This window comes from Dipteris shenzhenensis, chromosome 19 (assembly GCF_047967505.1).
Source record: "Dipteris shenzhenensis isolate YYH24624 ecotype China chromosome 19, Dip_SZ_1.0, whole genome shotgun sequence".
Lineage (NCBI taxonomy): Eukaryota > Viridiplantae > Streptophyta > Polypodiopsida > Gleicheniales > Dipteridaceae > Dipteris > Dipteris shenzhenensis.
This window is the reverse complement of record NC_141614.1, coordinates 21,593,777-21,665,865: the sequence shown is the minus strand read 5'-3', so window position 1 is coordinate 21,665,865 and position 72,089 is coordinate 21,593,777. Positions and strand designations below refer to the sequence as shown.

The 72,089-nt window shown below is 42.2% G+C and overlaps 1 protein-coding gene across 1 annotated transcript; it reads right to left on the bottom strand.

The window, feature by feature from the left end:
- Window positions 1–21,940: 21,940 nt before the first annotated feature.
- LOC147890229 (adenine nucleotide transporter BT1, chloroplastic/mitochondrial-like) lies at window positions 21,941–40,971 on the bottom strand. The gene is made up of 3 exons (XM_087390503.1): window positions 40,274–40,971; window positions 23,489–23,647; window positions 21,941–23,368 (listed from the first exon to the last, which is right to left on the bottom strand). The coding sequence occupies exons 1-3, from the start codon at window positions 40,880–40,882 to the stop codon at window positions 22,901–22,903; spliced, it is 1,236 nt and encodes a 411-aa protein (XP_087246629.1). The 5' UTR covers window positions 40,883–40,971; the 3' UTR covers window positions 21,941–22,900.
- Window positions 40,972–72,089: the final 31,118 nt, after the last annotated feature.

Below are 72,089 nucleotides of genomic sequence, written 5' to 3'. Positions count from 1 at the left end.
CTTTTCTTGCACCTAGAATTGTAGAGTCATCTTGTACTGATTATATATGTCTACTGAATTTGAACTGCACTCAAATGGGTATTGCACAATCCAGTGGCTGAATTTCAGGCTTGCTTAGATCCATATGTGTTGAAGATATCCATGGCATTTTCCTAAACTTTCATTTTGTTGACTCCATTGCTGCAAGCATTTTGCTCATTTCTTTTGACATAAACGATATTCTAAATTGCATCTTTCCGTGTGCATCCTCTATTTCTACTAAAGAGATATAGGGCATGATTAAAACCAACTCCTTTGCAGAAGCAAACACAACGTACCATGTATTGGTTAGATGTTCAATTGGAACCCCATTTATACTTTATATTCCAATTTTGTTGCCTCACACAATCATATATCATTCCAATAACATTCAAGTCCTCAAAGAACCAAGAAGGACAAGTGAGAGTGCTGACAAAATATGAAGAGGGGAGAGGAGAAGAGTGGAGATGAGGAGAGAGGGCACATCTAGAGAGCACACCAAAATGACTAACTATACACTCAATTTAGTTGAAAATGTAGAATATATACAAGCCCTAGGGTTAGGGCATCTAACCCTTTCCTTTATAACACTCTATATGTGTTAATGCTATGCACATGTAATCACATGATGTTGAGCGTGGTGGTCTCTCAACACCTTCCCTCAAGATCAACATCATGAAGTAGGCCTTCCCTCAAGATGATGATTCTAGGGACTTGAAGAAGGACTAAGCATTACATTCCATCACACCCCTTTAATGGGAATGTCCTTCCTCTGAGTCAAACCAAGAGCTTGTCGGTGTTTCTCGAAACACTTCCATGATTCTCACACTAAGAAACCAAATTAACCAGAGTTTCCACAACAGTAGCAAAACCGGTCATGCTGATGTACTCAGGATCAAAGATTACAACAATCCACTCGCAGCAGCAGCAGGAGAGACCATGAATCCAACAGAAATGGTTCAAGTCATCGTGAATGGACTAGGAGAGGGATACGAGAATCTAGTCCAGAGTATTACCATCCATTGGCAAATTCTGACACTGGAAGGACTTCCGTCAATTTTACTTGGTGAAGAACTCAGAACTCAGGCCATTCATGCACGCAAGGTCATTCCAATGATCAAGCATTCACAGGTTCAGATAGAAGTAGAGGCAGAGGTAGAGGTAAACCATTCCAACGAAGTGGTCATCATCAGCATCATCCATAGCAACATTAGAATCAGCAAAGAGGAAATCATTCCAATCGAGGAAGATTCCAGAATGTATCCACCTGAGAGTGCTCTCAACGGAAGCAAGAACGGAAGAAGGAGAGAGAGAGACAGAGAGCCACACAAGTTTGGTGGGTGCAGAACCACCCTAATCTTCTTTTTCATTCATTTATATATGTGTTTGAGTATTGTACATAATTGGGGTTAAGGCACAGTGACCTTTAACCCCACAACCTCCCACTTAAAGGACAATGTGCCTTTAAGGGAGAACAACTAGTGAGCATACTATCCAATGCCCATCAATACACGACAATACTCAAACCGCTGACTAGGTAGACTCTTCGTCAGCATATCTGCAGGGTTATCATCTGTATGAACCTTGACAAGCTCTATGCGCTTGTCCTCAAGTACCTCCCTGATGAAATGGTACCTGACCTCAATGTGTTTGGTCTTTGCATGAAAGACCGGATTCCGTGCTAGCTGAATAGCACTCATGGAATCACTATGCAATGTCGGTACACCTGTATGAATCCCCAAATCTCCCACTAGCCGATCAAGCCATATAGCCTCCTTGCAACCCTCTGTGGCTGCAACATACTCAGCCTCTGTGGTAGACAAAGCAACGCACTTCTGTGCGCGAGACATCCACGACACTGCACCACCTGCAAAGGTGAACACATAACCAGAAGTGGATCTCCTACTATCCACATGGCCTGCATAGTCTGAATCTGTGTACCCAAGTACACGCATGTCTCCTTTACCAAAGCAAATGCACATCTCCTTGGTACCCTTCATGTACCTCATGATGCACTTAACTGCCTCCCAATGCCTCTTTCCTGGATTAGCCATATACCGGCTAACAACTCCCACTGCAAATGCAATGTCTGGTCTAGTAGCTATCATAGCATACATAAGACTCCCAACTGCTGATGCATAAGGAACCTTGGCCATCATGGCCCTCTCCTCATCTGATTTGGGACTATTTGTATGACTCAGTTTCACATATGGAGGCAATGGAGTACTCACTGCCTTCCCCCCCTCCATATTGAAACGCTGTAATACTTTTATAACATACTCTTTTTGTGAAAGCCAAAGGAGTTTCCTACTCCGATCACGCGTGATGCGCATACCAAGAATATGACCTACAAATCCCAAATCCTTCATATCAAAGGCCTCATGCAACTTGGCCTTTAATGCATCTAGCTCATAAGTATTCTTGCTAGCCAATAGCATATCATCCACATATAGTGCCAGGATTATCAGGCTACTATCCTTAGCCCTTTTAGTATAGAGGCAGTGATCAATTTCACTCCTTCTAAAACCCTGGGACCGAATGAAAGCATCAAACTTCTGATACCATTCTCTAGGCGCTTGCTTAAGACCATAGAGACTCTTCTTCAGCTTGCAAACTAAATGCTCTTTGCCCTTTTCTTCAAAGCCTTCCGGCTGCACCATGTAAATTTCCTCATGCAAATCCCCATGCAAGAAAGCTGTCTTGACATCCATTTGCATAAGCTCCATATCCTCTACTGCCACTAGTCCAAGCATGCATCTAAGTGTGGTCATCTTCACAACCGGAGAGAATATCTCATCAAAGTCCACACCCTTCTCTTGCTTGAACCCTTTAGCAACCAAACGGGCCTTATATCTAGGCACATCATCACCTGTGACCTTCATTTTGTAGACCCATTTACATGGCAATGCTTTCTTTCCATGTGGCAAAGAAACCAAGTCCCAAGTCTTATTCTTCATAAGTGAACTCATCTCTGATTGCATAGCATACTCCCACTTGCGTTGATCCTCACGCATCATAGCCTCTCTATAGCAAGAAGGCTCCCCGCAATCAGTAAGCATCACATAGTCTACCCCTGGAACAAACCTATCAGGCAGTCTAGACACTCTAGATGATCTTCTCAAGGGCATTTCAGCTTGCTGTCCCACTTGCATATCAGCCACATTTGGCTCATCATTTCCACCAATAGATGATCCATCATCTACCCTTGATTGTATACCTGTGGGAGTACTTGGTGGCACCATTTCTTGCACATTTGGTGCATGGACAGCTTGCTGTCTATCAACATATGCAGGTGGATTCACATCTTGGAAAGTGATTCTCCTCATTTCCACATCCCTCATGGGTGCCTTATGCATCTTCTTCTCATTGAAGACCACATCATGGCTGCGTATGATCTTCTTTGCTTCTGGATCCCAGAGACGATAGCCCATCTCTCCACTTTCACCATAACCTAGAAAGATGCATTTCCTAGACTTAGGATCTAGCTTCTTTCGAAGCTCTTTTGGCACATGTGCATATGCCTCACACCCAAATATACGCAAATGAGAGTAAGAGGGCTTCTTTCCACTCCACTTCAGGAATACCACCATCCAAACTCTTACTAGGTGATCTATTGATCACATGCACTGCAGTCTTCATTGCCTCAGCCCAAAAACCACCAGAAAGACTTGCATTGGAAAGCATGCATTGCAACCTTTCTTGAATGGTACGATTCATCTTTTCTGCAACTGGATTTTGCTCTGGAGTACGAGGGGATGTGAGCTCCCTCTTAATCCCACGTGTATCACAGAAATGCTGAAAGTCATGAGAGAGATACTCTCCGCCATTGTCAGTCCGTAGGCATTTAAGCGTTCTACCTGACTGATTCTCAACCAAGGCCAGCCATTTCTGAAATACTTGGAACACATCAATCTTCCGAGCTATAGCATAAGCCCACACTTTCCTAGTTGCATCATCAATGAATGTCACATAGTATTCAGCCCTGCCTAATGACCGTGTAGGCATGGGACCACATACATCTGAATGCACCAAATCAAGCATTTCAAAGTCTTTCTTTCCCCTTCTTTTATGGGCTGATTTAGTCTGCTTCCCATAGAGACAATGCTCACAAAATTCAAAATCAGAGAAACTCAAATGCGGTACATAACCCAAACGGCATAAGAGTTTCATTCCATTCTGGCTCATGTGCCCCAACCTGCAATGCCACAAAGAAGTGCTTGGCTGCTCGGTTATTGCAACAACATGATCAAATACCCCTGATACATGTAAGGGATACAAAGTCCCACACTTGGCACCCCTAGCCAAAAGCATAGAGCCCTTTTGAATTTTCCAACTTTGAAAGCCAAAAGTGGTGTGAAAACCAGCATCATCTAGCTGACCCACTGAAATAAGACTCTTGGTCAGCTTAGGCACATGTCTCACATGTTTCAAAACAAATGCAGACCCATTTGCAAAAGAAAACTTTATGTCACCTGCTCCCACTATGTCACATGCATAGTCATTTCCAAGATGCACACAACCTGTCTTTCCACTGTCATAAGTGGAGAACCATTCCCTATGGGGAGTAACATGGAATGAAGCACCAGAATCCAAAATCCAATTCTGGGAATATGCATCATCTGAAGTGGTAAGCAACTCTACAGATAAACTAGACATGAAGAGAACATCATTGTCACTATCACGTGTGACTGCATTGATCTCCTCGATCTTCACTTTTCCTTTGTCCTCCCTTGGACTCTCTTCGTTTTGATTTGCACCCCAATTTGCATTCTTTTTCTTATCCTTTTGCTCTCTTTTCAGCTTGTAGCAATCCTTTTTCATATGGCCCTTCTTGCCACAATGGTAACACTCAATGTTCCGTGCCCTGGATTTGCTACGAGACTTCCCTCTTTCTTGGGACTTCCCCCTGAACTGTGATCTGCCCCTTTGCACATTTAAGGCTGCATCCTGCTTGTTGCCATCCATAGACTTCCGTCTAATCTCCTCGGCCAACAAGCTACCCACAACATCATCAAATTTCAGTACTCCACCAGGTGCAGAGTTACTGACAGCTGTACGGAAGGTATCCCATGAGGATGGCAATGAACATAAGAGAAATATTGCCTTAGTCTCCGCATCAAAATTCATTTTCTGAGCCTGAAGCTGGCTGAAAATAATATTGAATTCATTCAAGTGAGAAGCAATGGAGACCCCTTCCTTCATCTGTAGCTCAAACAACCTCTTCATGAGGTAAACTTTATTAGAGGCAGTTTCCTTCTCATAAGTGGCACACAGTTTCTTCCACAAATCTTCCGTAGTCTGCTCATTTACTACTGTGAAATAAACTAACTCTGCAAGATGAAGTCTAATAGTAGACTTTGCTAATGCATCCAACTCATTCCAATCATCCTCAGACATATTTGCAGGCTTAGCTTCAATCCCTGCCAAGGGTTTAATCTGCTTCTTTTGAATAAGCACATCCCTTATTTGTTCTTTCCACAAAGAAAAGTTTGTCCCATCAAACTTTTTAATGCTGAAAAACTCCTTTTCAGGCATGGAAGAGGATGCCATGATGCAAATGAAACAAAATCCCAAATGCTAGTGCCTGCAAGAGAGAATCACACCAAATACTAGGTGCACCCAAATGTGTATGCCACAATAGAGTGAAATATCACCAAAATTCAAAGCTCAAAGCATCAAAAGATGCATCTGACTCATGTGCATATACTATGCATCCATATGAGAAAAATCTGGCCCAAAAGAAAATGCCAATAAGTGCCAAATGACTCAAGCATAAACACTGTCCACTGGCATATGCATCAATAATGTCTCATCCAAGAGAGCATAGCACTATCAGTGCGTCACCTGCAATGTGTCAAAGCTGTCCCTCAGCATAAAATAGCATCCATGTGCAAAGCGTCCATAAAAATAGCATCCCACAAGGCAATTTGGGCCTATCAGCGCATCCAACAAGGACCGCAATGCATCCAAATGGCCTATAAATCATCCACTGCAACCGAATGCATACCACGAATGAGCGCACACTGCTCAAACTCTGCTCAAACTGCAACCAGAGTGATCTGCATAAGGTATGCTCAAGAAATCATAGTCCCACGGTAATGAGCGCTACTGAAAATAGAACTTGAGATGCTTTAAAACATGGGCGCCATTGCATAATCGGACTTAGCAAGAAAATCTGCAAATATCTCTCTTCTGCCAGAACTCCAAAATCCCAACCGATGAGTGAGAAATGGGAGTCAACACTTATCCACTGCCATGTGGCATAAATCTAAGGTTTCAAAACCTTAGTATGAAAAATGCATAACAGAGAGACGAAATCGAATACACAGAGATTTATAACTCTGAAAATCCTCCACAGAATCACGCAAGAACTGATAGGTAGGGGTTTTTGGGCATCCGGAACGCAATGGGACAGACGGTTTTGGAAACCGTGGCCTCAATCACTGGGTCCAACACACGGACTGAAAAACGTTTTTGGAAACGGAGCTATCTGTAAACTCCACCGGAGTGCGAATGATGAGCAACATAGAAGTTTTAGGACCTCCTGAGTCCACCGGAACTGACAGATCTGCAAATGGTTGCTCCAAACTTGAGTTCCAACACCCGGGCAAAAAACGCAGGAATTGACACAGTGAGTCAGAAATCCACTGAAATGATCTCAGATTCAAGAATGAAGGTGTTTCCAAGCTCCTGAAGTAATGTGGACACCAAAAGCAAGCAATAGTTGCCTCTACAAGTCAATATGGAGTCTCTGTCATCGAACGGAACAGGGAAAAGCTCAAAAAACGACTTTTTCTTTGAAAGCTCTTAACAGGCTCTCAAAACCACTTCGCAAAGCCAAAGTGACTTTTCCAAAGGTTCCTCCAAGGTCTCTGCACACTTGGATGCAAGTAAAGTCACCCACAAAGCTTCCCACAAAGCTTCTCCTTCCTCCCACAGAGCTACTGAGCTTCAAGCATTCACGCACGCTCAGCTAGATCACCCGGGCTCTGATACCAGTTGAGAGTGCTCTCAACGGAAGCAAGAACGGAAGAAGGAGAGAGAGAGACAGAGAGCCACACAAGTTTGGTGGGTGCAGAACCACCCTAATCTTCTTTTTCATTCATTTATATATGTGTTTGAGTATTGTACATAACTGGGGTTAAGGCACAGTGACCTTTAACCCCACACCACCAACGTGTCAAACATCCAATGCAACTACTGTCATAAGTTTGGACACTATGAAACAGATTGTCGCAAGAAGCAGTACGACCAAGGCGATCAATCCAGCAGCAATTAAGGGAATTTCCATGGAAGATGAAATCATCGTGGTGGACATTCTAGTAAATAGTCATTATGCAAATGAACATGGAAATATGTTCCTTGCAAGCGAGGAAATGCAAAAGATTGATACAATGTATCTAGACACTAATTGCAATTCAAAAGAAGATTTCAGCTATCAAGTCGACCAAGCAGATCAGGATCCTTGGCACATCAAGAGTGGTGCATCATCTCATATGACAAAGCATCAGGAATGGTTCACAGAGATGAAACCATTAGAAGGTTAGGAAAATGTCATCTACACGGCATATAATACACCGAATCCAGTTCAAGGGACAGACATTATCCCTATGAACAATTTCAGTGGTACGAAAGGATTGGTGAAATATGTAGTCTATACTCTGAAGCTCAACAAGAACCTCTTGTCAGTAGGTCAAATGATGGAACACAACTACCGAGTCATCTTTGATGGAGATGAATGCACTATCAGAGACAAATCCAAAGTATTTCACCTAGTAGGAAAAGGAGTCGAGGAAGGATGCTTGCTCATAATGCTATAATACCAGATTTGCATGCCATGTCAGCTCAACCACAACAGATGCCACTATCCACAAAATGGCACAAGAGATATGGACATGTCAATTTCAAGAGCTTGATAGACCTCAGGAATCAGAATATGGAAATTGGGATTCCTAAGCTATAGTTTCTTGGAAAAGTTTGCAAAGCATACTGCTTCAGCAAACAAAAGTGTACCAACTTTTTGCAAAAGCACCTCTTGAGAAAGAGGTATTTTTTATTTGATTCATACAGATGTATGGGGTTATGCCCAGACCGACAGCATCAATGGTTTACTTTACTACTTGACTCTCATTGGCAACTATTGCAGATATTGTTGGGTCTACTGTCTGAAAGAGAAATCTGAAGTCTTTTCGAGATTTCAAGAATTCAAAGCCATGGCAGAAAACAAGACAGGCAGAAAGATCATAGTCATGAGATCAGATAGAGGAGGTGAATACATGTCTTCAGCATTCATGAACTTTTGCAAAAGTCACGAAATTTGAAGACAATTCACTTGTGCAGATACTCCTCAACAGAATGCAAGAGCTAAAAGGAAGAATGGTACTTTAGCAAACAATGCTACAGTAATGCTTAGTGAGAAGCATCTTTCGAATGAGTATTGGGCAAAAGCAATAGCCATTGCAAACTACTTGCTTAATCGGCTTTCGACTAAACCAATTCAAGGTATGACACCTTATGAAGCATTCACTGGACACAAGCCACGCACTGGGCATCTCTGCATATTTGGTTGCATAGCATATGCCTACATACATGATGATCATCGCAAGAAACTGGATGCGAAGTCACATAAATGCATCATGGTTGGCTATAGTGAAGAAACCAAAGCATACAAGCTATATGATCCCATCAACTGCAAGGTCATTATCTCCAAAGATATAATCTTTGATGAGAAATCAGAATGGAAAACCTCAAATAAACAGGAGATAGACGCACCGATTACACAGTCATCTATAGAAAAGGTTGATGAAGAAGAGTAAGAATTGCCAGAAACACCCCGAGATGAACCACAGCAACTCCGGCGGTCTACTAGTAGGGAAAGAATACCTCCAGCTAGATTTACATATGCTAAAAAAGGCAAAGCAATTCAGGTTGAAACCACCAACTATGCTCTTATGACTACCATCATGGCTACAGAAAAGCCAGTGTACTTTGAAGATGCAGTACACAAGCCAGAATGGCAAACCGCTATGAATGAAGAAATGGATGCTTTGTACATGAATAATACTTGAGAATTATGCGATCTTCCACTAGGAAAGAAGGCCATAGCAAACAAATGGGTATACAAAGTGAAGTACAATCCAGATGGCAATATTCAAAGATACAAATCCAGACTAGTTGCAAAAGGATTTGCACAACAATATGGTCAAGACTATGATGAGACTTATGCTCTAGTAGCAAAGATGGATTCCATATAGTTCTTGACATCACTAGCGACACTCAGCAGATGGAATATGTATCAGCTCGATGTCAAGAATGCATTTCTCAATGGTTTTCTAGACGAGGAAGTCTACAAGTCTACATGCAACAACCAATAGGTTATGTTTAACCAGGAAAAGAGAATCAGGTTTGCCATCTCAAGAAAAGTCTCTACACCTTAAAGCAAGCACCCAGAAGTTGGTACAGTAGAATCAACAAGTATTTTGCTGATTTGGGATACATGAAGTCCAATGTAGATCATACTTTCTACTACAAAGTTCAAGGGGAAGACATTACTATTGCACTTTTGTACGTAGATGATCTGATTGTGACCGGAAGCAAGGATTGCTTCATCAAGAAATTGAAACAAGACTTATCTGTAGAGTTCGACATGAAAGATCTTGGACTTATGCACTATTGTCTTGGAATTGAGTTCTAAAGAGATTGAGATAGCACCTTTATGAGTTAACTCAAATATGTTGACAATCTCCTGAAGAAGTTTCACATGGCAAATTGCAAGATTGCAGCCACTCCCATGGAACAGAGTTTGAAACTTACAAAAGATTCAGAAAAGCCTACAGTCAATGGCAAGTACTACAGGAAGCTCATCGGATCTCTTATATATCTGACTATCACACGACCAGATATCTGTTATGCAATAAGCTCACTAGCACAATTTATGGCATATCCAAAGCAATCTCACTGGAATGCAGCCAAAAGAGTCTTGAGATACATCAGAGGTACAAGACAATTTGGAATAGAATATAGAGGAAGTCATCCAAGGTTGCATGGATACTGTGACAGTAGTGAGACTATGCCAGAGATCATGAGACCAGGAGATCCACAAAGGGATATGCATTTTTCCTTGGTCAAGGTGCTATATCATGGTTGTCAAACAAACAACCACTAAAGAAGAATATAGAGCACTCACTACAGGTGCACATGAGGCTATATGGCTCAAAAGACTATTATCAAAAATAGATTAATTTGATGAATCAAAGCCAACAACAATATACTGTGATAATCAATTGGCTCAAGCATTGGCCAATAATCTAGTATATCACTCCAAGACAAAGCACATTGATGTCAAAGAGCACTTCATCAAAGAAAGAGAGTTACTTGGTCACATCACAATGTAGCATTGTGACATCAAAGAGAATGTTGTAGACATGTTTACCAAACCACTTGGTAAAGAGCTTTGTCTCCACTATGGTGATCTAGTCTACTCTAATCTACATCTATACCAATCGTCGATTGATGAAAGAACATCAAATAATTTCTTTTTCTTTGGTTCTTTTTATGTGCTGGGTTAGATGCATCGATGTAGAGGCTGATGTGCATGTAGGAAGTAGATTTGTTGGCGAGGCTCAAAAGTGAGTGATACTTGTGCCAAAATGTGCATATGATGTGACAAGAGCATAGAGCACAAAAAATCAAGCGATTTTTCTTTTTGGAGCACCCTCAAGTTCTTCTTGGATCGAGAGATATGGCTTGATCTAGGTGAAGGGGCAAAAAGGGTGCAAAGTGATGATGTGGCCACTGTGTTCACATGCCAGATGCCAAGTGTGCCTACAGAGGGGTCAGAGTGCCTGGCAAGGGATAGTGCCATGTGGCAATGATGATGTGGCACTATTGGCTGGACAGGGTGATGTGGCACGATGAGGTCAATCGAATGACATGGTAGTTGATGATGTGGCATGCGAGGGTGCCAACTGACATGGCAAAATAAGAGTGCTAAGGGGCTAACACATGTCAAGAAAGATGATGTGGAAGTGGGGTCGCCTTTCTGACGTGGCATGGTGTGAGGTGGCTTATCTCTCCAAGTGGTTCCACGTGTCAATCTATAGTGGTGCCATGTGTCACATGCATGACCAACCGTGTGTTAACCTGACTAGGGTAAACTAACCTTAGGTTTTGCCAACCAACCCTATCTTCATGGGGTGGTTTGTATGATGCCATGTGTCAAAGGTCTGACCACTGGCAACCCAGGGTTCAATTTGACCCAATCGTGTGGTTATAGCCAATCTACCACGTGGTAGAATTAGAAGCTTGTGGCAGAGAGGCAACATGAAGGAGGAGATTATCTATGGCGATGCGGTTCGTGGCACCACTAATACGGTACTGAGTACGCAGCTGAGTGCACCACTGGTGCTTGTTTGCTTGTTGTGACTCCCTATTGCCTCTTTAATCCTCTTATCTGCAAATTCTATCGTTCTCTCCCTCAGCTCCTTCACCGTTGCTTTGGAGATGGAGAGCTAAGGAGTCTTGATCATTGTTCTCCTGTGCTATGCGTTGCTGCTTGTAGTGGCTTCGATGAAGCGCTACCCGCCTTTCTTCCCCATGAGAGAAAGCTCGATCTGCCCACCTTCCATCCTCCATTTCTCGATTGTGGATCAGTAGCACTTGAGGTCTCTCAGGCCAAATGACCAGCGTTGGCACCTCATTTACGATATCACCATCTCTCAGTCAGGAACCCTTCTGTGGAATTCGAGCATCGTTAGGGCCACTGATGGACCCTTGAGGGCACGAAACAATGCAAGTGGTTGATTGTAGGCGCTTGAGTCAGCCGACTATTATAGAAGTCGATGTAGGCCTTGCTTCGAATGTAGGTCGTTGTTGTTGTTGCTTCGTCAACAGAGCTTTGCTAGCAAAGTTGAGGTGGTCAGCTACCTATGTTGAGTGTCTTTCAATGGCTAGTAGAGTAGGCAGGTGTGCAGCTTCTTTCCTCTTAACATGGAATGCCTCAACGAATAGCATAAAACCAAAAGCTCAGGCTGAGTAGAAAATCTGATAATCTTCTCTCATAAAAACCTTGCAATCTCCTAATCAGATGAACCTCACAAGAGAACTCAAGAATGAACAGCAAGACTGGAATCAACATATCTAAAGCTCCTAAAGTCAGAATTGGAAGCTTTTTGTCTCAAATCGAAGTGAGAATGAGCTCTACAAGAAGAGCTACAAAAATGAAGAAGTTTCCTCAAAAGGAGGGCTTTACACTCAATGAATGGAAATTTTCTTCAAATAGATAGAAATTCTATCATTCAGGACACAATATTCATGGGTGTTTCAAGATTGCAGTGCCTAAAGATATTGCAAATCAACCTTGGGTAGATTTGCAATATCTCTATAGACTCACATTTTTTGAGGTATTGTGCTCAAAGGAATCACATCTTATGAGGGATCAATTTGTAGAATAATGTAATGTGTTGTTGATCATAATCTAGGACATACATATACACAAACATGCACACATTGAAAATAGCAATGCCTAGAGATTGCAAATCAACTTGGGGTCGATTTAAGAACTACTAGCATGTGGTATTGATTCACAAATTCCAAACATTGCAAATAGCAATGCCTAGAGATTGAAAATCAACCTTAGGGCAATTTGAGAAGTGCTAGCTTGTAGTATCCACCACGATTTTTTGGCTTTGCAACTCAACCTTGGGTCAATTTATAAGCTATGATGATGTGATACACACAAACATCAATACATTGAAAGAGAACACAAATCAACCTTGGGTCATTGAAAGATGTAGTGAAGACCAAACATTCTTACATTATGCATATACAATTTAGAGATATTGCAAATAGTAATTTCTAGAGATTGCAAATCGACGTTGGGTTGATTTGAGAAGTGTTATCATCTAGTATGAACCACGAATATGAGGCCTTGCAAATAGCAACACCTAGAGGTTGCAAATTAATATTAGGTCTATTTGAGAAGTGCTAACTTGTGGTATTGACTACGATTTCTAGGCTTTGAAAATCAACCTTGGGTCACTTTATGATCCATGAAGATGTGAGAACACATTAACATAACACATTAAAAGGAAACACAAATTGACCTTGGGTCAATTTGAAAGCTATAGTGAAGACCAATTATTCTTACATTATGAACATGTAATGCTAAGCATTCACAATCTAGAGATATTGCAAATTGCAAGGCAAAGAGATTACAAATCGAGACCTTGGGTTGATTTAAGAAGTGCTAGCATGTGGTGTTGACCACAAAATTTAGGGCCTAGGCTTTGCAAATCAACTTTGGGTCGATTTGCAAAGCTTGTCCATTGTGTTCAATGTTCCATGCTATCACTTTTCAAATTGAACCAAGGTCGATTTGTAGTGTGTGTGGGTGTGTTTTAGAATGTGTGTGTGTGTGTGTGTGTGAGAGAGAGAGAGAGAGAGAGAGAGAGAGAGAGAGAGAGAGAGAGAGAGAGAGAGAGAGCACCTATGTAGGTCCAAAATGACCTAAGGTTGTTTTAAAAAGCCTAGCCATTGTGTTCAAGACCCTATGCTATTGCTTCTCAAATCGACCTAGCTATCACTTCTCAAATTAACCCAAGGTTGATTTTCAATGTGTAGGGGTGTGTATGTGTGTGTGTGTGTGTGTGTGTGTGTGATCATCAAATCGGCCCTTGCAAAGCTTGGTCATTGTGTTCAAAACCGTATGCTATCAAAGAAGTGCTAAAAGACCCATCACCAACAAGCTTTTCATCTTTGATCTTCTGCTTGAGGTCAGAGTGTGTTTCTGTTTGTGTGTGCATGTTTGTATCAAGTGCAAATATCACATCTTATATGTTTTTAAATCAACCCAATGTGTATTGGTGTATTGATGTATTTATGTTGATGGTATGGACATTGATAGACATGATAGCCTCATGCTAAAGGTGACACATTGGGTTGACAGGACTATTAGATAGAAATGTACCATGGATAGTGTGCATAGTGGGAGTAAATTTTGAATGTCATGTGGATGTTTTGAATAAGATAACCTATGAAAAATTTTTGGGTCCTGTGGTCCTTGATAATATATTTAAAGATGAATCAAGTCCTCCATGGCGCCATCAAGTTTTCTCTTATTTATTCAGAGTCTTGGATTCCATTAGTAGGCACTCGTTGTGTTTGTGTGTGTGTGTGTGTGTGTGTCAATCCAAATCAAAGTTGAGTTGATTTAAGAAGTGACAGCATAAGGTGTTGTAACACAATGGGGTGTGTGTGTGTGTGTGTGTGTGTGTGTGTGTGTGTGTGTGTGTGTGTGTGTGTGTGTGTGTGTGTGTGTGTGTGTGTGTAAGACATTACACACACCCATCCATAATTCAGATCAAAGTTGGGTTGATTTAAGAAGTAACAGCATAAGGTGTTGTAACACAATGGCCAAGCTTTGCAATTCAACTAATCACACACACAAACATACATTCTACAAGCTACAAATTGACCTTAGGTCAATTTGAGAATTGATAGCATAGGGTGTAGCACTTAATGGCCAAGCTTGGCGAAGCCATCTTAGATCGATTTAAATAATGATCACTCACATGTACAAAAACACATTCACATCACACTTTGAGTTTTCAAATCAACCTTAGGTAAATTTGCACGTCATGGATGTTGGTAATCACTCTCACACACAACCACATTCTAAGACATTACACACACACACACTAACACATTCTAGGAACCCACACAATACGAATCAACCTTGGGTCAATTTCAGAAGTGATAGCATAGGGTGTTGAACACAATGTCCAAGCTTTTCAGATTGACCTTATGTCAATTTGATGATTACTCACACACAACTACATATATGATCAATCACATGCACACACAATTAAGAGACACCCACACATTGCAAAATGACTTTGTGTCTATTTGAGGGATGATAACAAAGGGTATTCAATGGACACAATGGCCAAGGTTTGCAAATCAACCTTAGGTTGATGTCTCTCTCTCACACACACACACACATTTAGAGCATGATTTGAGTTTTCAAATAGACCTTAGATCGATTTTGCACTTCATGGATGTTGGTGATTGATTTCAGAAGTGATAGCATTTGGCACTGAACACGATGGCAAAGCTTTTCCAAATGACCTTTGATCAATTTTATAATCACACATACCTACATAAGCGATCACTCACCACACACACACACACATACACAGACAAATACATTCTAAGACAAATCCACGCAAACAACAAATCAACCTTGGGTCGATTTGGGACGTGATAACAAAGGGTGTCAATCCTAATGGCCAAGCTTTGCAAATGGTCCTTAGGTAGATTTCATGATCACTCACACAAACACAAGCACAAACAAAAACACAAACACATCCAAAGAAATCTTTGAGTTTTCAATTTGACCTTAGGTCGATTTGCACTTTAGTGATCAATCACACACACAAACACGTTCTAAGACATTACTACAAATAGACCTTGGGTCAATTTGAAAAGTAGTGGCATAGGATGTTAAAGCATAGTCGGTCCAAAAATTGTAACCTTGTCTTATGGTATCTATAGGTGAAAACTCTCCAGTTTGAGAAGTAAGGAGAATCATGAGGGAGATCATGCATGTGTCAAGTAGATGCAATCTCTATGAAAGGGGAATCACAAGAAGCATGATGCATTGGTCTAGATATAGATGCAATGTTTCTAATGTCATTAGGGGAATGGGGAGAAGTAACAGAAATCACTTTTGGCTTTCCCACTTGATTTGGATTACATAATAAGGAGAAATGTTCTTAGTATTTGGACTAGTGCTCCAAATTGTAGGATTCTTTTGACTAGCCTTTTTACTCTTGTGATGAGATGGCTTTCCTTCTACATTAAAACCTCTAAGAAAGAAGGTATGTAAAGTTCTCATTCAAAAGAATTCATTGCCTTGAAAAATCATTTTTAGTCAGCAAATTCTTCTTCTATGTGCTCATTAGAAAGGATTCAAAACCACATTTTGTCATTCCTCCATATAAGAGCTTCAAATCTACAACAATCAAATAATCCTTTTTATAGACTTAGCGAGTAAATGGAAACAGCAGGTTAAGCCATTAGGTCTAGGCGCAACCAGGTTGAATCTTTGGCATTGTTCCTACTTCCCTAACCTACTCTTGAAAAAAGACGATAGCAGTATGTTAAGTCTAACATACATAAAGCATACTCTACTAGTATGACTCTTTGGATAACATAGATTACTTCGGTGGCATGTATAGGAGTGAGAGGCTACCCCTAAGACATCTTAATATATTGAGGATCCTTACATTGTTATTTGTATAATGTGTACAAACCAATATGGTCTTAAAATCCGACCATTTAGGGAAGTCGTTGTGTGCTCTGTCGCCATGCCCTGGCATAACTCCATCTTCAAATAAGAATGACGCTAGGCTCCCTTATCAACACTACCATCCCTACCCCTCCTCTCGGGTCCCAACCCCCCCCCCCCCCGGGTTTGTCATCTGGGGGGGGTGTAGTGGGTCAATTGGCTACTACAACGTTTACATCTCCTCTCTGACTTGCTCTCAAGTGTTGGATGCTACTTCTCTCTTCTTCTTGCTAATGGCCTTGGGCTGCGACGATGGAGGGCATATGAGCTAGATTATTTTTTTAGGAGCACTTCAATTTTGGTGCCACGCTCGCTTTCAACAATGCACACAAAGGACTTCACCTTCCCTCTTTCTTCATAGCACAATTTGCTCCCTCGATGATTCAAGCTACAATTTGCTTCCTCGACCTTTCGAGCTTGCTCTTCATGCTCGTGGGAAGTGGGGGGAATACGCTTGGCTGGCACATCTCGCTAGAGGATATCAAGTTCCCCGTATGCAGGCCTTTGCAAGGGTTTTTCTTTTCCGTCAACTATAATGATGTCATGAGCAAGGTTTCAAGAGGTTTTGGATTGAGTTTTCTCTCTGCCTTTGTTTTTTGTGAAGGCTTGGGATGGAGAGTACTCTTCTACCTCTACTATAATTATTGTGTCATTTTAAATGAAATATATTAATTTTTCATTGTAGAACACTAATGCTAACACAAGGAAAAAAAGATAAACCAATGCACATATGAGAAACATACAAGTAAACAAATGAAATGCCAATGCAAGCACAAGGAAACAATGATTATCATTATGTTTTAATTAGTTAACTAGTAACTTATTTGATATCTAAAATAATAAATAATAACAAAAAGAAGAGGGTAATAAAAAACCAAAACTAGTGAGGTACCTAAGAACAGATAACCTCAAAAGATAAAACCACCCTAAGAACTAAATGCCCCTATAAAAAACCTCATGTGCAACTTTTGCAACCAAGTCTCACAGGATCTGCCTTGAGTGATGGCTTCCTCTAGCGATGGCAGTGGCGGTGGCATTGGAGATAGGGTTTTGTCATCTTCAGCTAAAGGTCAGCCACCACAACTCTCGAGCCCTTAGATTCTATCATGCAGGGTATAGTATGAAGCAAGAATGATAAGAAGGATGTCGCACTCCCCGTACCTGGCTTCACTCTCCACTTGGAGGAAGGGGACATGCAAAGTCCTAAAGGCTCTGAGGTGCTAAGAAGACTGCTCAAAGAGTTTAGGACCTCCCTTGATAGCTTTCCTTCGCTCCACAAAGAAACAAGCAGAATAGAAAATGCCAAGGCCGTTTCATTTGTGGCGCCCAAACTAACTCGTCAGCCCAATGGACCAGCTCAGCAAAACACTATGTTGCAGACGCCGACGGGGAGACCCATGCAGGACCTGCCGCGAAGCACGTATGTTGGTGCTCTCCAAGGAGGTGGAAGAATCATGTTTAAGGCTCCCCAAGCCCCGAAACAGTCGGTGTGGGAGCAACTCACTCCGAAAGCCAGATGCATCTTCAATGAACCCACCAAGACCACATAGCTGAAGCAGGCAGACTGACTGAGAAAGACACTAGAGAAGATGGAAGCGCTCTCAAAGGTAAGCTCCCTGCTGTGAAAGTGCACAATGGTATCCTCAATGACACAACCAAGTGGCTCGGTTCATGTGTAGTAGTTGGTTACATCCATGGCCCCCGCCCCCTTCTATGTTCCTAGAAGGATGGGTAAGAAACTTTTGGACACGTAAAGGTCTAAACATCACAAGTATCCGATTCGTGAAGAATGGGTACATTGTTTTTTATTTGAAAAGCCAAAAATGGCGACTGAGGTGGTACAGAAAGGCACTTGGACAATACAAAATCAACTGCTCTCAATCCAACTGTGGGAGCCTTCCTTTAGCCTAGACTCTCTCCCGCCCTCAAAAGGGGAAGATAACTAGATCCTAGTTTAAAGCTAATCCATTCTTTTTCCAGCTTCCTTATGTTAAGGAGAAGGTAGTAAGGATTTGCCACAATACTTTTGGGGGCACAGCTAAAATAACAGACAAATAGATCAAAGCTACAAACACAACAAGGATCTTTTTGGAGGCAATAAAGTGCAACGCAGAAAAAGTGAGAGCACTGAGACGTCACAAATTGGAGAGGAGATCATTACTTTGGAGGGAGACCACTCAGATCAACGTCAAATCCTTTTGAGAAACGCCAGAGATAAACTAAAAGCAGAAGCGAAGATTTCAGCAAAGCAGGCCAAAATCTACACACGCAAGTGGTGGGCAAGGAGAGCTGACAGAGCCAACGATGATATGTTCAAAAGTCTCTGGAAGAAACACGCCAAGGAGTCCTTAGATGCATTACGATAGAAGATAGAATGGTACAAGATCAGGATGAGATCATAGAGGTAGTTGTCACCCATTTCCAAAAGCTACTGGGAGAGACGCCTTACAACAAATAAGGTTAGAGACCGAGAACAATGCCGACAGGTCAGACAGAAAAAGTCTCCAATTTTGATAGCATTACAAGGCGGCCCCCTAGCACTGCTCCTCTTTGCTATAGCGGCAGACGCGTTGGGTTGGTTGGTAAATGATGGGTTGGTTAAGGGGAACATCAAGGGGATTCAAGTAGATAAATCATTTGCCAACAATTTGCAAACGACATCAATCTAACACCTCGCAATGATGAGCACTCTATTAGAAGTACATTGGAATGCCTCAATGTTTTCTGTCTAGCTTCAGGCTCTAGAATCAACCATGAAAATTTTGATATTTTTTGCACCAAGAGCCCTCCACCTCATCTTTTGGTCAGCAAAGGCTGCAAAGCAATCAAAAAAGGGAAAGTCTTCAAACTCTTAGGCATCCCCATGGGTTTTGGTCGCTCAATAAAGGACAGATGGGATTGGGTGATTGACCATCTCAGAGACAAGGTAAACACGTGGCAAGGTCTCCAACCTACACTAGCCAGAAGGAAATTCATATTAAATCACCACATTTATCCTTCTATTATCTACTTTATCTCTTGTTGGGCTCCAACAGGAAAGACCCTGGTTCAAATCAATAGGCTTTTCAGATCTGTCTTGTGGGGAGGGAATGCAGACCATCACAAGGTTCCCAAGGTAAAGTGGCAATTCTGCACGATGCCAAAAGTAGTAGGAGGTCTTCTGCTAGATTTATGGGGGAGTGGATCTTAAAAGCTTTGAAAAAGCTAGACTCGATCTCGACCACGATGATTCTCAGGAATATCAACAGAGTCAAGCTTCGTAGGTGCAAACATTGGAAACACATCCCGTTGGGTACTGTTCTTTTTGGCAGAGAGAAGAATGTGTGGCTAAAGGGTCGGATCTGTGAAAGGGTATGTGGGCAACTTGGGAATCGATGAGACATTACATGAGATGGAAGGGGTTTTCAAGGAAGACGGGCACCTTGTGTGCGAAGGACTCAATTTGGTTTTCTCTGATCTAGCGAAACTCATCATTATGAGATGAGACAATCAAAGGTGCTCTACGACTTAACAAAAAAGGAATTCGTGTTTGGGAGGATATGTGGGTCAAAGAGCAAGGGGAATGGCTGGATAACATTACACTGACGATCAGATTTAGGCTCAACAAATTTGATTTGCTGCTACTACTGGAGACAAACTGTGGACTAGGGAATCTCTTCCGTGAATGGGCGGACGAATGGGCAGGTCAAAACCAATTATACTTAGTCCCTATCTGTTTTGAAGGTCAAGAGAAATTAATCAATCAGCTTAACTTTAAGTGGCGCAAGAGGGATTCAGAAGCGGTATGGGCCAGGAGATTCGAAAAGGTCTGGGACAAGGATATCCCAGAAAAACAGGCTTGCCTACTTTGGCTCATTCTCCACAAAGGAGTATGGACAGCCAAGCGAGCGTTAAGAATCGAACAAGGAAACGAAATCTGCTGTCAACGATGCTACAAAGGGCATGAAGACATTCCTCACCTCTTCCTCAACTGTAGTTTTTCTAAATCTCTGTGGGACACTATTTATAAACATCTCGCCTTTTTTCCTTTCAATTATGTTTATCTATTGTTGGGAGACACCCCGAGTAGAGCCCCTACAAATTGGAATCTCATTCATAGCTCTACAATATGGACCATTTGGTTTCAAAGGTGTACTAAAGTCTTTAACAATGTTCATTTTGACGCTAATGAGATTTTGGATGAACACAAGAACGAGGAGATAACCTACAAAAGATCAAACAACTCCACTTGCAAGTTCAAGAGTGATGTAAGAAGGAAATTTTGGCTAAAGATAAAGCTGCTCTACTGAAGCGATGCAATCCTTGGTGGACAAGGAGACACCAGAGGATACTGTGCTACCTCATGCTCTCCAACAAAACTTTCAAGCAATCAGTTTTTCAATCGCCCACAGCTAATCTGCCCTCCCCACTCCCCAGCTCCTCTCAGTTGCATCCCTTGGCTACGTCCCCCTCACCTGCTTCAATTCCACTCCCTCCCAATGAATTTGTATACAGTTGCCCTCTACAAGGCCCCCCCCCCTCGGACGCCAACTCGCAATCATGTATCCCCAACACCTGCTCAACCAACCTTCAAAAGACCTGTGTCCAGTTCCAACCCATCAAGCACCACCAACACCTGTTCAGCCAACCTTCAAAAGACCTATGTCCAATTCCGACCCATCAAGCACCACTTTCTTGCTACTTCTCTACTGCTACAGATGTACCGCTTCATATGTTACTGAAACAATGTTCGCGCTATAAATGTCTTGCTTCAGATGCTACTACTACAATATCCTTGCTACAGTTTTCCTGCTACAGTGTTCCTACTACTTTACCTCTGATACAATCGTCCTACTATAGTATCCCTACTTCAGTGTTCCTGCTACAGTGTTTCAATATTCAAACAACGCTACAGTACAGTTCCATCGGTCCACTTGCTACAAATATATATACCTTTGTAAGACTAGAATAAGTCCAATCATACAAATTTAGATTTTTTGTTGTTCTAAAGATCAAAAATCTACAAAGAATATAGAAGAGAAAATGAAACAAAAGAAAAAAGAAGTAAACAAAAACTTTTATGAAAAACAAAAGGAACACATACTTAGCAAGCAAAGCAACACTTATGTCATCATCAGTGCCCAAGCATAAGCAACTATACAGGGTTTCTAAAGACCCGCGGAGTCTCTTGGGCAAACCCAGTGCTTACTAAAATACGTCAAATAAACAAAAGAGAATGAAAACAAGAAATAAAGAAGAAACGAAGCAAGTGACTAAGCAAAAATAAACAAGCAAGTCAAGAAACAAAATCTTCCAAAAAACTCTCTCTCTCTCTTTCTCTCTCTCTCTCTTAATTTGTTACAGATAGTTTGTTAATTTTACCCCCTTTTGTAGTTTCCATGGGTATGTTCAGAGAAGATATATAACTAGAAAAATTTTATTAATATAAACCCGCATTTTCGGAGAAAAAAAAAACTAAATGCCCCTATATTGTCCCACTATAAACCTAAGAACAATATAGGGACATTTAGAATACCCCTATGTTATCCCTTGTGCAAATACCCACATGGATGGAGAGGTTATAGAAGCCTGCATGCAGCATAAGTTCTTGGAGTAAAGGGGAAGAGGCATTCACAAAAGTACTGATGTACATGCAGCATATACATCCATCACACAAGGCCAACTTTTTGACCGAAAGAGGGCTTTGAATGCAATCAGTTTGGTACCAAAGAGACTTAGAGAACAGTGGCATCCATCTGAATAAGATCAACAGCATTGGACATGTGCTAAGGAATGGTGGCATGTGGATGAGCAGGGATTGGATACCATGGGCATAGTGGCTTTGTATATTATGCAATCAAGGAGCACAGTAAAAGACATGCTTTTGGAGTGTGCAGCATATCCCATGGTGCAAAGGCGCATTTCACCACATTCTAGAGGGATAGGACACCATGTCCACATCCTCTCACACAAGATTGCATGAATGCTATGGGAATATACACTGCATAAATCATAGGAGCTAGACAGCTCAAAGAATCTCATGTCACTTAAGACACCGCCAGTAGGGCTGCTAGCACATTGATATTGCATCTTGCTATGCTCTCTCTCTCTCTCTCTCTCTCTCTCTCTCTCTGGATGTGTGTGCATGCGTGCACACGCACGCACTCACTGTGAATGAAATGACAGGAATTCCAAGACAGCAAACTTTATTCAAGTAAAGAGAAGAAACCCTGCCAAGGTCAATGGACATTTATCCAGCCACATCACCTGACGGGAGTGCAGTAAGTTTAGCACCCATGCTATGCCAGCTTTATGAGACGACCCTCCAGTGGAAAAGCCCTGCCGAAATCTCTGCCGCCTTCTTGTACATTGATCACCAACCTTAGTCTGCTAATTTCTCGTGGAGACCGTAGAACATCTTGCCCTGGCCTCTCTTAAATTTGCAGATATCTCATGAGTCCACAGGCACCCCGTGTTCTTAGCTGAACTGTATGAAGACACCTGCCCCATATTAGAGAATATTGAACATCTTTAGCCAGCTTTCTGTATAAATCTTCAAGCTTCATCCTCTATCAGTATTGTCTTGCATGCTTCATAGCACATGAAGGATATCCCAGCAGCCGGAATCAACTTAATGCAGCTTGCCCCAATCCCTCTATACAAACCAGCAGGGCCCTGTTGCTCCAATACAGTAGAGAGCGCATGGAGGACATTCCGATAAGCTGGCCGCCCTGTAAGGGCCCCCACTTGCATATGCTTTCTTGCTACTTCTAAAGGAAAGGTAGCAGCACTTGCAATAGCTCCTGCAGCTGAACCAATAAAAAGGGTGGGAATGTTTCCAACATGTTCATGCTTTGTTAACTTTTTGTATAGTTTCTTTAGAGAGTCGTATGTGTAATAATTTGTTGCAGCATAGGGTATCACACCAATCAAACTGGGTGTAAGGCCCCTGTACAATTCTCTTGGACCTTCCTCTTGACAAATCTTGACAAACGCATCCAAAAGGTTTTCATACACACCACGCTGCATTAACACCACAAAAGGAACAAAGTTAACAATCCACAAACTAATCACACTGTTGCTTAAGACTGCAATTTTAAAGAGTCGTCCCGTATACTAGCATCTTGTATTTTCTGAGCTTACCTGGATAGTCAAACGAGTTTTCAATAGTTCAAGAGGATAGGTGCAAAGCGTTGAGCAGACCCCTGCTGATGCACCGGCAATCGAAGAGATCGGTACAGGTATGCGTGAAGGCTCCCCAGATATAGCAAGAGCCTTCTTTATGGTGTCATAGGCAAAGAGCTGCAGTAAAAAATATAGGAACATATGGAAGCTGTTAGCTTGAGTCTGAAAGAGTGGCTAAAAATTAATGCTAGCATAAAAGCTCAAATAGAGCACACAAATCATTTTCATCCGAGGTTTGTGAATACGCTATATCTGATAACTTAAAAATCCAAGTGGCAAATGAAGAACAGGAAAAGAGCGCCGGGGGTGGGGGGTGAGAGAGAGAGAGAGAGAGAGAGAATTCCCTAAGCTGAACACTCGTCTGAGGAAGGTGAAGCATCAGGGATTGACTGTGAGTGGTGAGTTGCTGGATTCATGCAAGACCAAACATAAGTGTCCACTTTGTGATGTGGTGAAATAAGAGGTGATGCATTTAAAGTGGAGTCGTGCAAATGCTCGGCAAATTTGGTTGAAGGATACCAATTACAACAATCCAAACAAGAGGTCAAAACTCCAATGGCTGATTCGTGTGAAAAGATCAAGATTGCCTACTGAATTTTCATTAAGGGTAAGTGGGAGACTGCTGTTTTTAGGCATAACAAAAGTTTCCATGTAATCTCTCACTGGTTTGGCTGTTTGTGTGAGGAAATCTTGTCAATTAGGAACAAGAAAGAATGACAGTGGACCAGCTGTATGCTGTTGAGAAGATCAGTCGGGTGGCCAGGAGCACCTTGGAAAATGCAACCACCGTGATTGAGGGCAAATTTGCAGGGGTCTCAAGAGAATTGCTAGCGAGGTTGGCTAATGAGGCTATAGTTTGTTAGAATAGTAGGTGTTGGTGTCAGCTTTCTGAAATAGCTGCTGTGCCAAAGAATAAGGCAGCAGATCTCACTACCCTTGCAGGCGAATGTTTATGGGTTCCAACTGATCCTCACCACTCACAGATAACAAATAAACCACTGTGCAAACTGCTGAACAAACCATGTATGCAAAACAATTACTAAGTACACCGATGAAAGAAAAAAAGGACTTCATCAACTCTAGTGGGGCCATGGCTAGCTATGTAGCCTCCATGTGAACTAGTCCCGATGTTGTCTGCCATCTATGCAAACCAAGTGCCTATCCAAAATTCCCGCCATCGGCACAAGTCCATCACAATTGGTCGAAGTCATCCACTCATCAAACTCTCGTAGCTCCAAATTGTCACTCCATCTTATGCCATGCACCTCATCATCATCTCTACCCAGACAGATGATGACTTCTATATTCCCAGTCCCATTGACTTAGGAACTCCTGCTAACCTCCACCATCGCTCTGGAGTCTCAATCAGTGGGGTTCTACAACGACTCCGCTATGTTAGACAAGTGCATTAATACATTACTATCTGCAAACTGTCACAAGTAAGGCGTGTTCCTTACATAGGATATGTGCTTCATCTGACATTGGCCTTGTTTGGGCCTTCTCTTCTTTTTCCTTTTCTGCTACGCCTTCTCCTTGAAGTTTCTTGCAAAATACACAAGATTGTAATAATAGAAGCATTTCCTTTTCTTCTTGTTTCTTCTTGCTCTCACCATCTAAGACTCCTCCCATCTAAAGAATCTATGTCAGCTTTCCATTTGACCTTGCCCTTGCTATGCTCAACCTTCCCTTTGACCTTGCCCTTGCTAGGTGCAACAAAGGCCCTGTCATCATCTCCATCAAACAAAATGTTTTAACTTTTCTTGAAATGTGAGTGGCTTTGACCTCTCCAACAGGTCATGAAAACCTGTGAAGCTCCATGGAAGCATATTCAGGAAGACCATGGCCAATGCTTGAGTATCCACCTTTTGGTCCCCCACCACCAACAAATCCCTCACAAGCCTTGGTAATATGCTCATGCATATGTTCTCATAATGAATAACTGATTCTGTAGCGCAAAGAAATGGGAAGCTAGGTTTGAAAAAATATGGGAAAAAAAGATTCCTGAAAAACAATCTTACTTGTTGTGGCTCATAATTCATAAAGGTGTGTGGACAGCCAAAAGGTCCCTGAGGAGGAAAGGCCAGGGGGACGGCAAATGTCCAAGATGCAAAAGGGGGATTGAGGACATTCCTCATATGTTCATGAACTGCAGCCGGCTAGTCAGTCAATGTGGAATGTGGTTCATGGTCAAACTCTTGTGTGTACCGTAAGCACCCTCATCGAGTTGCTCGTCCCATATGCTTCCCTCAAGATGGTCAATCGCAAGCCATTTCCACTAGCTGGATATCAGCAAATCATTATATCTGCCATCATTCCAATGACCATCAAGAGCGCCTCAACATCCTTGTCTTCGCCTGCTTTCACATCAGCAGGGCCCACTTGAGCTGCTCAACCAATTTATTAATCATCAATGTACATCATGGTCTGCCTAATCCACAGCTCAGCTTGATTGTGCCACCACCTATGATGACCACTGACGGCTCACCATTTCGTTGTGCTGCCAACACCAATGCCAACCTGTCTATTTCTGATACCAGCAATCACTAGTTGTAACTGAATTGTAGACAACCACTGGGATATGAAACCTGCAAACCACAAATTAAAGCGAACCCATCACCAATTGCCCACAGCACAAGGCTACTAATTGACACTATCTGGTAGCATGTACTTGATCCCCTTTGTTCTCTATCGACTTGCCTATAGCAAACAAGTTTAAGGCCTAAAAGCAACCACTCAAAATACATGAAGTCAATGTCTGCCTTCACCAACGATTGCTCTTCACAACAAAACTTTAAAAACCTCAATGACCCTTAAATTCCTAGTCTAACCATGACAATACAACCGCCACATACTACTCAGTGCCAACAGCTTGTTTACTCAAGTGCTCCCAAACAAGTTATAGACAGAAGGAATCCACAAACCTCTCGAATCATTTCAAGGCTCTAATGCCAGGAGTAACATTTCAGTTTCCTCAAATTCAGGATTAACATTACCAACAGCCAATTACAAAACATAAAACTATAGCAAGATTAGTCTTCTCTGAATCCATGTGGCCTCCTTCCCACTTGAGAGAAACTTCTATCATGCAAAACGCAGAGTTGGCTTTTGGTCAAAGAGTCAACACGTTGACTTTTGATCGACCTGGTCAATAGTCAGTTTTGACCAGCCGACCAAATCTGCCCTAAAAGGCTCTATATACGGCAGCCCCCTTGGCCTCATTCTTCATCCACCTCTTCCGTGCTCTAGCCTTCAGCTAGCAATAGTTCTAGGGATCTGGATCAGGGCAAAAGGGTCTGCATGTCACATGCACCAGGGTCAAGCCCAGGTGGCAGTGACAACTCGCTTCCTAGTCAGCAAATCGCAGCATATCTGGCAAGATTTGAGGGTTCCCAAGGGCGGCACACAGTGTAGACGAGGGCAAGAGGGGCACTCTGCATAGGCAGCCCTAAGGCCTTCCTGAAATGGCCCAAAAGGGCCTGGTTTTCTAGGCAAGGGCCAGCAGCCTGGTCGGCCAAAACCAACCAGCCAGTCAGTTCTGCTGGCCCAAGGTTGGCTGGTTCCCAGCCCTATATAAAGGGCCTTCAGCCCCCCTTTTCACTCAATCAGCCTTCCTCAGTTCAGGACTCAGCTCCCAGCCTCCAGCGGTGCTTCCAGCCTTCATCAGATCGAGGTTTGGGTGTCCTATTTCCACAGCATAGTTCCATCTCCCGCATGTCATAGTTAGGGGAGTGGTCTAATTTGGCAACCATGTATAAATAAAGCAGTGTACTATAGTTAGGTAGATCTCGTGTCTCTCATGCTTGATTTCTGCTGTTCATCTATGTTTCCGCTCAGCTAGTCCCCACATGTTACATTGGTATCAAAGCAGTATGGTTCCTTCTGATCTAAGTTAAGATGGAGGAAGTCCTGGCAGCAAAGCTTAGTGGGGACTTGGTTAGTAGAGGAGGGAGCATGTCTAGGATATTATCTTATTCTGTATTTTGACGCTACCCTGGACTAGTGGTAGTACCACACTCCATTAGCCTCTCCCTCCCAACCTTCATCGCACATCGGGCCGGCTCCCGTCTTCACCCATATGAGTTTACACCTTGCGGGGCAAGGTTAGGGGGGAAATTTTTTTCCTCTGGCAGTCATTATTGCAGCAGTGGATGGGTCTACCAGCCTTCCATCATGGACCCGTCCAGTAGAACAGTTCTCAGGCAAGGGTTTAGGGAGCAAGATCATCTCCTTGAACAAAATATGCTCTTTTCTGAGCAGCCTGAGCAGGACAAGAAGACAAAGGAGGATGCGACGACATTGGACCGTTTCCGGCTTCTGTTGGAACAGGAAATCCTTGAGGCGGCAATGCAACGATCCAGACGTCGTGCCGACTTGGCAGCATATGAGGTCCAATGCAGGCGAGACCGAGAGAAGATGCTTGTACAGCACCAGCAATTTCTCATGGCCTGCTCACAGTTCCTCTCCTCATCCACAGTACCCACAGACCATGCATCAGCAGTAGTCCTTTATCTGCACTGGAGTCTTCCATCTCCGAGCACAATTCAGTGCACTATTTTGCAGCAGCTCAGACAGTGGTTTCCCTTGGGTCTACCAATCCAAGGGATCATTCAGTTTCCACAATCGCTACATGCAGTGCCTCAGGATTTTCCACCCATGGGGGTAGTGCAGCCATTTCCACAGCATGCTCTCCGGGGTCTTCCATCCCTGAGGCGAGCTTAGCTCATTCCACACACCCAAATGATGAGACTCTTGGGTCTACCACCCACAGGGATCATCCAACTTCAGTAGCCTATTCTCTTGGACCTTCCACCCGAGAGGATGAGCCAATTCATGCAGTTACATCATGTCACCATGCTCCCTAGTGTAGGGGTGCATGTGACATTCCCTCTTGCTTAAATTCTAAATGATGATAGCTATTGAGGGACCGAGTGAATCTACGAAGCGAATATGATCGTGATGACCACCAACTGCTGCTTGAAACTTGCGTGTCCTCCCAAAGAACTGGGGGATAACAGTCTGGCATTGGGACTGATCTGGTACCACTCCAAAAGACTAAGGAACGAATACTCTGTTGTGATAACACGACCGCTCAATAAAAACTCATGAGAACCGGTACTCCGTGAAGACTGGGGAAGCCAATTTGCTGAGTCCATTCATTCCACCACGCTACTACTGCGAACTCCTGATCCTCGGGTGGTATGGCACTCCAATAGGCTCCTGGACATAAGAACTTCCTGCTATCCTCGTGACTTGCTTGGGCTGCTGATGTGCAGGCACTGCACTCCGGAAGTCCAATGGCATGAAATTGGCTACCAACTGTTGGCATGCATTCTCCCCACTACGGAAGATCCACTGAATAGAAATGCTAGTGCTTCTCCTGGAACTACTGGGGTAATGAGAAAGCAATTGAAGCTAGGCAACCAAAACTAAAAACCTAGGAACTCCAAATACTCACATGCACTCATGGAAACTGTGGTACTACTGTCTACATGACTGCAGTGAGAGAAAGCTGGAATAAACCTGCCTCCTCTGCTGGCGTGATAACTGTTGAGGATAAAAACTCTGCCACCCTCCTGGAATTTGGAACTGTGGATGGAAATGTCTCCCAAAGAACTCGCGAGATGCCGAGAGCTGTGGAAACCATAGCTGTCTCTCTAAGAAACTCCGAGAGAGATGGAACTGTGGCTGTCTCTCCAAAGAGCTGAGCAGCGATTGGCACTACAAAGCACCCCTCCAAGGAGGAGACTATACTAGATACTCTTCAAAGGAACAGAGGAGCTGTTGGGCACCTCTCTAATGACTCAACTGAATGGGATGCAACCTGAAAGAACTGTGAGATGTCCAGAAGTGCTGAGAACACCTCGTCTGCCATGAATGACTAGTATGCCTCTCGAAAGAATTGAGAGATGGCTGGCATAACTTCGTCCTGACGGGATACTGGAACTAAGCATGTCCCCCTGAGGTATTGAGGAAGTACTAAGGCTGTTGAGCACCCCTCTCTTGAATCGTTGTTATCACCAAGGGAACTAGTGTAGACACTGGTCACTGCCACTGCTGGTGGCTCACAATCTGATGGAGAGGACACTATATGACTAACTTACGAAGTATAGGACACAATAATGGGAAAGCCTCGTCAACCTCTCTACTGCCTAGTACTACAACTGCTGCTTCCCTAAAGTGTTCAGAGGAGCTACGGAGGGAACTGCATGACTATCCTCACAAATTATCGAGGAATCGTCAACCTCCGTAGTGGTGATAGCTATACATGCGACTCCGATTATGTGAGTACTCCCACCTACTAGACCTGACACTGGTCTAGCAAACTCCTGAGCATATTCTGACCCATTTGTCGTACGCCGTGACCTCGTTGTGAGCCCTAGTCCAGGGACGAGTCAAGCACGAGCTACGGGGGTCCGTTCCAAGTTCGCAAAGTCACAAGCCACGATCGAGCAGTAGGATCGCCAGGGCAAAGTGTTGCAAGGTATCCACCTAGCAACAAGTTCATAAGAGGGGAATGACACATGCACCAGGGTCAAGCCCAGGTGGCAATGACAACTGGCTGCCTAGTCAGCAAATCGCAGCACATCTGGTGTCACATGCACCCTTGCAATTGGGTGCAAAGAGAAACACTGGCTACATCGACAAGTGCGTAATAGTTTCCTAATAGGAGATTTTGTCGTTGCTATGACTCCTTTGTGAGCCCTTGTCCAGGGACAGTCAGGCACAAGCTACGTAAGTCAATCTCTCAGCCTTAGGTCAAGTCGGAAGATCAGCCCTTGTTCACTAGTACCCATTGGAGAACCGTAGGGTAGTGTTTCCGTCTTAGGTTTAGGGATAGGTTTAGGTCCAGCTTAGGATAGGAGCCCTTCTCGGGCCCCTCAGGGCTGGAACAAGTGAAGAGAATGGTAGGGGAAGGGCTGCCTTTATAGGCTACCCTGCACCCCTCCCTAGGCTGCCACTTATGGGGCCTAGGGCTGCCTTTATGGGGCCAAGGGACCAGCCAACCAGCCCCAAAAGCCCTATAAATAGGGGGCCTCCATGCCCTCTCTCCTCATTCAGTTCTCCCAGCACTTCAGCCTCCTACAGCTCCTCCTCAGCCCCCTCTGAACAGCCTGACACTCACCCCAGTGGCCCTCTGACCAGCCTCAGCCTTTGGCATCAGTTCAGCCCTCTGGGAAGGTGTTCACGCAGCGCATCAGACGGGGAGTCACGACAGCGAACGGAATAAGGTTTGGGGTCTGTTTCAGCTGCTCTTTTCAGTTATCTTTTACAGTTTTACACAGCTCATTCTCAGCTCTTTATTTCAGTCATCTCTTATCTCTCTTATAGGATCTATCTCTCCTAGCTTTCACTCTCTCACTCACGCAGTAACCCTGCATTCCGGTGGACAGCACAAGCCTCTCCCCTGCCTTCCAGAAGCATCCTACATCGTCAGTGTGGACAGCATCAAGGTCTCGGTATTGGTCGGGGTTGCCTCTCAGGTCTTTTCGAAGAGTGTTCTTTGTATTTCTCAGTTATCCAAGTATAAAGCAAATTCTCCCCTGATTGAGGGAGGGGGCCCTCAGTGGGTACAGGGACGCAATCGATTGTCAACTCTACTCTCTCTCTACCCTCAACGCCTTTCTCTCTCTAGCATCTTCGAAACTCCCATACCAAACATGACAATAAACGTTAGTTGTGCTGTACACTTGAATGAGCGCCTTCTTTTGATATGAGAAATCGCCCTCCTCCTTACCTTGAAAGACCACCGTGGGAACGGCGTTCAAAGTAGGGAAGACGGCATTTGTAGCTAAGGATGGAGGCGGGACTAGAAGCGCCAATACATTGGCGACGGACGAAGTAGGTGCTTTTGTAGCCTTCTCGACAAGCTACTTTGGACAATCCTTCTTGCCATGCCGAGTGATGTGGTGGCAATGAAAGCAACAATGTTCTTGGTGGTACCGCTTCTACTCGTCGGGCTGTAGATAGCCTCCCGTAATGTCCGCTTTAGTCTTCTCATTCGGAGTCATCTTGGGCTTAGGCTCCTTTTGACCAGAAGCCTGGCCGTCTTTCTTTTGGAACTGGTTGTCCTTCTTCCGATCCTTACCCACTGTGTTGTTTGACCACTGCGGGACTTTGGAATCTTTCAGGACTTGCTTGGGCTTTCTCCCATTCAGTATCATCTCCTGATTCTGTGCGAGTGTCATCGCACGCTCGTAATCTGGCGGATCGAAGTTTTGAATGGTATAACGGATGTTGGTGTCCAATCCTCTAATAAATTGCTTCATCTTGGCGCTCTCTGTCACGTCCAACTGCTGCACCAGCGTGATGACCTAGTTACTGTATGCGAAATTCATCTTAAACGCTGTTGGGTTAGTATGCTTACTAGCCTAATGTTGCCACCAGGTCACTGCCTCCCCCGTAAGATGGGTGGACTTTGTCTTACTCATCTTGAATCCGCGCTAACAGAGAATGAGCTACAAACTGATGAATAAATTGCAAAATTGTTGAATGGTCACAATTACCATCATACTTAACAAAATTTAGAGTGGACCGAGTGAGTGGTGTTACCTGCGTCGATGACGAAGCTGTGGAGGTGACAGCTGCTGTGCTTAAACCTGCATGCATAGCGGCTAACATCTGTTTGTGTTGAAGAAGCATTGCCTCTCCGTCTAGCTTTTGTTGCCTCTCTGCTTAGGTGAGCTCTGCGCGTCGCAGTGCCTCCTCATTTTTGCGTTCCTCACGCATCAACAAGAGCAGTTTTTTGAAATCTGTGGTTCCTCTTTCTTCTAGCGGCTTTTCTGCTTCTTTTTCCTCCAGGCATTGTTTTGTCTAGTCGAGTTGTCTTTTGCTTTCTTCTAGCTGGGATGAATGTTCTTCGAGTTGCTGTAGGAGGACCCGATTCTGCTCTAGAAGGTTCGCCATCACTTCTTGAGCACTTGGCGGAAGCGGATCTTGTTGGTAGTCTTTCTCCTCTTCAAAGTCTTCAAGGGTTAATCCTTTTCCTGACCCTTCCATGGCGCTTGATTGTGTGTCCTTTACGGATCTCAACACAACCGTACACTTGCGGTAGTCAAGCTGGATATAGACCGAAGCTTTGATACCAATGTAACATGCAACGGTAATCTAATCGTGTAATTCACAGCAAGACCTTCTTTAAAGCTTTAGCGTGGAATTAGCGTTGTACACCATTATCTTTGTTTGATATGAGATGTTCAGCTTCAGGGTCTTAGTGTACCCTTGCACCAAGGTTAGTTTTTTTTTGTCAATACTTAGCATATTGTAAGGGTCCTAGTGTACCCTGCACCAGCCCATGATGGTTTGTACTTGGATAGACTTTCGATAGATTTTTTTGTCTCATAGGCCCATGAGGCCTTCGACGATGGTAATACATCTTTCTTTCTTTCTATCTCCAAAAGTTATTCCGTGCTCCGCTAGCATGGGCACAATTAGGGAGAGAATGATGCAGCTTCTTACACATCAGAGAATTGCAGCAAGGAGAAGGCAGGAAAAAGAGGGAGAAGGACCAACCCAACTTTGAAGAGTCAAAGTCAGACCTAGCACAAACCATGGTAGGGGAAGAAGTCGTTATAATTTCTCTTGCATTAGGCATGCTTGCATAGAGGCAAGGTATGTGGATAGTGGTGTGATCATCCTTGCGTATCAACAAGCAGAGTGCATGCACGAGATTTAGGGTAAAATAGGGACATGCAAAGGTGAATTGCTGGTTGCATGCTGTATTCGTTCAGAGTGCTGAGGACTTACAGGCAGGTGCCTGTAATTAATGATTGCATGGTGTGCATGCAAGAAAAGTTCTGCCAAAGATTAGCGCTATAGTTATGTAATCTTGGTTCTAAAGGCTTGGTTCTAATTGATCAATGGAAAAAGGCTAAGGTTAGTTTATCTTTTGCTAATTTTACTCAGATTTTCTAAAAGTTTGCAACTTTTAGCTAAAGGTAAGGGCGCTGAGTCTAATTCTAGCTTTGAGAGCTAAAATTTGCCTTTGCCTCAATTGGAACCCCCAACTGTATAAATTTAGATGAGCTTGGTGATTTCAGGAGATTGGTAATCATTTATTCTCTTACAGCCTTTTCGCCTGGCACACTGACCATTTGCTGGCTGCTATTTCGCCACTTGCTGCCTGCATAACCGCCACTTATTGCCTCGTCTCCATCGCTAGTAATCGCCCTGCTGTGCTATTGCTTTCTCGCTGAGCTACCTGCCAACTCTACCAATTAAGTTCACGGCCATCTGGTCGCTTGTTCAATTCTGAGCAATCTCCATCAGTCGAACTGTGACATGAGATTTGCTGAGATTTGCTGACTGTATATGCAGGGACACTATCTGTTTGCTGCCCAGCAATTGTCGCTATTTTTAAGTACACTTTTCTCAATGATTGAAAGAAGGCTGAGCATACCTGGAAGGACACTTCTATTCTAAGCGACTTGTTCCCTTGAACCTGGAGGCTGGAGTTGAAGACAGTACATTGGCAGGAGAATTGTTGACAGCACTGCAAAGAAATACTGCTTGAAATGTTCTACCACACACAGATAGTACATCATATGTACTTTCCCTGCCTCTGCACAGAAGGCTACCTTTTGTAAGATTCACTCCTGAAGACTGAAGTACCACATAGTAAATCCTCCCAAGTCTTATGATGTCTTATGGAGAAATATTTACGTGTTGATACTCGCTTTTCAAGTTGATGTGGCCAAATGACTCTCAAAATTGAAAAACACATTCTTAATTGTCAACTCTTTTAGAGCATGGTGTCCAATAGACATCACCAAGAGTTGTTCTTTAAGCATACATAAGCAATGCTAAGCAAAAAGTTGAACTACTTGACCTTATGGGTCCATGTTTTGCAATCTTTTGCACATGCTTTTAAATTTCACCTTACTAATCTCTATTGACCTAAATGGAGATTGGGTGGAGAACTTACTCATAATTTTGTCTATAGTCAATTACAAATTCTCTTCTTTCCTTTGTTCTATATACAATTATTTTTTTTGTAAGATTGCGTATATTCTAGACCTTATCAAAGTATATTTCTCTTTAGGTTTCTCTAAGGTAACTTACTTGAAAATTTGGTCTAGAAGCTTTCTGAAAACCCATCTAGTAACTTTCTTTTCTCCTTTAAAGGTTGATCTCTATTGCTACCCTTATCCATCTACTGAATATGAATAAGATAAGAATGCAATGCACATTTTTGATAACCTGAGATACATTACTTTGTCTTACAGTTGGAATAAGCCTACCAGAAATTCTCGTTTGTAGTACTATCTCCTTGCCCTGCGTTTTGATAGAAAGAGACTTATTGCAAAAGCCAAAGGATGGTTGCATCTTGTAATGTTATTGTTGCCCGATCAATTCGTCCACACCATTTACTGGTTCCACAAGAAAATTGACGTTGAGTATCCAACAAGAAGATCGATGTGATTGGGAGAACTCTGAATGTGCACTTGAAGTTTCACAATACTGATTATACTTTTGCCACGTTCACATTGTTAAACATGATTTTTCATATCTTAGTAACACATGAAGCTGAGATAAAACCACAAACAAAACGAGAGACACAGATTGATGGGGGTGCAAATGAGACCGGATTTCCTTACTAGATTAGTAGACACCAACTCCAATGAAGTGTTCGGCATAAACACAACTGGATAATAACGATTTGGAGTCCAGATTCAATCACACAAAAAATTCTTTTGATTATAATTAAAGAAAAGGATTCCAAAATGAGTCTTATGAACTAAGAATCTGCCAACCTGCCATGTGGCAGTCGTGCTGCTCCTGGCCATTGTTGCCGATAGGCCCTGCCTGCTGAGCTGCTGCCGACCTGCACTGCTGCTGGTGCCAACCTGTTCTATTGCCTGCTGTACGGGGTCTGTACAGATGCTGTATGCAGCCCACCTGCTGTTGCTGTTTGTACAGCTGCCCACGTGACAGTTTGCTGTTGTAGGCAAACTTGGCTGTCCCTGCAGTAGATGAAGCATGCCATGGGCCGCAGAAGCCCATGACATCCCCTTCTACTGAAATTGGAACAGAGGGCATGTCTGAAGACCCCTGCTAAAGGATTGGCTCGTGTGGGTCAGTTTGGGCACCATTTGAAGCACCCGGGACAGCCCATCTAGATCTTGGACTAAAATGGTGTAGTCTCGCCAATTGGCTACTGCTTGGTTGTCAGCAAGTCATGGGGCACCCAAGATGATGTGGGCTGGGCCTAATTGGGTGGCAATAAAGGGGTGCTTCTCCACCATCCTGCTAAGAGGGAGCTCGGCATCCTGTGTTGGAGCTCGGCTACTACTTGCTTGTTGGGCATTCCCAAAGGCACTATACAATGTAAGCACCGTCTTGGACTGGGATACAGGAAGACTCTGGGCTGCCACCATTACATCTAGCAAGTCCTCAAAACTGCCACCATAAATAAGGATAGGAACATTACATCCTGCTACCTATCCATAACACGAGGACCTTGTGGACTGGTTCTCCTAGGGGGTCTCCCTTCTACTGAGATTTTAAAACTTGTAAAATTGTAGAAACCACTTATGATTCTGTGGCAGGTCCTACTTTGATGGCAGCAGTAACTCAGCGATGCAAATGGGGACAATGCCACTTATCATGGCCATGCACATGGCAGTGATCACATTGACACTCTTAGTCATGCCTCTACTCCTCTACATTGAGAAAATCCCCATCTTACTATTTGCTATTAGCGTGTTGTGTGAGATGCTCCTGGACTTGGAACCTGCTTGCCGTGAGGTCTCTCGACACTTCTTGTTAAGAGGGCATTTGGGTTCATGATGTTGGCTCATGAGCAATGTCATATGCCACTAGCCGGAAGCTGCTCGCATACCATTGGATATCTGACCGAAGATCATGAAGAAACTCATTGCTCTGATAACGATTTGTGACCTGTAACCCAATAACCACTTGCGTGAAGCAATTCACATAGTGGGTTATCGACTCTGTAGCCTCTTGCATCAGCTCAAAGAACTGGCGTGAAGATATACCTTTGTAAGACTAGAATAAGTCCAATCATACAAATTTATATTTTTTGTTGTTCTAAAGACCAAAAATCTACATAGATAAAAAATAAAAGAGAAAATGAAAGACAAGAAAAAAGAGAGAAACAAAAACTTTTATGAAAAACAGAAGGAAGACATACTTAGCAAGCAAAGGAACACTTATGTCATCATCAGTGCCCAAGCATAAGCATAAGAACTGGTATGAAGATAGTCTATGTACTATGGTGGAAGAAATCAAGCTTGGATGTCCTTCATGAACGCCTCCCAATCATAGCAAGTTATGCTAGCTCCATTGTAGTGCTATGTGCACCACTTGTGCCGCCGCGTGTGTCATGACAAGAGAAATCACTATTTTGTGATTAATAGACATTAGAACATTATTACATTATACACCAATTTAATGGTGTGACGTGTGTTTGTATTTATGATGGACACCGACCGATATTATTATGGTAGTGGATCATCTGAGTAGGTAGGGCCCATTCAAGCTAGAGCCACTACTTCAAACAGGACCAAATTTGGGCATGTAACACTTATTTTATTAATAGAGATGTGCACCCACGTGTCTAGGTCCTAGGGGCAATAGGAAAGGGAAGGGCGCACTAGAGTGCATTGAATGATAGATGCATGGGTCTTAGGTTAAGGGTAGGTCCAAATGGGAAGATGGAACTTGAGTGATCTCAAGTGAGATTAATGAAAGGGTATCCCCCTTCATTGTGAATCTCACGTATCATTCTCTCTTCACATTGCATTCATCCGTCATCTCTCTCCCACCTTGCATATTAATATAGGGCAAACACAGAAACAAGCAATCTCACGAAAGCCCTCTTCTCCCATTGGAGGGCCAATCCGCGTCAAAATTGTGCATGCATTGCACACATTTGCATTCTCATAAGTTTGGAACTTCACGTTTTGGTATTAGAGCAGCGACGGTCCACGACTGGGACCATAAGAGGAAGAGAATGAAAGAGAAGAAGGAGCACAAAAGAAACGAAGAGAGGAGGAGGCAAACAACCACGGCGGACTATATACCAACGTACGGGCAGGCAGTACGGACAACAACGTACGGACAGGCAGCCATACGGATAGACCGTGCAAGACAATAATGTGTGAGCAACCGTAGAGACATGTGTGACGTGGAGGGTTTACACAACTGCATGATAACTCCACACCTAAGTATTTGAAACATGGAACATCAGGGAGGTCAACCCTTGGAAGCAAAATTTTGAGGTCTGCAAGGGAGGCTTCTTTTCTAGGATTTTTGCTCTTTGGACGGGGAAAGAGGTGTCCTAATAGGATGATTGCCCCATGTGAATGAACCCTTAAAACCCTTAAACCATGAAGAAAAAGGAACCCCCATTGTCCTTAACAGGAAGTCGGATTGGGACGAGGTTTTAAGGGGGTGATCTACCCACCAAGTAACCCCTATAACGGTAAGTAGACCTTCGATTCACTTAAAATAAGCAGCCCAGATTTAAGTGTACCAGTTTACAGCAGAAAGACAAGGAAGAAGAGCCCAAAAGAGAAGGAAGAAGAGCTCATTTGAGGTTGTTTTTCAACACAAACGAAGTGGGAGTCCCACACACTCTGTAACATTTGACTTTGATTGTAAAAAAAACCTTTATTTTGAAATTACAGCAAGTTATTTTCTCTCTTTTATTAGTAACAGGAAAGAATGGAAGGGGAAGGGAGATATAGTATTGAACTTGTCCCTTTTCCTCCATTACCGAAATGAAAGAGGGCTCCTGAAGAGGATAGATTAGATGAGACTTATACACATCTTGATTACAATAACCCACAAATAGAATTAACTACAATCTACACCCTTAACTCAGAATCCCTCATACATGGATTATAATCCATATGCGAGGAGAAGAGAAGTAGAGTCTCCCATTGATAAGCTGGTTTCTCAACTTGTAGAGTTACCTAAGAAGAGTGAGGATGATAGAAGAAAGAGATATTTAGCAGTTTTTTGGAAAGTCTTTTTAGAGTTACCTAAGAAGAGTGAGGATGATAGAAGAAAGAGAGATTTAGCAGCCCTAAGCCCAACCAATCTTAGAGACCTCACTAAATTGGTTGAAGTAGCTGAGAGGAAATTGAACACTCATAAGCCCTTCAATAAGGGAAAGGGAAAAGCTATTGTACAGAATGTAAACAGCCAATCACATCCTGGATGGGTGCCATTTCCTTCCATGACTAATGATGGAAAGAAAAGGCTGATTAAAGAAGGTAAACATTTCGGATGTAAGAAACATAGGCCAGGGCATGCATGGCATAAATGTCCTATTCTATTGGCTAAAATTGCTAAGACCAAGTCTATGAAAGAAAAAGCTAAAGCATCCAAGCAAGGGGTTGAGGCTTCCACCTCCTCATTCCAGAAATCTACTGAACCAAGAGTGAATGTTGTCTATTCAGCCAACACTGGTGTATGGATTTGTCAAATATCGTAGAGAAAGAATGAAGCGTTTTCTCCTCCATGTAGAGCTTCTTATACGATGAATAGGACCGAGATAGAAGAGTTAGAAAAATAGATGATCTATAGAAGGAAAGATTAAATAGATGATCTATAGAAGGACAGATTAAATAGACTAAGCAATTCTCCATTTGAAAATCATCTATGGCCAATGTTTACCTACTGCAATAACACATTTGGGTGATAGAATCTTTTTACTACTAATCAGTTTGTTGAGGATATGTTACAAGTTATTGAGCAGGTTGTTAAAAAGAGATTTCAGCAGCATTGAAGAGATACTGCAGGGATACTTCTGTATTTTTGGAATTCAGCATCAAGAGGAACCAAAACTTGAAGATGAGATTGAAGTTCTGATTCAGAAGAGATTGTGTATTATCAAGAGAAGAATACGTGCAGATGATAAAGAGGCGATGCATCCAAGGTCATCCAGCTCCACTCTGACCTTGATGTACCTCCTGCCCCTATAATGGACAACCTGCTCTTCATGAAGGCCAACCTGCAGGTGGCCAATCAGTCGCGCTTGCACACAGGGCATACCAGCCCTATAAGTGCCTCCATGCACATGGCTTCCAGCAATTGTGGCTGAGTTCCAGGTCTGCCCATATGGCAGTCGGATGTGCTGCCCATGTTCATATGCTGCTCAAGTGGCAGCCAATACTTGGGTGCTGCCCACATGTCAGTCCATATGCTGCCCAAGTGGCAGCCCATACTCCATGCGGCTGTCCTTTGTGGACACCATGCCCTTGGTTGGGCTGCATGCTAGTGGTACCCTGCAAAGCCGATAGCGTTAACTATGTCACCTTGTAATCTTCCCTGGTCCCCATTTTCATCCTGAGGAAGATATTGCAATGTCTGTACGTAAAAGGGCAATGTGTTTGCAAAACGCAGGGGACTAACAGGTGAGAGATCACGCGATGGTCTTTAACAGGCAATCTGTAAGGTATAATGTGACTATTATGAAAACTATAGAGCATCTGATGCTCAAACCGCTGACAGAAGATCTTTAAACTGATGCCAAAGAGCTATGAAAAGCCATTAAATACGCTATTGCATGCAAGCCGGGATGCATGTTACCTTTCCTTCAAAGGTAGAATCCTCGAAACCAGGAATGCGAGTTAAAGTCGCTACAAGACGCAACCAGTTCGATTAGTTTTGATTCCAGCCCTGCCAATCTTCGAGACTCGCTTAAGTTTTAACATTGGGAGTACTAATTGAGTGCAAAGTACGAGCTTAACGCGTCTGAGTTGAGCACTTACGAACCTCAATCGCTTTGCTTGGAGCTACTCGTATGACGTTCACACCATTTCCCCGAAACAGGCCTCGCCAGCCCTCCGTTTGCATGATGTGCTGAAATACGTCCCCCACAGTACGCCCGCCGCTACCCACCATTAGGTGCGTCCTGATAGTCTCCAGTGGTGCCACAGCTGTCCTCGATACAGCACCTGCGAAGGCGCCACTGAGCAGGCGCTTGACGGAGGCGTTGCCCACCTTAAAGCGCAACGACTTCCTTTGCCGGGGCCGCTTCACTTTCTGCGGCGCCTCCTGCTGGGCGGAGGCTTCCGGGAGGTGGTCCTCGGCGCTCGGAGGGCAGAGAGCCTTGAAGCCGAATTGGGCAATGGAGGAGGCACGGATGGTGGTGCCCTGAGGGAGGAGGAGGAGGTTGAGGTCGGAGGGGGAGGAGAAAGGGTCGGGGAGGTGCTGGGAGACGAGGAGGCGCATGTGGAGCTGTTTTTGCAAGAGGGAAGAAGGGGGAGAGGGAGGCGAGGGGGAGGAGGGGGAAGAGGAGGAGGAGGGGGAGGGGGCGGGGGAAGAAGGAGGGAAGGAGAAGGTGAAGGTGTGGTGTTCTCTGGAGCTATGGAAGGTGACCATGGCGAGGGAGGAAGGAGAAGAAGGAAATGGCGATGGCGATGGAGGCAAAGGAATACAACAGAGCTTGTTGTTTGTTGTTGGTGAAGAAAAAGTTGATCACAGAGAAAGAAAGAAGATGAAAAGAATGAACACACAAACTGAGTACGTCGAGACGATGACCGTAAGTTCTAAGCTTTGCCTTTACTTTACTTTTCTTCTTTACTCTCTCACCCCTCGCCACGTGTCACTCATCCCACCCCCCTCCATTCTTTGGTGCCACTCAACCCCACCCTTGTCACCCTTCACCCATCTCTCTCTCTCTCTCTCTCTCTCTCTCTCTCTTCTGCATCCAACTACAAGACTCTCCTCTGAGTGCCACGTGGAACCTTCCTTATTAGAAAATATATATATAAATATAAAAGGTTCTCACGTCGATGATGAAGAGACTTAGAGAACCTCCCCACGCTCGTGCCCGTGCTACCATCTCAGTACGCCCCCTCCCTGCCCAACCAGCATTTTCGAAATTGCAGCCCTCCCTTGGCTCTCCTGTAAACCTGTTCCACGTTATAGTGCCGAGCAACAGTAGCTCATGCTTTCGGGAATTTGGGACGGAGGACTCGTAGTATCTCTTGAAACCCAACAACTCACCGTGCACTCATAGGCTAACTACTGGGAGTGGGATGTCTAAACGGGACACCTATTCCGCTTGGTGTTACAGACTTTCAATCCACTGGGGACAATCAATAGCTAGTCTGAGAGGATGATCAGCAACCCTGGGACTGAGACACGGCCCAGACTCTTACGTGAGGCAGTACTTGGGAATCTTCCGCAATTGGCGAAAGCCTAACGAAGCAATGCCGCATGGAGGTATAAGTCCCACAGAGTAGTTCTGATTGGTGCAAGTCCGATCATCTTAGTGTGAGATGAGAAGCATTGGGCATTCGCCCCCTTGAGCTGGCTGACGGCATTTGAATCCCTTGGGATGCCCTCAACTACTGGCCATGTGTGTGTGACTAGGGGCGGGAGAGGGGGCGAGGGGGGGGATCTCGGCCATGGTCAGGTAGCACCACAGGAAATTGTGCTTGTGTACCTACTCTTAAAATAAAACAAACAATGCTTATCCAAACATCACCTTTGACTCTAGTCCGTTTGACTCTAGTCCGACTCAACACCATAAACAACACACACCCAACACTATGCAACAACATGGGTGCACCATGTGCACAATCCACACACTTACAGGCAAACAATACCGACCTCATGATATAGACCCCCCTACCTCCCCCAACAACACAATACCAACCTCGTACAAGGAACAACCCCAATACCAACCTCATGAAAAAATTCTTATATCAAACTACGTGGAAAACACCCCCTTCCGCTGACAACACAATACCAGCCTCAAGAAAACATTCTTGTATCCAACTACATGGAACATCCCCCCACAAAGGAAAACATTCCTCGATTACTTAAATCAAAGCACAATCGAAAACATTCTTGTATCCAACTACATGGAACATCTCCCCACAAAGGAAAACATTCCTCGATTACTTAAATCAAAGCACAATCGAAATTCCTACATTCCTCAATAGTTTCCTGCCCCCTAGACTCATAATCAACAACAAAGCTTTCATTGAGCATGCATTCATCCATACTCTAAGACAAGCACCAATGGACAAATGCCAACACAAAGAGTTACCAAACCCATACCCATTACAAAAGCCCACCCTTTCTCCAATGCTCAACCCTAATCCAAACTTCCACGCACCCCAATCTATTTCCTACTATCAGTCCACCCCCACCCCCCCACATCCCCCATCTCTCCCCCAATAGCCCCCACCCTTCCTATTGGATAGAAGTTCCAAGATTTGTGAATGCATGAATTGCATATGTCTTAGGCATCCTAACTTTTAAGGTTGCCAACATATTGTGTACATAATTTTGAGAGATACCAAAGGGTGTACCATATAGACATGTGCCGAGACCCATGTTCAATTTACCTTGTTATGCATTAACAAGCGATAATTTTGAGAGATATCAAAGGGTGTACCATATACACATGTGGTGGAACCCATGTACAATTTACCTTGTTATGCATCCCCCTATAGCCCCAACCCTTCCTATTGGATAGAAGTTCCAAGATTTGTGAATGCATGAATTGCATATGTCTTAGGCATCCTAACTTCTAAGGTTGCCAACATATTGTGTACATAATTTTGAGAGATACCAAAGGGTGTACCATATACACATGTGCCGGGACCCATGTACAATTTACCTTGTTATGCATTAACAAGCGATAATTTTGAGAGATATCAAAGGGTGTACCATATACACATGTGGTGGAACCCATGTACAATTTACCTTGTTATGCATCCCCCTATAGCCCCAACCCTTCCTATTGCATAGAAGTTCCAAGATTTGTGAATGCATGAATTGCATATGTCTTAGGCATCCTAACTTCTAAGGTTGCCAACATATTGTGTACATAATTTTGAGAGATACCAAAGGGTGTACCCTATACACATGTGCCGGGACCCATGTACAATTTACCTTGTTATGCATTAACAAGCGATAATTTTGAGAGATATCAAAGGGTGTACCATATACACATGTGGTGGAACCCATGTATAATTTACCTTGCTATGCATCAACAAAGCCAAAGGTGGGCCACCTTCATGGCTCATGTTCTTCCCCACCCCAGCCCCATAGGACACCCACCCATAAGTGACAAGGAGCTTTTTTATCCACCCCTCCTTGGTCCTTCCAAATTCCATTTTTAAAATTTATCACCTAAACTTGATAAATTCATAATTATTGCCTAAAGTTGCTAAATTTTCAATATTATGAGGATATGGGTTGCCAAATCCCTCATTTCCAAGTGTATAAAATATTTTTTTGTTGAACCATATTATATTTTCTAATGGAGAAGGTTCCACGTGGCACTCAGAGGAGAGTTAGGTTCTAGGCAAAGGAGGGCTCCACATGGCGAAGAGAGAGAGAAGAGAGAGGAAGCTCATCTCGTAGACGAGTCCATTTACTCGTGAACATAAAAGTACATATTATTGTGTTGTGTGCCTAATTATAAATCACATGGCATGCCTATACCTTGCATATATGATAATTTAATCAACTTATAGTCTCTTGCCAATTGGGCTATCATTTTCAAATAGGGCATTTGAAAAGAAAATAATAATGTCTATAGCCTCTATAATGAGGCATTTGAAAATAAAATAACAATATGTACAACTGCCTCGGCAATCTAGCTCCTCCTCACAGCCTCCTAAGCCAAAGCACAAAGACTGCATTCATCTCGCTATTGCCCATTGTCCGCAGATCATTTAAAAACTCACCTAGTCTCTATCCAAATAGTATCAATGATGCTTGCTATGCAACCATCTCTTCTATATTCACATACTATGTCATCTACCTACCATTTTGTCCAACAAATGTGCTCTTAAGCACACCTTCATTTCTGTTCTAACATGTCAATTTGCAAAAAGTTAGAGCCATTACTTTCTACAATCCACCAATCAAAGTAATGCTTGCATCACCCACATATGTACCCCTAAACATGATACTTGTTGGCAATTGTGCTTCTTCTTTGTTCTAGAGAAAAAAACTAGTTCTTAATTTTTGAAAAACCAACCATACAAATTAGTAGTCTGATATGCATTGATCATGGGGAAAAGAAGAAAATTTGGATGTTAGATAAACAAGCCTATTTCCAAGAAAGTAGCTCATTGCCTAGAGACCTTTTGGAACAAGGGCTAACAACTAGTATGGATACATCCAGCAAATACTTCGCTCAATAAAAACATAAAGGATAACTGTAGTTTAAGCCTTGCAAGAATGTTCCTTCCTTTTGGTGTTCACTCTAGATTTTGAAGTCCCATGCTCCCAGGTGGCCTCTAGGGTGTAGCTAATACCCTACTAGATGGGGACAAGGGTGGCTACTAGGAGAACTTGATGGCCTCCTATCACAAAACTGGAGCGGGTAACCTACATGTTCCATGCCATGATGCTGGACACCATCTCCCAAGTACTATCCTCTAGCAAAGGTAAACAACACAAGCAATAAGGAGTCGCACCTTGTGCCTCTATCCTAAAGACCCATTGGCCCTAAATCTTGTAGGTTGGAGGTGCTTGATCAATGTAGAAGGAATGATCCCCCTCTGTGAATCATGGAGCGATCCCCCAAGTGAGTCTCGTTGCATCCTTTGCATGATGGCCACATGCCATGCTGCTAGGAAACCCAATAGACAATGAGAGATTGTCTTCAGAACTTTATCTACGCAATGGAGATGCCTACCATCTATCATCATCTACTTTACCCAAGGGCTAATGGGCAACCTCCATGTGTCACCACACCATAATCCTTGTTGTGAGACGTGTAATCATAGGTTGTTGGTCAATGATTAGAGTTTGAAAGAATTTCACATGACGGGGAGCACGTTCCAAAAGTTGGTCGATGGAGATCTTCACATTCAGCTCCTGAAACTTCTCTAAGACTATGCTAATTTGTTTGCTCTCTTTGTATTTATCTTCACTCCTAGCTTCATTTCATCCTTCATTCATTCATTCTGTCACAATGGTCGATCATTGTTAGCCCACCCAAGGACTTCCCTACTTAAATGAGACGTTCTTTTTGCTTAAGGTCATGGCTTATTTCCTTAGGCATTTTCTTTTCTTCTTTCCAACAAAACCGCCGCCTGTCAACTTCTTCTGGGCTCATCTAGACCCCTCCTTGTGATCTTGTGACCACCTTCCTATCCATGTCTGTCTGTACCATGCCTTCTATCTGTGCATAGACATCTTGTATGCATGCCTTTTGGAGCATCTTGAGTTGGTTCTTTTGTGACTGGCATTCACTCTTCTAGTATCCTCCCTTGCTATATAAGTAGCATGTCCACCTTTTTCTAGGATGTGTTTGGTGCCCATTTCTCTTAGAATCCTTTTTTAAGTTCCTCCTTTTCAACCTTTGAGGCTTTTTTTATCACCACTTTGTCTTCATTTTCTTCGTCACTATCCACCTCTTCAAACACACTTTGTTCTTTTTTTGTGGTTCCATGTTTCCCTTCTTGACCACAATCACTCTATTGCGCAATTCATTGTACGTCATTATTGGGTAGGCTATCTCCATGTTGCACAACCCAGTGCCATGGGTCAATGAGGCCACTCATCAACTACGACCAAACTACTATTTTGTCTTGCCTGTTGTCAATCTAATTTGGTCACTCTCCCTCACATTCCACATATTTTTTAAGTTCTATTCATATTTTTTATGCTCTTGTTGCCTTGATGGTGGATTGCCCATGTTGGCTTGTTCTGGTCAATTCAATCTTTACTCCTTATGATAGTTGTGAGAATTTGATTCTGTTCTTACCAGGACTCCCTCAAATTCACTAGAGGTGGGTTCCTTGACTCTCTTTCTCACTCCCTCCTTCCTCTCTTTGTTTGGTGTCTATTATGGCAAACTATTTGGCCAACTCACCTTCTTCAGGTAGGGCTTTGACTTCTTCAACTATCGTCTAGAGTCCTCTTGCTTGAGTTCTGATTCTGGTGAAATAGTAGCATCTATCAATTTTATGGTGGGAGGGAGCACTTGGAGTCACTTTTTTTAATAAGGAGAACGAGCTAAACGATATTGTCTACTGGTGGCACTTTTTTGCAAAATGAATTGTCCATTTTTGGCACTTTGGGATCCTTATCTAATGTGCTAACTTGTGTATAAATGGATATGATTGAAGTCGAACCAATAACTTCATACTTGTATAGTATGCATATAGGAAGCTAATGAAGGCTTTAATTTTGCAATATAGCTAGAGATGCACAAGAGCAATAGCACAAGCTTTGATGAGTCTATGGGTTGCAGGAGGAGGAAGCACAGGATGTAAGAGATCAATTTGACAAAGTAGGAAGCAAGAAGAGCTACATGCCCTCCTTCTATTTATTTTTTTAAAACCGCATGCTTGTGATAGTGTCACCTAGTGACCCTATATTTTTAGTCATTATGCAAATATGTGTGTGATATTTTTAGATGCATTTGCGTGATAGTAGAGTTGATTTGTATGTTTATTCTTACATGTCATCAAGCAACATTTCATGTACAAACATCCATACACCATAGTCCATATGATAGTAACATTTATAGTATTTAAGTTTTTCAGTGGTAGAATTGTAGTCACATTGGATGTTTCTTTCCAATGGGACAAGTACAAGGTTAGTAGTGATTATAAGCGATAAAGCTTTTATAATATGAATGCATCATGAATGGATTTTCATCATGAATGCTTTTATAATATGAATGCATCAGGAATGGATTTGCTATATGCCTTGTTGTAATTTATGCCTACCAATAATGTGGTTTCTAATAGTAATGTGGGGCTAACAAAACAATCTCGCACAAATTTGGAATGTCCTCATGTGACAAGGTGTCGTGTACATGTAGTGTGATGGAGGGATATGTACATCAATGACAAATAACAATGATTGCCATGAGTTGTGCACTCAAGTATGATGACTTTGACTATTCCCATGTTTTGTACTTATGTGCATGTGTTCATGTTAGCCTATGTGAGAGAGCATGCAACCACGGGTATTCTTTTATAAGAATATGTCCAAGAAGGTGTGACCTTGGTTGTGCATGTATTTTAGACTAAATTTGATATCATTTGGGTCATGTGAACAATTATGTGCATGTGCTCATGTTGAGGATCTGCAAGTGATTGTGCAATCCAAATGTCTTGATGAGAGAAGAAATGCACATGAGGGTGCTTAGAAGCACAATTGTTGATTGCTCTGCTCATGTGCTACTCCTCCCACATCCACCACAGCACACTCCATCTCTCCCGCTTCCATTATCCTGCCTCCCTTGCCTCTTCTTGCACCTCCATCCTACCTTTCCCTCTTTTTTCTCTTTTTCTTAGTGCAAAAGGCTAGTCCTTTTTAGTTTCTTCCCCTTCCTTTTTGTAGTGCAACTATTTTGTTTCTAGTCTTTGAGAAAAAGAACGTTGGGGGTGACCTTTGGTCTAGTAAGAGAGGCTCAATGGTAGCTCCCTCAACTCCCTTAGTCATTCAGGTTTTACTTTCCCCCAAGGATAAACAACAAGTGAAGAATGTAAAAATAGGCAATTTAAGAGAGAGCTTTGCTAGGCAATATTGTTAGACTCACATCCACCAGGATCTTGGTGTGGGATTGGATCCAGGCAAGCTCAACGCTAAATGATAACCATGTTCAAGAGTTCATCATCTATGGGAGAGGACTTTTAGTCCCATTTTCCTTGGCCTATGCCTTATTTACTTCATCCCTTGGTACCACAAGTTCACAATTGACATGGAATTGATGCATCATGTGCCACATTTCCCAATGATGTTTCGCTTCTCAAGGATTTTAAAGGAGAATTGGCATATCCTTCCCTCCTTCAAGGGCTATTTTGGAACAGTGTCCCCACCGACTTCAATATCCTGAATGAGTGCCGAAAGAAGATTGCAGATGAGAAGAACGAAGTAAAGAAAGAGTCTAGCAACAGCGCGTAGGCAGTACCAATAGAGCTGTTCGTAGCAATTAAGGAGATTTGCATGGAGGCAGTTCATGTACCCGCGTATGAACCTTGGATCATTGACGGTGGTGCATCGTGCCACATGACTAGTCGGAAGGATTGGTATAAGTTAGTGGCTTGGTTGTTGCAGGCGCCTTGCATGGGCCAAGGGGGTAGGATGGGCACCCCATCCTTTACAACTTACCAGGGAAATTAGTGAGAGATTCATGAGGATAGAGCTCAACACCCACCCGCAAAATATCTTGAGTCCTAGACCCCCTGGGTAGATCCTTCTGAGGGCTTAGACTAGGGTGGAGCAAAAGAAGCTTGGAAAAAGGGTGGTAAAGAGTTGTACGCAGAGTGCTCAACTTTGCCAACAATGAAGGCAAACCATGCACTAGCTCTCCAATCCCAAGGGAAGAGGACAAACAGAGCCCCCCCTCGTCCTCCCCCCCTCTGAAAAGTTTCCCACAGACCCTTGAGCAAGGGATCTTTTTCAACTTCCCCATCAGAGTCAGAGGCTCGAGGTTCTCAAGCATCTACTCAGAGGACATAGGAGAGCCCATTGCACCTATCCCCCAAGCCACCCCTCCTATCCACACCCCTCCCTCCAACCCCCTTGGATCTCTCCCCTCCCACCTGCCCCCTCCACCTCCCTCTACACCCTCACCTTCTCTTGTTGCTCTCCTTTCGTCTCTTCTTCGTCTCGTACCCCTTCTACAATGAGCCCTCTTGTTTCCTCCCCCCTAAGTCCCAGCCCCCATAGTGCCTAAGCCAATAGGCAAGGGCATGGCTTTGGCCCCTTCATCTTAATCTTTGGCTTCTTCCTCGTAGTCCTAGCCAGCCCCTCTCCTAGCAATAGACACAAATCCCACAGAGTAGATTGAGGTGAATGGCCCTTTTTCTCATCTTCAAGGTCTAAGGCCTCACTCATGATAGCCCCTTCCATGTGCTTTAAATTTGGTGCAACAAATCAGCCAAAATTTCATAAATTCATAAATTGATGCATGCAATTTTATCAGATGGTGCAAAAAGACACGATATTCATCTAAATTATGCCTTGTCATTTGATTTGATATATAACATTATGCCATTTGGATTTGACAATCAAAAGATGCAGGGATGTCGAAAACTTATCTTGTGGGCCAAAACAACCAAATTTTGGCAGCTTGCAAAGATCCAAGGATGTGCAAATGTCATCTTTTTGACCCAAAAGATGACATTGTCACATCTCTGTATCTTTTTATTTACAAGTCCAAATAGGGTCGTGTTACATATCAAATCAAATGGTAAGGCATGATTTATATTATTATCATGCTTTTTTGCATCATTTAGTAGAAAATCATGCACTAAAATATGAATTTGTGGTCAATTTGTTGCACTTGTTGCATTAGTGGGATATAAGAGTGAATCCTTAGGGATCAGTGTTTTTGTAGTAAACAAAGAACATGGGTTTTGCTCCAAGAGTGAATAGAGTTAAAAAAGCTAAGCATTTACATATGCATGGAATGTAGACTAATCCATTTGTCTTTGACACTAATAATGACTTGGCAATGAAACATACCAAGTCTCTTATGGGGAGTGTGAAATTAGTGTTAGTTATATGCATATTTGACCTTCTAGCATTGAGGAAACATATGGAGTTTTGATTAAATTATAATTTTTTAATACTCAAATAGGGGATTTACAAATATTTTATTGTTTTGTATCGCTCACTTTTTTTGGCTCGCTCGCTTTTTGGTAATCCTCATACAATATGTGCTTGTGATGATGAATCAAGGTTCTTGGAATCATTAGTGCTGTTGGGAAGGAAAGCTTAGAAAAGATCAAGCTGACAGAGGCCAAAATTGAAAGAAAGACATGGTATCCCCTCTCTGGGATGCTATTGGCTTAGTTGATTTTGTCGGTGATATCTCATGTCTTATGACTTCATGTTTTTTCTTTTGCTTCTCTTTTGCTACATAAAAGTCTAACTTTAGTAAATATTGCATATTCAAGTCCAAGTCTAGAGAGTGGACTATTTTTATTTGTCATGGCTTGTTTATGGAGGATAGAGAAGTGAATATCTCAACAACCAATAATGTGGCTAAAGATGCCAAGTGAAGTTTAGGGAATATATTGCATATGGGAAAATTGTTGGATTTGTAAATTTTCATTTCTCAATGGAATTTTGCAACCTTGGTTTATAAACTAATCCACACATTTAGAACTTGAATTTGAGATTAAAACATTACAAATTGGCATCTTGAATGAGATCATTAGACTATTGCAAATGAAACTATTAGGATAGCCAAAATATTTTTAAAACACCAAGTGGCTGTTCTATCCATATATGGAAGCAATTGAGAGTGTGCTATTTGAGCTTCCCACAAACCACAGGAGGCACATATATGGAAGCAATTGAGAGTGCACTATCAGAGCAACTTACATGGAGATTGAGGTGAGAAAACCTTTAGAACAATGCAAGACAATGAAAATAACAAAATTTTATGATGCAACTTTGAAGAAACAATTCATTTGTAGTTTTTTTTGTAAATTTTTTTTAAAAAATATATGGTCTGAAGAGGAAGAAATATTTGTTTGTTTCAAAAGAAACACTCTTACTATTGAGGTTTTTTACAAAAGATGGTTTGAAATAGATTTTGAGTAGTTTGGAAGCATATAATTAGTTTTGGAGCAAAATTGATCAACTTCAGCATCCTAGATTACAAGAGAGACCATTGAGGATGACAAGTTTGATCGCATTTTTCCTTCAAAGATCCTTGTCAAGTATTGTTCATTCACATAGTTTAATAGTTTTTTATGATAAGTAAATGTTTTTTTTTGAATTTATAGATTTAGGTGGAAAGTGTAAGAAATCATGCAGGCCCCTAGGAATAAAAAAATGTGGATATCCATTTTCAAATTGATGCAGAGAATGCACCATTTCTAAAGAGGAATGAGTCCTCCTTAGCAAGAGAAAGTGATTTAGTAGCTGTTTTAAATTAATGAAAAACACATATGGATTTATAGTAAGACGGGAAGATATATCCCGTAGATCCAAAAACTTGTCAGACTCCTCAATTCCATGGATTGACCAGCTTAATAAAGTTTCTATGTAAGGGTGAGAATGGTTTGTTAGGATATTGTCGAAAGTTGATTGCTCATGGAGCAAGTAGCTTTCACAACCAATATCAATCTTTGCTTGATGAAAGAGACAAAAGGATTACAATGTTGGATGCTTGGAATCAACATTTGGTATCATCTATGCAAGGTACAAGTGTTTAGATGTCTGTGAATGATGGCATAGAGAAGAAAATTCAAGAATTATAGGTAAAGGTTCAAACATTAGATGCTCAATTGGGAGAGAGCTCTATTCAATTCACTTACAGATGCAAAACACAGCTCTAAGGGATGAGATCAAAAAGTTAGAAAATATATTATCATTCATGAAGGATACTCCAATGGGTCCAAGACTACATAAGAGGAAATTGCATCCAATGGATAAAATATCCAAGAAAAGTGGTCACTGGAATCGTTGAGTGAGAGCTTGTAGGAGTGTTTCAAAACTCATTTCTATCCATGATGAACACTCTGGTGCTATGGGTAAAGTATTTACAAAAGAAACGTTGGAGTATGTTATACAACATCCAAAATTCAAAAGTCTAAAATTAGAGATAGCATCTAATTCAATGAACAAAGTTATGAAGCATTTAAATGCAACTAGTGCACAGGGAGTTTGTGATATTGTAGGGATAAGTACAAGGGAATATCAGCTCATATTTAAGAGCTTTAAAAAAGCATGTCTTTCTGTGGGAAAAAAAGTCAAAGCCTCGCTTTCTAAACCGACTGATGTCGATAAGGCCAAGCATGCACTCAATTTGGGTGTACTTGATTTAGCCAGTGAGCCCCAGCATGTATGTAGTACACTAACTTTGAAAGGGAAGGTTGGAGGGTCTAAAGAATTGGAATTGATAGTCAACAACAACTTTGTGATGGATGTTCGAAGAGTTCTGCAAGCCATGGTGAAGTTTTATGATATATTTATGGAGGAATGCAATGGTCAATTAAAGATCGTACTAAAGCTTGATGAAAGTGAGGTGGTCAAAGGTCAAAAATTAGAAAGAGTTAGTTTGACAATGATGAATAGAATATTGGACTTGGGCTTGATGATGTAAGACAGTTCAGTGTGCAATCAGGACATGAGATTTGGTGGTTGGCTGCATTTGAGGTTTGATGGAAATTTCAATTTTAATGTGGTAATATAAAAAGGCTTATAATATTTTGAAATAGGATGTGAGTTGTTTTTGCAGGTATCAAAGAGTCACATTCAATTTTGAAGTGGCTTTTTGAACCAAACTGATATGCCAAGTGTGATCAATTCAATTTTGAAGTGGTTTTTTGAACCAAACTGATATGCCAAGTGTGATCAAAGGTCATAACAATGGTGACCTGCTTGAAGTTGAGCGCTATAGATCCTATTGTGTAGAATGGCATCTAACTGTTGACCTCAAGAATATTAAATATATGTTTAATGTGGCACATGGAGTGAATACAAGCCATCCTTCAGCAAATGTCACTGTAACATGCAAAAGGAAATAATACTCAATTTTACTTACATGCAAAAGGAAACACTATTCAATAACAAATAAGCCCCAAATAAGAAAATACATTGAGAATTGTATTCTTTATTGATTCTGAGTGGTATTACAAAGAACATCCCCTTTAGGGCACATGTTACTCTAGCCTACGCTTCTTTTTGCTTGGTTCAGCTCTCTTTTTAGCTTGCTGAAGAAGAGAGGGCTACATAATTTCATTTTTTATGGCTTGGGGATCCGTAACACTAGCTAGCCCTACAATAGCTATGATGCTATGGAGAGGTCCAGATCGTGTGTCTGAGAATAAAAATAAAGCTACATTATGCCTAATCAAAACAACACGATCTACAATAGGACGGATGGCCCTCATCTTCACCATCTGACTAAGGACCATAAACTTCATAATATTTAACTTTCCATCAGGTGATCATTGTCTATGGATGACTAAAATGTGCTGAGCCACTTTGTTCATGTAGTGGCCAATTGAAGCCTTCCTCCCATCAAAATATCCTTTGGTTCCACCCTTGCGCATAGCATATTCATCAATCCACAAGATATCCTGCAACCAACATATTACATCAAAACCCTAAACCATGATTTGTGATTATATAAATTAAGAAAACATTCTTTTTTAAGAATAAATAGGTTAGGGTTCTCTCATATGAGAATAATCAAATTTTCAAAATATCATCCCTACCACGACATTGAGGGAATATGATCCATGTGCATGATTTCCAAAGAAAACACAACTTGTAAGCCCTAAATTTGCCATTGTGCGATGGCAAAAACTAGGCCCTAGTACGATGGTGGATTTAAGGCTTACAATGTTTCATGGCCTCTGGAAATTAGCATACGGACCATAAGCCCTCAATGGCCTCCTGGAGATGATATTTTTAAGAGTTGATTTTTCCCCATGTGAGAAAACGTAGCCCTAATTTTGTCCCCTACTAGCTGAATATAAAATGTATTTTTATGTCTTTTCCTAGAGCCCAAGGTATCATTCAGCAAAATTAAAATTCATGTAGTTCAATTTATTCAATTTCGTCAATTGGTAGGGAGCGGCAATGGGGATGCTACGTTCTCTGCCACTACGAAAGGCAAAGGTGGTTCCTCCACCAAAGGTGAGTCCTCTACTAGTGGTGACAAAAAGAAGAAGGGCGGCAAGAAGAAGTTTTAGGGAGAATGCTTTTACTACAAGAAGAAGGGCCATGTGATTGCAGATTGCCAGGTCAAGAAAGCAGATGAAAAGAATGGTACTCTGAAGAAGACAGATAAGGGGAAAGAGACAGCTAACACAGTGGAAGCAGACTTGGATCTATTTTTGGCCATTGAGGAAGAGTGTTCCTAAGTTCAAGAAGCTTCAACCACTGATTCATGGGTGTTGGATAGTGGTGCCTCCTATCACATGACCTGCAAGAAGGGTCTATATTGTTCCATGCAACCTCTATAGGAACCCATCACCGTGATGGTTGGTAATAATGCAAAATGCCATGTTGAGGGTACAGGTACGGTTTCATTTGTTTCCGTAAATGGAGATGTTAAGAAACTATCTAATGTGCTATATGTTCCACAAATCAAGAGAAATTTGCTATCAGTTGCTTCCATAACTGACCTTGACCATGAGGTGAGGTTCAACAAGACAGGAGCAAAAATTCTGGATAGGTAGGCAATCTTGTTAGCACAAGAGTAAGGAGGAACAACTTGTATGAGCTTAGTGCTCTTACAGCCACCACTGGAGTGGGCACAAGCAGACTTTGGATGTCAAACCTAGGAAATCAGTTTCTAGATATTGTTTCTCTTTAGGTTCAGGTATCTTCTCTTGGATCAGTAAGAAACAACCAACAGTGGCATTGTCTTCTACCGAGGCTCAGTACAAGGCAGCATGTTTTGTCGCTTGTAAAATAGTGTGGCTGAGGAGGATCTTATGGCACATGGGAGTGCAAGAGGATGACGCAACCATGCTGAGGTGCGACAATCAAAGTTGCATGGCCATTGCTAAAAATCCTCGGCATTGGGTCAAGAAGGTAGTTCACCTATGGGTGGACATTGAGGGGGAGTGTTAGATATGCTTAATGCCCCACCCTCCTGGTAACCACCAGTGGTCCATGGTGCTCAATATGTAAGGCCCCCATATGAGGAGAAGCCATGTGTGAGCCTGAGACACTGGATGGATCCTGACTTGCATGTCAGAGGAGGTCTATCAATGAGACCATTGATGGTAGAAAGGTGATTGTGTAAGAGCCCCTTATTCTTGCTGGGGCCTAGGGGCCAGCAATAAATTTAAGGATAGCACGGCAGTAGTGTAGGATAACATGGTAGTAGTGCGGGATAAGTTATTGCCAGCACTGTGGTTGGTTGCACTAGGATATGAACAGCCACCAGCATAGTGGTTTGCTTCTATTATTACAAGATGAATGGATTCATTATGGGAAACCAGCGCCTGGTTGTTGGGGTATACTTAAAGCAAGCATGGGATGAAATCGGACAGTTAACGAAACGATAAACAATCTAAAGGGCAGTGTTTTAGTATAGCACTATGCAACAAATTTTAGGATAGCATGGCAGTAGTGTAGGGATAGCACGGTAGTAGTGCAGGATAAGTTATCGCCAGTGTGGTGGTTAGTTTGCACTAGGATATGAACAGCCACTAGTGTCGTGGTTTGCTTCTATTATTACAAGATGAATGGATTTTTAGGATGTGTGGATTTGTTATGGGAAACTAGTGTGGTGGTTGTTGGGATATACTAAAGAAAAGCATGGGTTTTACTGTTTGGGATTTGCAAAAACAATTTAATAAAACCAACACTGTGGTTGTTTGGGATATCCAAAAAAAAAGTTGTCTCAATACAAATTCCATTTTGTACAACAAGTGGACATATTGTTTCCCTACAATGAGAGTACATACATTTTCTTAGTTCTATCTCAATCGTTCTCGTCCACTACTAGAAGACACCCCAAGATGTGCTCATGCATGTCTAATTAATCCAATTTGAAGACGCTCTTGCCCTTCTTTCATTGTGGCACAAGTTGCATTTGGAACTTAATAGCTCTTACTAGATGAGAGTACACACATGTTTGTGGACTCGTATGTAGCAGTTCATAATTGTAGCCTCTCTTGGATGTTTTTCTATACCAAAAAGCTCCAACTACTACATCCCACTTCTCATAGGTTGTTCCCCAATTATCCTTAAATGTTTCCTCAACCTTGTACTTAGGTTTTGTGCACTGCAATAGAAAGTATATAAGTTGAATGCTGCAACAATCACATATGCATTTTCCCTCCCATTTTGTGACACTTTATTAGATGTTGTTACAGATCATGAAATGTATAGTTTCCTAGATGGGTTCAGCAATTATAATTAGACTCACATGGCAGACAAGGACAAATGTCAAAGACAAGATGATGCTTGTAACATAATGGAGTGTATTTGCAAGCAATGTGATGAACTTTGGGCTGAAGAATGTGCCACCAATATTTTAGTCATGGAGACAGTAGGTATTTGCACCATACCTCACTTGTTTTAAGTAGGTTTTCCTAGATGATTTCAAAGTTTTCGCAAAAAAGAGTAAGCATCTGCAGCAATTGTGATTGTGTTTTGACAAAGGGAAAATAGCCTCGTGTGCATTTGTTGTAAAATGTGGTGTACTATTGGGGAATATCATACCTAAAGAAGGAATGGCTATTGATCTCCATAAAATTGAAGCTATTAAAAATGCCAAGGTTGTTGGGAGTGGGAGAGAAGATGGACATCATGGAAGAGAGTGTGGGAACCAAGTGCAAAATGTTCCATTGAGGTGAGAGGAATTCCTCTCTTTTATAGAGTGAGAGAGAGGGTGGCCTAAATCATAGGCACCTCTCCTACATCAAAGTAAATCAATCCCTACATCATAGGGACTCCTAAATCTAAGGCACCAGATAAGTTGGCTTGCTGGAAAGCAACCACATTAATTAAAAGGATGAAAGAACAAAATTACAACAGTAATTTTAGAGAGGGATACATTTTAGGAGAACCTAAGTTTAAAAAAGTTGGGGAAGGGGAAGGGTGATTTTAAGAGGGGAATAAATACTTGTGTATGTGTGTGTTTGGGGGGGGGGGTGCGGGTTTTGGTTTCAAAGCTAGAAGGATGGGAGAGATACTCTATCCCCTAAATCCCTCCTTAATCCTACTCCTCGTAAACCTCTCCCTAGTCCTACTCCTCTCTATCCTATCCCTAATCCGTCTCCCCTCTCCCTGCCCCCACCTCTCCCTTCTCTAATGCTCCTATCTCTGCCACTCTCGCTCTCTCCTCTCCCCCCTACTCGTGACTCGCCATCTTCCTCCCTCCCCCACCCCCCTCTCTTGTGACTCTTTGCTCCCTCCCTTGACACATCCTTTGGTGCTTTCGATTCCCTCATCTTGTGGTCTTGTCCTTGCTACCGCTTAGAAGATTGATTCTCTCCCTCTACTTGAAAAATTTATCACATCAAGTCTGCGACATTCTCTCTACCTCCACTTGATGCATTTGTCACATTAGGATTAGTGGCATGTGAAAGTTCTATGGATGTCAAGGAATGGGCTCTTGGATGCTTGGTTGAGCAGCACATTGTATTTGAAGAAAGATTGGGATTGAGGTCTAGGTTGATAGCTCGGTGGTCAAATTTCAAGCATTCTTGACACTCAAAAAATCAGTGACATTCGGGACCTCACGTAACCTCATCAAAGCATAGAACGGCTAGGCAAAATACTTGTGCATGGATATCATGATCGTTGATGTCAATGCATAGAATCTTATAAAGATACTAGTCAAATCTAAAGCTTGTGGATGGCATAAATTCAGCTCGAACTCAAAATCTTAAGCTTGTGGGTGGCCAAGTGGTGTGTGATCTTGGATTGAAATCTCGATCCTCAAATTTGTGAGTAACTAGTCTTGTAAAAGATTCAGGGTAACTCGCTCATTTGTGCACTCTATTAACTACAGTTGGACTCTGGGTAATGATAGCTTTTTTTCTTGGTTTCTCAATATGTAGGAGAGGCCTACAAGGAACTGCCTAGTTGGAAAAGAATCACTTTAAAAAGTAAAAAGCGTGCCAAAAACCTCACTTGCCTTAGATATTTGGCAAATGGTAGTGGTGGATCTGTTGTGGGAAGCCCACAAACATGCAGTGTTGAAACTTGAGGCTACTTGAGTTTATGAATTCAGTATTCTAACCAACCTTGACTCCTTCTTTGAAGGTGCAAACCAATAATCTTCAAATCTTAATTGCTAGAGAGATAGAGAACTAGACATGAATTTAGTTAAATGAAGATGGCATTTTAAATTTCAAGTTTCAAATCAAATTTCAAATTTGAAGTCATGGCAAGACTCAACAAATCAACCTCGGGTCAATTCAATTTTCTTGTGATAGCCATCACAATCATTTTTTGAAATAGATCATATTTAAAGGGAAGGGAGGGTTGTGTCTCTCAATTGTCTTTAGATCATGTTTTGAATTTGTAAATCAATCTAAGGGTTATTTGATCCAATTAGAATATTTTTTTAATTTTGAAATCCACCTTGCAATTTATGGATTTTGGATTGCTTGTGTATCTATGGTGTATCAAATCAACCATTAAGAAAAACAAGATTGTTAGACCTCGAGTTAGGCCTACGTATGGTCACCGAGTGCTGACCACAAACATGGTGGAGCCAGTCTAAGAATGGTCACAGAGAGCTAACCACAGATGCAGTGTAGGGAAAGGTCCCGTTAGATTTGCATCGTAAGGTGGGGTGAGGGCTTCTCAACACCGTTCAAAGCACTCAACCCACATCCACAAGTCAAAGCAATGAAGATACAACCACGCCATTATCAACCGCCTGTGCATTCCCATTACCAACTTGCCTGGTTGGCCAATAGACTTTCTTGTGGGGAAGGTGCAAGCTCTCAAGAAGGAGTACCCACGAGTCCCCCATAGGATTCCTCATGCTCTCACGTGCACTCGGCTTGTGTATAGGAGTGAATCCTTATTAGGGAAAAGAGGCCATCGGAGGCATCCTCCATGCATACCTTGTGGCTTTTGTTTTAGCGTGGCCAAAGGATTCACGAAGGAGATGAAGATACACCTACGTCTTAGTGAAAGTCTATCGTAAGATGCGCCTATCTCAAGGTCCTCCATGTAAAAGAGCAACAAAGGTGGCGCCATCTGTGAAAGATGATGATCAAAGCATAAGGTCTTCCAGAAGATCATCACACTTGCCAACACTATAATCCACTACACCCAGACTACGTATATCAAGGAAGCCATCCACTCATAAGGCTTTTGTTTCAATTCCTCGTCTAGTAACTGCTAAGATGGTTCCCTAAGGTTTCACGTAGAGACAGCAAGCCCCTAAGAAGGATTTTCTGCAATTTAGTTGATCGTGAGACATATGTATCAATTCATGCCAATACATCAGACAGACTAAGGGGCTCAAATACACAATCTTGAGCAATAGCAGACAAAAAAGGAGAGTAACTTGCTCCGCAAGGACAAGGTAGTAACAACTAACGGGTCTACCAGTTCAATCAAGAAGAAGGTAGCTACTTGTAGCAAAAAAATGTTCAAATCTCTGAGTGCATCCTTGTGCTTCTCCAGCACTCTGTAGTCTCAAGCTAGTAGTTCGAGCAACGCTTGGACTCATAGCTAAGACCAGACCTATAGAGCCCAACTACACGTAGAGTCAAAGCGAGCGAGCGTAGAGGATGGAGAAAGAAGCATATTGGGCAATTCTATTATAGTAGCATATACTGTGTTATAGCTACCAATATAGCCATTTAGGTTTTTATGGCCACTGGTGACCATCATGAACTAGGGATGGTGGGGAGTGTAGTCAATGAGCTTTGAAGAGCCATTTGCAATACATATCTGGTCAAAGTGTGAGCAAATTTTTGGCAGATTATTACACTAGATTGTTGTATTCTGTTGTATGCAGACACAGATCACCGAAGTTCATTCCGCAAGGGTGTAAGAATGTTATCGTATTCTCTCCTTTTGATACAGTTCTCGACCATCAAATAACTACATCCAAGCATAGAGCATGCTCTACTCTACCCGAGAACTAGCAAAGAGTTGTTCATCTACAGAGGGGTGGCTAAGATGGATCATAGACCTCATTGCTATTTTACTTGGAGGGGAATGAAATGGTTGCTGACATGTGCATTCTCCATATGCTCAGCAACTCTTTGGAATGCTGTGTTGCGGATACAATGGTCTCGTCCTCGTGTCAAAGGTTCTCCTCCTTATGTGCCACTCATAATTACAGCTTGCTTGGAGTCCAGCCGCTATAGTCCCTGCCGGTGTTGATGCAGCCGAGGACTCAGGGTCCTCTTCACGTTGAGCCATCTCTTCAGATCGCCTCTAGCAACCTCAGGTTTAGTGTGTTTATAAGCAAGGCTTTGGATTCCTTGTGTTCTAAGTTCACTCTACCTTTTCTCTGTGAACTTAGGAGGCGGGAAGAAGGTAATCAGTATGCTCACCTCCCCATAGTGGAGCAATGGGCTTTTAGGTCATGGCTGTACTTTCTTGTAGCTTTGATTTTGTATCCACCCATTATTCCGCCCCTGGATATCCATGTATCTATTGCATATCTATATATATATGTATATATGTAAATATCCAAGTATTTTATGTAATTAATAATTTTTTCATGGTGCGTCTTTTCCCTTATTTCTAAAATTTCAGGGTTTTCTTTCCAAATATGGATAATACTATCCCATGGTAGTGGGTTCTTGGGCATGGGTCTATATGACCCCCTTTATTTTTGGGTCTTTACCCTTATCAATATAGAAGTCATATTTATCTATTTTTCAAGCTCATGTTTATCCTTTTGTCTTGGGTTATATATCCCTCCAGTGAGCATCTAAGGGCATAATTCCATAAGCATTCTAATATTCAGGTCCTCTAAGGAGCAAGTGTTTGTGTGTATTTTTCCTGCCAATCCTCAATCCCACAGCAGGTCCGACCATTTTTACATAAAGTGGGCCACAGTCCACCCATCATCCTAGATCAGGTCGGACCGCTGCTCCACTTAAGGTTACTAAGTTACTAGAGGGGTATAGAAAGTACCTAACCAATGTATTATCTTTTGAGTATTCATTGTGCCGCCCGAGGAGTCCCTTTCCAAGTACTTCAAGATGATCCCACAGCTTCTTCTTGGAAAGGGACTCTCCGGGCGGGACAGTTTCCAAAAGTGCTAATTCAACTATCTTATTAACAATGGTTTCAACCCATAGCTTCTTCTTAGGTTGAAACCATTGTTAATAAGATAGTTGAATTAGGGCCTTATGTCATGGAAGGGAAATACGTAAGAAATAGCTATTTATGTTATGCTATGCAAATGCACCATGGGAAATAGAAGGGAAATAGGGTGGGACCATGGGAAATAGCACTCCATGCTCTAGATCTCAAGGTGATATTTATCACTCTCTTGAGAACCATGGATGTGACATTTCCTTTATAACATGGATCATTATGTCATGCATCATAGGAAAAACGTCGGAATTAGGCTCTTCCAAGGGAAAAGCATTTAAAATAACCATCATTATTTCCCCTCCATGACATAAGCGCGTTAGCACTAATATTGAACGCGCCACGACCATGGCTTCCGTCATGTGCTTCTGGGTGAAGATAAGTGGGCTGGTTACGATTTTTTTAAAGCAGCATTAAAGAGCTCTTTGCCAATGTGTTTTGTTCTCACGGTTCTCCCATGCTCTAGCTTTCGTTCATCTCGGCTCTCCCAATGGATGAATGTTGTGCCGTTATTTTCAAATCGCGGTGAGAGAAACTGTGACAAGCGCAGAGTATATGTGGGCTTTTCAAACCCAATTCTTTTAAAAAAAGATTCTAACTGAATTGGATCCATCCCTACACTTCAATCGAATCCATAGCTATGTCATTGGTCGGTACACGAGTAGGCTTTCAAAATTGATGAATCAAGTAGTAATACGGAAGAAGCAAATGGAAGAAAACCAATCCTTATATATAAGAAAATGATAACGTCGCGTTGATACGTTTACAGTCTTATTTATTTTGCATGCGCTAGTAGAAAATTAGTAGGAAGATCAGACTCGTGAGAATGTGGGTGCCCATTGGCTATCAGGACGTTAACAGTTGATTAAGAAACTTTTCCATCCGAAGCCACTACAATCCATTACAGAGGAGTCGAATTTTACTGCCGCTGGACCCTGGCAATTTGAGCTCTGGAAGGCCATGCCAGTCTGACCTGTAAAATAAAAGGAGTAACCTTGGTGCTCCAAGTCTGTAAGAATGTTAGTGCAGACACAAGAAAAATACACCCCACCAATCCGGGAGCAATTTTGACCTTGATATGTTACGAAATAGCTGCATGTGGCTTCCCGCGGAAACCAATGACTCGCAAGGAGCAAGCTGAGAATGAGTACATGCTTCCTCTTGGTAAAGGAAGCACTGTTTAAGGTGGAGCTGCAGGTTGCCATTCTGCTGTCGTGCGGAGCGTCTACAACGACCAAAACATGAACATCTACGTCAATTCCAATAACAAAGGTTCTAGTGGAAAGTAGCGAGGTTAGCATAAACGAGGAAGCTTACACGGAGTACTCGCAAATAACGCGTGGGTGACAATTACCGTGTAGCCTTCCCGTACATATATAGAATTCAAGGTAGTTAGACGATTGCTATTGACCAATACCTCGCGTTCTCCTTCGGCGGTGGTACTTCCAAGGTATGTCCACCATAGAACTCAAGGTAGCGCTATTGACCAATGTCCCCCTGCAGCTCTCTCGTACTAGTGTGACCCCCCTGCAAGCCACGATGAAATTTAAAAATATTATGAGTCTTTTTGCACCAGCCTTTTGAGTCGAGTATATTGCATCTAAGTTCTTGTGCGCAAACTTCTGAAGAAGACTGGCATCTCAGGGATTTTGCTTAGAACAAACGGATCCAATGTGTCCCGCAATGTACTTGCAAAATGATTTCATCTGACTTTCCTCGTTTGTGAGCACAAGGGTCAGGGTGAAATTGAAGAGTAACCGGACAAAACTTGCAGATTTGTTAGGCGGTGGCGGCCAATATAGCATCAGCCATGATTTGCAGTAGTCTCATATGGGAAATATCCTCAAAATATCTTCAATCAGAATGGCAATGCTTCTAATCATGGTAGGATCAGCTGGTATTTTTGCAAGGGCATCTAACACCGAGTCATTAAAAAAAAAACAATAAAATCATGCAAATGACAACTCAACTCCATTTTTGGAAAAAAGCCCAAAAAATGTGCATTTTTTTAAAATTAGAGGGACAAAATATACACTTCATGTCAAACATTTTAAAAAACTAGTACTTTTATGAAAAAAGAATGCATAAAATATTACTTACATTTTACTCCAGAACCCAAAAATGTCTAGTATTATCAATTAAAAAAAGTGTTCTCTTCTTTAATTTGAAGGGCTATTATTTTTTAGCCTTTTGTTAAGGACTCTGGGATATTATTGTGCATAAATGTAAGTTATGGAGTGGTCCACCCAATTTGCATATGTTGTTCTAGATTCAATGTTTTCTTTGTGTATGTTTCTCTAAATGCCATGTAGCCAATGTGTTCCATATATTGTTGTCATTGTTTGAATAGTATGTTGCAATTGAACTTCTTCATGGATTATTGCAATATTGATAACATGTGTTTTATGACATGTTTAGGTTGAAGTTACTATCAATATAATGTTATATTCTACTAGAACATGTAGAAGTAGATTTTGCAATAATGTAATGAAATGTTTAGAGTTTTGGTAACTACATTAGTTGACAATGTCATTTGATGGATGATGGAAAGTCTATAGAGCTAGGAGTGTGCCTTGGAGCCAAATGGGCCCAAGATGATTATAAAGAATGAGGAAAGAGAGTGGTTTAAAAAGATTAGGGTTGGCCCTCCCTTCAAAAGGTGGCATGTATAAAAGGCCAAATGGTTGACTTTGGTCTTCACTTGTTGGTTGCACACATTGGAATACAAGCTTTTCTCCTCCTCTTTGGAGTTGTCTCTTGTTCCCTCATAGTGCCTCTTGTGAATGCAATGTTCTCTTCTCCTCTTCCCTTCTTCTTCTTCTCCTCATCCTCTCCCTTCTCTACTACCCTCCCCCCTCCCTCTTCCTCTCCTTTTCTTCTGCTTATGGATTCACGATCACAATAAGCCGGTAGTCGCTAGAGTGACACTAATAGATGGCATTTGCATGCATTGCTCTCAACCCAGAGTAGCTTGGAGGAGTACTCCATTGGTGTTCCTGCAAGATCCCCACAACACGTGAGTCACCGTCGGAGACTACACATTTGTGGCACCTTTCTTGGGGTGTTCCAAGTGCATTTTTGCATTGCATTTGCTTCTCTCGTTACCCACCCATTGTCGAACACTGAGTATTGTAGAGAAAAGCTGTTTGTTTTGGTGTATAGGAAGGTGTGAGTAAAAGAGAGATGTTGAAAGTCATTTGGAGTGATTTTGGTGTCTTTTTAGTGTTTAAAGTTTGTAGAAAGGTAGATCAGGTGATTTCTAAGGTGTGTGTTACAGAAAATCCCAAAAAAAGCCACTAAGAAATGATTCTAGGAGAGATTTTCAAAGTGGTTTGAAAGAGAAAAATGTCACTTTTTGCAAGACACCCCATTTGTCCTTTAAAAGTTGTTTTTTGTTATTTTTTTACATTGAGTAGGTAGATCAGGTAGTGTAGCACCCTCTATACAAAAAATCTTAAATTAAAACTCCAAAAACACAAGTTGGCAAAACTAGGTATCTGTGTGTCGTTGCGTTAAGCTTAACACAGCGAGTCCACAACTCACTACTATAATAATGTAGTGAGTCCTCAAGTCACTGCTATGATAACACATCAAGTCTTCAAGTCGTTGCTATGATAATACAGCATGTCCTCAAGTTACTGCTATAATAACACAGTGAGTTATCAAGTCATTGTGTTAATCGATTCACTGCTTTAATAGTGTCGCTGCTTTAATTGAGTCACTACTTTAATCGAGTCAATGCTTTAATCGAGGATTAACCTACTCGCTTTGTTAATTGAGTCACTGCATTAATCGAGCCACTTCTATATTTGACTCACTGCATTAATCATTAACGCAGCGACCAAAAATCTGTAGTTGGCTAACTCGTACAGGTTTAGTTAAAAACTCATAAAAATTGATGAAATTTTCATGCAAATTGCATGGAAATAAAGGCCACAAGGGCCTGCCGTGCCTTGACCCCGCATCAAAGCATAATCAACCTAGAATGATTGGGGCCTCAACTATGCTGATGAACACATGCACTTGAGATCAAGAAGTGTTCTAGGAGCTAACCTTGAGTCTGAGTGTAGTGCCTCAAATACCCTCTTGTCGACCTACCCACCTGGCTCTACATCCTCTCTACATCTTAAGGGTTAGCATGCTCTAAAGTCGGCTCCTATGCCTCACAAAAACCATCACAAGGTGACATGTCTAGCTCTGAAGAGTCCATAAGCTTGGACGGAGACATGGGAGAACATGCCAATGTTGGAGCCTCATTAGCTTCAAGCACGAGCCTTAATGATCCCAGGTCTCCTACCAGATCAAAGGAAACATTATCCAATTTCATGGGTAGAATTGGATTAACAGAACCAACAGACATGTTAAACCCATTTGCTAGGGAGAATGGGGTGCCAGTGGGACCTCATGTGTCAGCCCAACCATCGATGCTCGAAGCAATTAGGGAAGCAAGTCCCATTGTATCTAATGGCAATGAACTACCACCATATCTATTTTTTGAGGAAAGATAGTGATATAGGGGTATATTTGTCCCTAGGCTCCCCTAAGAGTTTCAAATGCCATAACAAAGTGGACAAAGGAGTGGTCCCTAGAAGGTCCACAACCCCCTCCATACAAAGGCCCTTCATCTTCTACTTGGTGGGAGGTCTGCCATACCTAACAACCACCCCTTATAGGCCTATGCCAAGGGTGAACATGCTGCTCCCCAAAGGACCTTCAAGCCAACCCGCTAGGCCCAACGAACCTCAAGTCACAGTGCAAATGCCTAGTGGGTCAGGATCATTGAATCTTACATTTGTACAGCAACCAAATACATGTAATCCTCAGTCGATACTACTAATGTATAGAGAATGCCCAAGGGTCATCATATGCTCAAGCTCTGCCTACTCCATGAATGGCACTTATTGATGAGGCACTGAGAATCCTAGCGGAAGAACTAGGAAGTGGGTCCACATCTCCAATATTTATAGGGAGAGACCAAAACCCTTCTAGAAGTAAACCTATCATGATATCCAAGTTAATCACCAAGTTCTTAGGGGAAGGAGACCACTCTCCTATGTTGAGCATTTTGAATAGATCTATGAGACATTTGATGATATAGGGGATCTAGAGAAGGTCAATGCTTTTGCCCTAAGCCTTGATGAAAAAGTTGGACAATGGGTTAGAGCACTGAGTCTAGAGGAGAAAATTAATTGGGACACATTGTGAAAGTCCTTCATATTGGGGTTTGACAAAATATGAAGAGGGGAGAGGAGAAGAGTGGAGATGAGGAGAGAGGGCACAGCTAGAGAGCACACCACAAATGACTAACTATACACTAAATTTAGCTAAAAAAATAGAATATATACAAACCCATTTAGGGTTAGGGTTAGGGGATCTAACCCTTTCCTTTATAGCACTCTATAAGGTTAGTGCTATGCACATATGATCACGTGATGGTGCTATGCACACATGATCACATGATGTTGAGCGTGAACTCTCAACACCTTACCTCAAGATCAACATCATGAAGTAGGCCTTCCCTCAAGATGATGATTCTGGGGAATCGAAGAAGGACTGAGCATTACATTCCATCACACCCCTTTAATGGGAATGTCCTTCCTCCGCGTCAAACCAAGAGCTAGTCATTGTTTCTCGAATAGCTCTTTACTGAGTGGTTTGGTAAAGATGTCTGCAACATTCTCTTTGCTATCACAATGCTACAGTGTGATGTCACCAAGTAACACTCTTTCTCTAATGAAGTGCTCTTTGACATCAATGTGCTCTGTCCTGGAGTGATATACTAGATTCTTGGTCAATGCTTGAGCCGATTGATTATCACAGTATATTGTTGTTAGCTTTGACTCATCAAAGTAATCTATTTCTGACAATAGTCTTCTGAGCCATATAGCCTCACATGCACCTATAGTGAGTGTCCTATATTCTGCTTCAATCAAAGACAAAGAAACAGTTGGCTGTTTGTTTGACAACCATGATATACTCATGATATAGCACCTTGACCAAGGAAAAATGCATATCCCTATGTCGATCTCCTGGTCTCATGATCTCCGGCATAGTCACTGTCACAGTATCCAATGCAACCATGAATGACTTCCTCTGTATTCTATCCCAAACTGTCTTGTACCTCTGATGTATCTCAAGACTCTTTTGGCTACATTCCAGTGAGACTGTTTTGGATTTGCCATAAACTATGCTAGTGAGCTTACTGCATAACAAATATCTGGCCATGTGATAGTCAGATATATAAGAGATCCGATGAGTTGCCTGTAGTATCTATCATTGATTGTAGGCTTTTCTGAATTTTTAGTAAGTTTCAAACTCTATTCCATGGGAGTGGCTGCAATCTTGCAATCTGCCATATGAAACTTCTTCAGGAGACTGTCAATGTACTTGAGCTAACTCATGAATGTGCTATCTGAATCTCTCCAGAACTCAATTCCAAGACAATAGTGCATATAAGTCCAAGATCTTTCATGTCGAACTCTGTAGATAAGTCTTGTTTTAGCTTTCTGATGAAGCTATCCTTGCTTCTTATCACAATCAGATCCTCTACGTACAAAAGTGCAATAGTAATGTCTTCCCCTTGAACTTTGTAGTAGAGAGTATGATCTGCATTGGACTTCATGTATCCTAGATCAGCAAAATACTTGTCAATTCTGCTGTACTGACTTTTGGGTGCCTGCTTTAAGCTGTAGAGACTCTTCTTGAGATGGCAAACCTTATTCTCCTTTCCTGGTTCAAGATAACCTGTTGGTTATTGCATGTAGACTTCCTCGTCTAGATAACCATTGAGAAATGCATTCTTGACATCGAGCTCGTACACATTCCATCTGCTGAGTGTTGCTAGTGATATCAAGAACCGCATGGAATCCATCTTTGCCACTAGAGCATAAGTCTCATCATAGTCTTGACCATATTGCTGTGCAAATTCTTTTGCAACTAGTCTGGATTTGTATCTTTGAATACTGCCATCTGGATTGTACTTCACTTTGTATACCCATTTGTTTGCTATGGCCTTCTTTCCTGGTGGAAGGTCACATAATTCCCAAGCATTATTCTTATACAAAGCATCCATTTCTTCATTCATAGCAGTTTGCCATTCTGGCTTGTCTACTGCGTCTTCGAAGTACATTGGCCCTTCTGTAGCCGTGATGGTAGTCATAAGGGCATAGTTGGTGGTTTCCACCTGAATTGCTTTGCCTTTCTGAGCATATGTCAATCTGGCTGGAGGTCTGCTTTCCCTAGTAGACCGTCTGAGCTACTATGGCTCTGCTTGGGCTGTTGCTAGCAATTCTTGCTCTTCTTCATCAACCTATTCTGTAGATGATTGTGAAGTCAATGCTTCTATCTCCTGTGTACGTGAGGTTTTCCATTCTGATTCCTCATTAAAGATTACATCTCTGGAGATAATGACCTTGCAGTCGATGGGATCATACAATTTGTATGCTTTGCTTTCTTCACTGTAGCCAACCATGATGCATTTGCATGACTTTGCATCCAATTTCCTGTGATGATCATCATGTATGTGGGCATATTCTATGCAACCAAATATGTGGAGCTGCCCAATGTGTGGCTTGTGTCCAATGAATGCTTCATAAGGAGTCATACCCTGTATCGGTTCTGTAGGAAGCTGATTAAGCAAATAGTTTGCAGTGGCTATTGCTTCTGCCCAATACTGATTCAAAAGATGCTTTTCACTAAGCATTGCTCTAGCACTGTCTGCTAAAGTCCCATTCTTCCTTTCAGCTATTGCATTCTGCTGAGGAGTATCTACCCATGTGAATTGTCTTCGTATGCCATGATTTTTGCAAAAGTTCATGAATGCTGAAGACATGTATTCACCTCCTCTATATGATCTCATGACCTTGATCTTTTTGCCTGTTTGGTTTTCTACCATGGCTTTCAATTCTTGAAATCTAGAAAACTCTTCAGATTTCTCTTTGAAAAAATAGACCCAACAATATCTGTTGTAGTCGTCAATGAAAGTCAAGTAGTAAAGTAAACCATTGATGCTGCGGGTCTGGGCATAACCCCATACATCTGTATGTATCAAATCAAGAATACCTCATGCATGAGAGGTACTTCTAACAAAGTTGGTTTGCTTTTGTTTGCCGAAGCAGCATGCTTCGCAAAATTTTCCAAGAAACTGTAGCTTTGGAATCCCAATTGCCATATTCTGATTCCTGAGATCTAACAAGTACTTGAAGTTGACATGACCATATCTCTTGTGCCATTTTGCAGATAGTGGCATCTGTTTTGATTGAGCTAACATGGCATGCTTATCTGCTACTGTAGCTAGCATTATGTATAAGCGTCCTTCCTTGACACCCTTTACTACTAGCTGACATCTTTTGGATTTGTCTTTGATAGTGCACTCATCATCATCAAAGATGACTCTGTAGTTGTGTTTTGTCATTTGACCTACTGACAAGAGGTTCTTGCTGAGCTTCGGAACATAGAGCACATCTTTTACTAATCCTTTCGTACCAATGAAATTGTTCATAGGGATAACACCTATCCCTTGAACTGGATTCGGTGTATTTTCTGTTGTGTAGATGACATTTTTCTATCCTTCTAATGGCTTCATTTCTATGAACCATTCCTGATGATTTGTCATGTGAGATGATGCACCGCTGTCGATGTACTAAGGATCCTATTCCACTTGGTCGACTTGATAGCTGTAATCCTCTTTGGGATTGGAATCAATGTCTGGGTACACTATATTAGTCTGATGCATTTCCTCGCTTGTAAGAAACATATTTTCATGTTCATTTGCAAAATGACTGTGACTAGAATGTCCACCACGATGATTTCCTCTACCTCAAAAATTCCCTCGATTACTGCTGGATTGATCGTCTTGGTCGTATTGCTTCTTGCAGAAATCTCTTTCATAGTGTCCAAACGTGTGACAGTAGTTGCACTGAATGTTTGACATATTGGTGGATGCATTCCCTCATCCTTGAAATCTTCCTCGGTTGGAATGATTTCCTCTTTGCTGATTTTGATGCTGCTGAGGATGATGCTGATGCTGACTTTGATTTTGTTACTGATGACCACTTTTTTGGTATGATCTACCTTTGCCTCTGCCTCTACCTCTGCTTTTGTCTGAAGCTGTGAATGCCTGATCATTAGAATGACCTTTACGTGCTTGGATGGCCTGAGTCCTGAGTTCTTCACCAAGTAAGACTGATTGAAGTTCTTCCAGTGTTGAAATTTGTCATTGGATGGCAATACTCTAGACTAGATTCTTGTATCCCTCTCCTAGTCCATTCAAAATGACTTGAACCATTTCTGCAGGGTTCATAGTCTCTCCTACTACTGCAAGTTGATTATTGTAGTCTTTTATGTAGAGTACATAAGCATAACTGGTTTCACTGCTATTGCGGAAACTCTGGTTGATTTGGTTTCTCAGGGTGAGAATCCTAGATGTGTTCTTGGACTCGTAGAGAGCTGTGAACATATCCCATGCTTCTTTCGATGTCTTGACTGTGTTGAGCTGTCCTAGCATGACATCTTGCACATTCTACTTGATCAGATGATAGGCATACTTGTCTTTCTTATCCCATTCTTCTTGAACTCAGGCAATGGCAAGATCTGCTACTGGTGCGAAAATTGTTTGTGTAGTTGTAGATCCCGTTGCTGGTGCTGTGACAATAGATGGAGTAGAGCTACTTGTGGCTGGATTGACCAATGGTCTAGGTGTAGACCCATTGACATACTCCCATTTGTCCTGAAGTACAAGAATGGTCTCCATTTGGTATTTCCATGTACCGTAATTGGAGTAGTCTAACTTAGCAGATGCCTCCAGATTGAGGTTGCTAGTCATAGACATGGTGCAAGAAATGTACTCAAAAGTGTCGTGAAAATCTCTGTATAAATCAACTGTAAATACATTGACTATGCCAAGTGAAATCTCTGAACCGTCGATGAAGATAGAACTGCAATATATAAAATCTCTGATTTGTATTACAAGGCTTGTGGCAATGATGTCGAGAATAGACAAGAGGCTTTACAAGGCTAAAATGATGTGCACGATGCTGTGAGATAGCCGAATAGGCTTTACAATGATGGCATGTGTGTGTGAAATCAAGTGCTATCTGCCCACTAAAACAATCTGCAATGCCTCTATACTCTTTGAAGTCTACTCACTGAACTGATGAACATAAGGTTTCAGATTACAATGTAATGATGTGAAACTGTATGTGAGCGTATGGACTGACTCCGAGTAGATACTAGTCGGGAATTTTGGGCATGGCTTAGATTGGCAACTTGGGAAAATTCAAAGCGTCCCCTCTATGGTGATCTAGTCTACTCTGATCTAGATCTATACCAACCATCGATCGATGAAAGAACATCAAATAATTCCTTTTCTTTTGTTCTTTTTAAGTGTTGGGTCAGATGCATCAATGTAGAGGCGAATGTCTGTGAAGGAAGTGGTTTTGTCAATGAAGCTCAAATGTGAGTGTAACTTGTGCCAAAATGTGTGCATGATGTGACGAGCACAAACAAAACAAGCGACTTTCCTTTTTGGAGCGCCCTCAAATTCTTCCTGGATCAAGAGATACGACTTGATCTAGGTGGAGGGGCAAAAGGAGTGCAAATGGTGCTCAATGATGATGTGTCACTATGGGTCACATGCAGTGATGATGTGGCATTGTGCTAAGTAAGAGGTGTGCCAGTGGAGCCCTGTGCTGAGGTGGCAGGAGTGGTCACATGAAGTGACTGTGGAGCACTGTGTGTGCCTACAGAGGTCAGTGTTGACTGGACAACTAAAGTGGCACTGCTGAGGTGGCACAGGTGATGATGTCAATAGATGACATGGCAATGATGACATGGTAGTGATGATGTGGTAGGTGATGTGGTACAGGTG

Bases quoted from the DNA above. Each gene is read 5' to 3' on its own strand.
- LOC147890229 (XM_087390503.1), bottom strand. From the start codon at position 40,882: ATGGTCACCTTCCATAGCTCCAGAGAACACCACACCTTCACCTTCTCC. The intron at 23,648-40,273 runs GTTCGTAAGTGC...TTTTTACTGCAG, and splicing joins CTCCAAGCAAAGCGATTGAG to CTCTTTGCCTATGACACCAT. The intron at 23,369-23,488 runs GTAAGCTCAGAA...GTGTTAATGCAG, and splicing joins AAACTCGTTTGACTATCCAG to CGTGGTGTGTATGAAAACCT.